Source organism: Oncorhynchus tshawytscha, linkage group LG28, assembly GCF_018296145.1.
Source record: "Oncorhynchus tshawytscha isolate Ot180627B linkage group LG28, Otsh_v2.0, whole genome shotgun sequence".
Taxonomy (NCBI): Eukaryota; Metazoa; Chordata; class Actinopteri; order Salmoniformes; family Salmonidae; genus Oncorhynchus; species Oncorhynchus tshawytscha.
Window position 1 is genome coordinate 18,356,629 of NC_056456.1, and position 72,089 is coordinate 18,428,717.

Consider the following 72,089-nt stretch of genomic DNA (forward strand, 5'->3'; position numbering starts at 1 on the left):
AGGAGTGAGTGAGTAATTACTTTTTCCCCTCATATCGTTTTTCGGTGGCTATACACAGCTAGAGATGCAGGTGTCATTTGGTTAGCTAGCAAGAACTTGAAGGACAGTTAGCATATATCTTGCATTAGCAAATTCACTCTGGCTAACTACTCTGATTTCAGAGCACTCTCGTCTGAGCATGCCAGAGTGCAGAACAACTGATGAATTGACAAACGTGCAGCGCCTACTGGTGTTGACCGGTGTCAGTAAACAGGCAAAAAAAAGTAATAGTAAGTAAAGAACGAGATAACAGCCTAACCAGCTCTGCTATGGCGAGTAAAATGGTCAGAGTGAGATGTTCTTTCATTTGTGTCTGGAAGTAGCTAGCTAGCAATCTAGCCAACTTTAGCCAGTTAGCTTGGGTGCTTGGTTGGGACAAGCATGTTCTGCAGCTTGCGTGCCAATGCGACAAGGAAGCTACAATTCCCCATTGTTTATCAGTCCTATTTGGACAGCCAACCAACTGAAAAAGTTAGAGAGGGTTTGTCTAATGTTCCTTCGTTAGATTTTAGCTCATCATGCTCTGGCTAGCATTAGTTGTTGATCTTGTTGATGTGTATAACTAAGGGAAAGCCTACCCCCCTGGTGTTTTCATTCAGGTGTATTTTGTGGCTTATGGCTTATGGCGAATGCGTAATAATGATATAAAATTGAGCTGTTGCAAGTGCCTATAAACACACAGTCCAGTTCAAAGTGAATGATGGTAGGCCCGTGTGGCAAATGGCTTGTTTGTATAAAGGTCTACTGTAGCTCTGATTGGCTATAGCACACCGGTCTCTGTAGACTCCGGTCCTGAATAAGACAGATGGTTTTATTCGGTTTTATTTATGGCCGTGTCTATTAATTGTCCAAATGCACTGCCACTTTCCCACTCTATATTGCTATAGAATTTTCAAAAATGCCTCAGTATAAGTCATTCCCAAACATTCTAAGAGTTGATGAAAACATTAAAATGACCATATCTAAATGGTCTCTTGTCATATATTTTTTTTAAGTGTCATATTTTTCCTGGGTGTGTACATGAACCGATTTGAATAAGACTTCATGTTGCTAAAATGCTGTCAGTTCCACTTTAAACACAACAAATGTATTTATTTAACCTTTATTTAACTAGGCAAGTCAGTTAAGAACAAATTCTTAGTTTCAATGACAGCCTAGGAACAGTGAGTTAACTGCCTGTTCAAGGGCAGAACAACAGGTTTGTACCTTGTCAGCTCGGGGGTTTGAACTTGCAACCTTCCGGTTACTAGTCCAATGCTCTAGCCACTAGGTTACCCTGCCAATGTTTCACACACATAAATTATTTTCAAAGTGATGGCGAACAACAGCAAGCAAAAAAACACAGTTACACTCACCAGATTTATGACCATTTGAAACTTAACTTCTTGTTGAAAGTTATTTTTGAAAAGGGAGAAGCTAACAAATAAGCAACAACATCCTCTTTGATAACACCTGCTGTGGCCGCGGCAAACTAGCCAACAACACATTTTTGCTAGCTAGCTAGACCGTGGGAAAAACTACTACTGCGCAGTGACCTGTTGGCATTCAAGAAGGCAGACGTTTCCATACTGTACATTTCTGGAAAAACAGTCCCCCTCATTAAGTCAAAATGTGACTTAATACAGTTGAATGGCACATGCCTTTATCTAGCTTCTGAAGGCCTAGCCAATGGCTGACTAGCTAAATTTATCTCCCCAGAGACCAGCAAAGAAAAATCCTGATAGTATATTTTTTTGTTCATCCTTTCATTCCAACAAAAACTGAAGAGATTAAATGAGAACATCATTAAAAATAATAATATAATTATCATTATTATTTTATTATAATCATTATTTTATAAATCCTTAACCCTTCTCTGAAGGCATAGAGGGCCCATTGTTCCCCACTGTGTTTGGGTTAGTAATAATTCGTAGAGTGGCTCTATTTTCCCTCAGCTTGCATTTATTCACTATTCTGAATGTCTAAAGAATCCATGTGTTTTTCTGAAATATGAACACAGAAATATTGGACATTTTGTACTCTTATTATGGTGGTGATTTGATAAAATTACAATCATGGTCTTGAATTGGACTTGCATTTTTTGGTCTCGGTCTTAACTCAGTGTCTGACCCCTTGTCCCTCTCCTGGTCTCAATCTTGACTTTGCCTCGGTGCTCCTTTTCCTGTAGTCCACAATCATCTCCTTAGTCTTGGTTACATTGAGGGATAGGTTGTTATTCTGGCACCACCCGGCCAGGTCTCTGACCTCCTCCCTATAGGCTGTCTCGTCGTTGTCGGTGATCAGGCCTACCACTGTTGTGTCATCAGCAACTTAATGATGGTGTTGGAGTCGTGCCTGGCCATGCAGTCATGGGTGAACAGGGAGTACAGGAGGGGACAGAGCACGCACCCCTGGGGAGCTCCAGTGTTGAGGATCAGCGTGGCAGATGTGTTGCTACCTACCCTCACCACCTGGGGGTGGCCTGTCAGGAAGTCCAGGATCCAGTTGCAGAGGGAGGTGTTTAGTCCCAGGTTCCTTAGCTTGGTGATGAGCTTTGAGGGTACCATGGTGTTGAACGCTGAGCTGTAGTCAATGAACAGTATTCTCACATAGGTGTTCCTTTTTTCCAGGTGTGAAAGGGCAGTGTGGAGTGCAATAGAGATTGCGTCATCTGTGGATCTGTTTGGTCGGTATGCAAATTGGAGTGGGTCTAGTGTTTCTGGGATAATGATGTTGATGTGAGCCATTACCAGCCTTTCAAAGCACTTCATGGCTACGGACGTGAGTGCTACGGGTCTGTAGTAATTTAGGCAGATTGCCTTTGTGTTCTTGGGCACAGGGACTATGGTGGTCTGCTTAAAGCACGTTGGTATTACAGACTCAAAAGAAGTGATTTAGCTCGTCTGGTAGGCTCGTGTCACTGGGCAGCTCGCGGCTGTGCTTCCCTTTGTAGTCTGTAATAGTTTGCAAGCCCTGCCACATCCCGACTAGTGTCGGAGCCGGTGTAGTATGATTCAATCTTAGCCCTGTATTTACGCATTGCGTGTTTGATGGTTCGTCGCAGGGCATAGCGGGATTTCTTGTAAGCTTCCGGGTTAGAGTCCCGCACCTTGAAACCTGCAGCTCTACCCTTTAGCTCAGTGCGAATGTTGCCTGTAATCCATGGCTTCTGGTTGGGGTATGTACGTACAGTCACTGTGGGGACGACGTCCTCAATGCACATATTGATAAAGCCAGTGACTGATGTGATGTATTCCTCAATGTCATCGGAAGAATCCCGGAACATGTTCCAGTCTGTGATAGCAAAGCAGTCCTGTAGTTTAGCATCTGCTTCATCTGACCATGTATTTATTGACTGAGTCACTGGTGCTTCCTGCTTTAATTTTTGCTTGTAAGTAGGAATCAGGAGGTTAGAGTTGTGGTTGGAATTACCAAATGGAGGGCGAGGGAGAGCTTTGTACGCGTCTCTGTGTGTGGAGTACAGGAAACATTATGTACAAAATAAGTTACAAAAAAAAAACACATAATAGCACAATTGGTTAGGAGACCGTAAAACGGCCGCCATCTCCTCCGGCGCCATCTTGATTGTGGACTGGAGGCAGTGCATGAAAGGGATAACGAATCCGGTTGTTTGTCTCATCCGTTTTGGGAAAGTACCTGCGTAATTGCACACCCAGCTCACTCAGGTGCTTCGCTATATCACATTTGACATTGACCGTAAGTTTGAGTTCATTTGCACACACAAAAAATCATACAATGATGAAAAGACATGTGTTTTCCTTGTAAATGCAGACAGAGAAGAGCTCCAACTTCTTAATCATAGCCTCAATTTTTTCACGCATATTGAATATAGTTGCGGAGATTCCCTGTAATCCTAGATTCAGATCATTCAGGTGAGAAAAAACATCACCCAGATAGGCAGTCGAGTGAGAAACTCGTCATCATGCAAAGCGGTCAGACGTGAAAATTATGGTCATTAAAGAAAACTTTAAGCTCGTCTCTCAATTTAAAAAAACATGTCAATACTTTGCCCCTTGATAACCAGCGCACTTCTGTATGTTGTAAAAGTGCTACATGGTCGCTGCCTATGTCATTGCATGCTGCAGAAAATACATGAGAGTTCAGGGGCCTTGCTTTAACGAAGTTAACCATTTTCACTGTAGTGTCCAAAACGTCTTTCAAGCTGTCAGGCATTCCCTTGGCAGCAAGAGCCTCTTGGAGGATGCTGCAGTGTACCCAAGTGGCATCTTTAGCAACTGCTTGCACAAGCGTTACCACTCCACTATGTCTCCCTGGCTGTTGACTCATCCAGCTGAAACGCATAAAATTCATTGGCTTGTATGAGAAGCAGTAATGGTTTCAAAACATCTCCTGCCATGTCACTGATGCTTCGTAAAACAGTGTTGTTTAATGAAGACATTGTCTGTATAGTTTTTTTGGGCCGTTTCCCCCCAGCATTGTCCCAGCCATATCCGTGGCAGCAGGAAGAATTAAGTCCTCCAAAATAGTATGGAGCTTGCCTGTCCTAGCCACTCGGTAGCTCATCATATACGACGCTTCTAGCCCCTTCTTATTAATGGTATCTGTTGCTTTTAAACATGTCTAACTACCCAAAAGTCATCTTAATTCTCGCTCAAAAAACTCCCGTGGCTTATTTTTCAAATTAGCTTGTTTCATTTCTAAATGTCTGCGCAAGAGTGAAGGTTTCATCGAGTTGTGAGATAGTACTTTTGCACATATAACACTCTGTGGCTGAGGAAAGGCACTACTTCCAATATAAGTGAACCCCAAATCAATGTAGTTCTCATCATATTTGAGCCTCTTCGATGGTTCAACGTCCTTGTCTGTTGTTCTGTGCTTTCCCGGTTAAGGGGGCAGTAGCTTTTCGGCTGCATCAGATTCACAACTGTCAATGTCTATGCTAGCTGGGCTAGCAACAAATGTAGAATTACTGATGCGGGCATTGAATGTGCTCGTGGAAGCAGAACAACTTGTGTCATCGACAGGTGCAGGTGTAGTACTGCTGGTAGTCGGGCCTTAATTTTTAAAAACAATTTATCCATATTCAAGCAAACGGAATGAGCAGCAGCTACATTTGGCTACATACGGACTGTTAGTGGAATTCCCACGAGAGAGCAACAGTTAATGTGATTGGATGTTAATTATTTGACTAGGCTACCTGTATTTGACATTGTGTTGTTATTTCGCTGAACACTAGATGGTTTGATTTTATTTTTGGCAGTGAAACGAGGCTACTCAAGAAAGAGAAAAACACCCACATTTATAGCCCCGTTGGAAAATCTAAATGGACTGTTTGAAAATGTGAATCACATTTTTTGGGGCATAACCGCCCACGGCATTGTGTGTACCCTGGGGGTACGCGTACCCCAGTTTGGGAATAGCTGTGTTAGAAGATACTTCAGAGCATATTTGAAAGACAAAGTTGCAATACTTGCTATTTACATGTGTATCATTATTATTACTAGCATCAGTAGTGTTATTACCAGGGGCAGTCATAGCACCGTTGAAGATACACAGAAGGCAGAGAAGGTTGCCTTTTGGCTGAGTTATCACTTCCTCTCCTCCTATCTCCTTCTTTATCTACCAGGATCAGTTCTTAGCCCTGCTAAGTTTCTCCTCCTGCCTGCCTGTGTCCTCTGGAGAGAGGTGGCTCTCAGCTGGGGAGAGGCGCCAGGGGCTACGCACTTTTCTCCATTGTGTGGAGAGACACATAGGACATGGGAGACTAGATCTGTGCTGGTGAGAGAGAGAGAGAGAGAGAGAGAGAGAGAGAGAGCGCATCTGGGTGTTATTCTTTCTTTTATTTACTTTTTTTGTTATCTCATTTGATAGGTGAAAGCATCACGATGAAAATCTCATTTGAACCCTATCCAAATCTGTTAGATCACTGAAATCAAGTGGAACAATACTAAAATGTAAAGTGATGGTCCCATGTTTCATGAGCTGAAATAAAAGATCCCAGAAATGTCCCATACGCACAAAAAGCTTATTTCTATTATTTTGTGCACAAATCTGTATACATCCCTGTTAGTGAGCATTTCTCCTTTTCCAAGATAATCCATCCACCTGACAGGTGTACATATCAAGAAGCTGATTAAACAGCATGATGATTACACCGGTGCACCTTGTGCTGGGGACAATAAAGTGCCAATCTAAAATGTGCAGTTTTGTCACACAATATAATGCCACAGATGTCTCAAGTATTGAGGGAGCGCGCATTTGGCATGCTGACTGCACGAATGTCCACCAGAGCTGTTGCCAGAGAATGTAATATTAATTTCTCTACCATAACCCACCTCCAACGTTGTTTTAGAGAATGTGGCAGTGTGTCCAACCGGTCTCACAACTGCAGACCACCAGCCACGCCAGCCCAGGACCTCCACATCCGGCTTCTTCACCTGCGGGATCGTCTTTGACCAGCCACCGGACAGCTGATGAAACTGAGGTGTATTCCTGTAATAAAGCCTTTTTTGGGGAAAAACTACTTTTGATTGCCCACCCATGGCTGCGCCCCTGCCCAGTCATGTGTAATCCATAGATTAGGGCCTAATGAATTTTAAAAAATTCTAACTGATTTCCTTATATGAACTGTAACTCAGTAAAATCATTAAAATTGTCGCATGTTGCGTTTATATTTTTGTTCAGTATATATGTAAGTGGACATGAATAAGTAGACAAAAACCATATCAAAAAGTCTGTCTTACCTACTACTAAAAGTAGATACTGTGTACTAATAGTACTGCATACTGTTTAGAAGGCACTTTTTAGTAAAAATCAAATGCAGTAAGCAACAAATATCTACATACAAGGCTCGTCCATACTGACAATGTATCATCAAATGCAGAATTGCTTTTATTCCAGCCATTCATAATTTTGGAACAGTAGGTCGGTCACCTTATGTTATTATTAACTGCTGTCAAACACATGTGGGTCTCGAAAGACGATTCTCTTCCTCAACAGCGTGCAACAAATTGCACTCGACGGAAAGCCGCAATGAGTACGACATCCTGGAATTTAAAGCATACTGTCAGGTACACTCCTTCTCCGGCCCCGAGGTCATCAGGCTGCTGATTATCCCGCACACCTGTCACCATTGTCAAGTGCACCAGCACCTCCTGACACTCACCTGGACTCCATCACCTCCTTGATTATCTTCCCTATATCTGTCACTCCCCTTGGTTCTCTCTTCAGGTGTTATTGTTTCATGTCGGTGTGTGTTTTGTGTTTCTTGTTGCGGTGCTTTATGGACACACCCTCCCTGTACTTGCTTCCCCACTCGTTATAACATTGCTAAATGTCACAAACTATAAAATGTTCTATTTTCGCATACCCAAAATGTCTATTATTTAGAACCCAAGTATGGGTATTCAGACACGGTCAGTGTTGTTTAAAATGATTATGGACACTGAATGAACAAGATCATACAATTAGCTATTTTTGTTTGACATTAATACGGATACTGAAGGCAATCAGATTCCTGTGATAACATTGCTGAAGACAGGACAAATGCTCACTCTACTTGTGAGGCCATATTTGTATCTTTCTGCTTCATTTGGCAGGATACATCTTCCCACACCCTCACAGGTGTGAGTAGAGGGGTTGTGACTGAGGCAAGCTAATGATCTTACCTCAGACTCTCAGGTCCCTCCTGTGAAAGTGATGCTTTCAGTGACTGTTTGTTTGAAAGCTGACAGGCTACAAGAGTCTCAGTGACACTGCCTATTCATCTCACAGAGTGTCAGAGAGAGGGAGAGAAAGGTGAGAAAGAGATACCATAGGTGAGATTGTTCATTGAAATCCATTCTAGGGGCATTGCCACAATCTATTCAATAGTTCAAGCTTATATCTTTTCCTTTTGAATCATCTATAGAAGGTCCCAGTTGTAATTGGAGAATTCACTCAGTCAGATAATGAATGGATGCTGATGTTTTCATCACAGCACAGCAGTATAACCCTGATTTGAATTATACATCTCACTCAGCAGATTCTTTCCCTGCATTCGGCTAATTTAGATTGAGATCCTTCCAGGCTTCTCCCCCCATCTTTCATTCCCTCCCTCCTTTCCTCCCTACCCTCTCCTCTCTGCCTCCCATCAGCCCTCTCTCTTTGTGAGAAAAAAAGGAGGAAGCCGAAGAAAAAAAAAACTAATGTCTGTGACTTTCTTGCCCTCCAGCACATGAAGCCCTCTTTTATTTTGATCATCGCAGCACAATGGATTCATGCCATTCTGGCAACTTTATTCAGTATCAGCCTAAATTTACATACTGCTTAACAAGTTGCTGTGGATGCCTCTGATCAAAGTGCTTTTGGAAATCTTTCTCTCATCACATTTTCTTTTCTGATTGCATACTGAAGACAGGCATGTTTGACTTCGGGGGGCATAAAGGTAACCTCAGCGCTGCACAAGCCCAAATGTCATCCAGCAAGGAGGGTGCATGTCCAGAGGACAAATATAATGTAATCTAAGCAGTATACAGCATGTGTTGGGGGGGGGGTCATGTGTCATTTTTGGTGCTGAAGGGCTAAGACCTGCCTTCAGGCTTGTCCTCCCTGTCAGAGGTACTCAGCTATCTGCACACGTGCACACACACACACACACACACACACACACACACACACACACACACACACACACACAATAACACACACACTCTGACAAACATAATATTACACACATTGCCATATGATACCGTAATGATAGACCTCCCAAAAAGATCATGACAGTTAAAAACACAACATGTACTTATTTCAACTGTCCAATTCAATGAATTGTTATTAAAGGCCTCAAGTGTCTCACATCATGACTGGGAGGGAAAGAATATGTCCGACAAGTAATAGAATGATAGGCATTTTGTGTGGTGAAGACAATATGAGAGTGAGACTAAGGGAGAGCATGAACAGAAAGCAGCAGGTCCTGAATCAAGCCATCCAACAGTCAGGTCAGGGGAGCCTTTAAACCAATAGCCCTGAACATTTCCATGGGGAATGGCGACAGGCAGTAGAGGATACTGCAGTCAATTCTCATGGAAATACACTAGCCACACATTTACCATGTTATATTCATGAGTATGCTTGGCTACTAGAGTGCACAGTACAATTGAAAACATTAAATAATGGAGCAGAGAGAGAGAGAGATAAAATTGATTTAAAAATACAATGAAAAGAGGGTGTGTGGGTGGAAAGAGAGGATTCGTGGGAATGTGAGATTTCAACCCCCTCAGGCCATCGAATTATCCTATGGGTCGATGGATCCTCCTTATGCGTTGGCTGACATTTTGCTGTAACCTCATTCCGTGTAATTCTATGTGATGTGTGTGACTGACTTCTGCCACGGCCCTGAGAGGCCAAGCACCCCCGGGCTACTGCTTCCTGCCCCACGGCATCATGGGAATTGTTTACTTAGCCCTGTCTGCTCCTTTTTGCCAATCTCTCCTTCCTTTATTTTTTTTACCCCCTCTCTCTAGTTTTCCATGCCTTCTCTCTCCCCCCTCCCTCTAGTTCTCTCTCCCTGTGTATCTGATGGTATCATCTTTCAATTAGAAGAGGATGTACTCATATTCTTCACCAGTGAGACAAAACCATTGTATATTGACTCTTGAGGGGTAACAGTAAACCAGCCCTTTAGTCTGTTAACACTGAACTGTTAGTGTTCCAAATCCCATTCAACACACACACAGGCCAAGGCTATCAATGCAGCTTGTTGTATCATTTACGCCACTGTGTATGTTCGCAACTGTGGTGACATTGACAGAGGGTGTGTTCACGAGGCGAAGATAGCAACTTTGCAGACCTATGAATGAAATATGTGGAAATGACTCTAGTCAATATCCCCGGAACTATAGTAGGGGATCACACATGTGATTACACATCTGTCTTAGGACTACACACTTACTTCCAATTTATCCACCCTTTATTTCGTGGTGTAACCATAAACCCTGTAGGGGATGAGTGAAGGCTAGCGGTTCAGATCGCTAGCCTTCACGGATAATGGTGTATATATCTGTCAACAAGTGACAAGCAGAAAAGGGACAGTGTTGAGAGCGTAGCCTTTCATGACCCAACACACTATGACAGCTTGGCCATGGCTGCAGGACATTAGCCTTGTTGTTTTTTTCTTCTGACAGTTTTAAGCAAACACAACTCTCCCTCTCTCTTTCTTTATATATATATATATATATATATATATATATATATATATATATATATATATATATATATATATATCTCTCTCTCTCTCTCTCTCTCTCTCTCTCTCTCTCTCTATGGATTCAATTGTTCTTAGAGCCTTTGAGGCTCTATGTTAAAGCGCAGAGCGACAAAAACATGTCAGAGGCCAGTATATTCAGCTAGCTGTTAGCTAGACTCATACTGTAAGCCTTAATGACAAAAGTGAGATGAAAGTGTAACTGATAGGAACGTGCTGCTTTTATGCAACACTGCACCCGGCTGGTGACGAGTGGTACTGGCTCCATTTGATTTCAGCGGAACGGAAGCACTCTGTAAGAGAGGAGGACTGATATAACCTTAGCTCCCAGGGGTTGTGTGTCTGTGTGTGTGTCTCTCTGTCTGTGTGTGTGTGTTTTGCCCTTGAAGCAGTTATCTTATCTGGACCTGGGGACATTCCACACTGATAATTTCAAACATCCCAAGAGGGGCCTGCTTTGAAATACAGCTAAGGGGGTAACACATTAGAATGACAAAATGTAGATCCCCAACCTGCGCTGCCTGCAATATGCACTGTATAGGAATTGAAATCAACATGACAGGAAGCTACATTGATTTGGTTAATATTAGGCAAAAGTGCAGCAGACTCATACTACAGGCAGTTTCCATCTATTTTGTATGCATTCAAGTAACATAAAAGTCTATTAATTCAAACGCATAAATACACTGTGTTGAGAGTATGTGTGGTGAGCTTTGTGGCCTGTGTGTGTGTGTGTGTGTGTTGATGTACATTTCTATTTAGTTTGCAATGTCTTCTAAGTGTAGTCCGCAATATAAGAATGCTATTGGTTTGTGAGGTGTGTGTACATCTCATACGGTTTAGGCTACTGTGTTGTCAGTAGTCTAAAAAACGCAATATGTTTGCACAATTGGTTTGTGAGGTACATTAAGAGAGAGTGTGTGTGTGTGTGTGTGTGTGTGTGTGTGTGTGTGTGTGTGTGTGTGTGTGTGTGTGTGTGTGTGTGTGTGTGTGTGTGTGTGTGTGTGTGTGTGTGTGTGTGTACAATGTAATGCACTCAGTCTACAGCCTTGGGCACTGTGCATTCTTGCTTTGAGAGCACATGTCCCCGGGCCTTGTTCCTCCGTCAATGACCTCTGGTGGAGCCATTATTTTCTGCATTAATGACGAACAGCAGTCAGCCAGTGATGGGCTTTGTCCCCAGGCAAAGTAGCTCGTTCTGATTATGGGCAACAACAACGGTAGGCAGTGAAAAACAAAGAGAAACTCTTCCCACAAGAAGTTGAAACAGAACTAGGAGCAGCAGCCAGCTTTGGCATTAGAAACATAAGCTGTTCTCGGTCTATTGACAAGATGGATCTAGATAACCTCTGTGTCTGAAGGGATTACCCTTAGTGAACTTGGAGAAAGTTAAGGAAGTAGCTTATTTTGTTGCTCCTTTGTAAGTTGTCTTCCCTTTCAACCACTACCACAAGAATCAGAAAAGCAGTGTTTGTCTGTCTGTTTCTGTCAGAATAAGAATTTTGCAAGCGCTTCTGACATACTGAGAGCTGATCTTCAACATACAACTGATTGAAATACAAAATGTGTGTGGTGTTTGGATTTTTTTTTAAATGGAAAGCTCATCTTGATTAACACACATCTGCACTACCATTGTCCTTAAAACATTGAAGAACTGAGTTTGATAAATAATTGAACAACCTATACATTTATAGTAGGGTTATAAAGTATTCTCCTGAAATTAACGGATTCATACCCACACAAACAAGACAAATGGCAGACAAATAGAAGTTTCTCTTGCCATGGCAGTCATGGCACCCACTCAGGAAATCCTGTCTCGGGGAGATGACTCTAAATGAAGGACTTTACCATTCACCATTATGTCTTTGGTGAGAGTCACAGGGACCCCCCGGGGCTCCTCAGCAACGCTCGGCAGCACAACTTTTCAAAGGGCTCCAGATTAAAGTCACTGAAGTTTCCCACTGGGGTCTGAGGCCAGGATCCCATTAAGCAGGCCTACTACACCGGCGGCCATAATTGTGTCTTTGAGAATTCAGAGCAGCGGTTGCTTGATAAGCAAATTTAGGGTGAAATAAAAGAAGTGGGTGAGGCAAGAAAGGAGGGAAGAGGCATACGGACACTTCCCTTGGTCCATCACTAATTTGTTGTAAAGCCCTCATTCAGTCGTTTGTAATTTTATTTGAAAATCATCACTGTATGTCTAATACACCAATGTGTGTGTTTATTTAATGAAAATAACTACAAAATAAAAACATGTATTTATTTCCCTGGGCCTCCTTTGACCCTTGAAATGCTGTCTTGATCTTGTGGGTGTTAGGAAACAAATGTGAATATATTTACATACACAGCCCTGATTGGCTGATATGATGGTCTAGAGTCCACCCCCTTGCCCAGATGAAAAGTAATCTGTCTATTATAATTAGATCACTTTGTGACATCATGATGTGGGCTAAAAGTTCCATCCCACCTGAACAGGCTGAAATTCCAGGAATGTCTATCAAACAGCTCTTACACAAAAAAAAATCATAATTTTCACAATTTCAGAGCGTTATACTCCGAGTCTATATTTACGTCATAAAAATGAATTCTCCTCAACCACACCCACAAATTGGGGAAAACAAAACATGAATTCTTTCCCATTGACAATGGGAAGCTGTAGATTTTTTGTTATAGAGAAATAAAAAAAGCTGAAAAGCTGCTGTGTTGTTCAATGTACATGCTCCCATGTAGGGAAATGAAGGCCGCGAGAACAGCCCTGTGGCTTCAGGCTATTTGGAGTGGGAAATGTGGCGACCCGGGATCCAAGTAGGCTACGTCTAGCTAGCTATATTTGTGGAAAATATTTATCACAGGTAAGACATTTAACTTGTTACTTTAGACCATTTGTAACTCCACTCACTACTTGTAGCTGTATAGTCTGTTAGTAACTCCAGTCACTACTTGTAGCTGTATAGCCCGTTAACTCCACTCACTACTTGTAGCTGTATAGTCTGTTAGTAACTCCAGTCACTACTTGTAGCTAAATCAAATCAAATCAATTTTTTTTTATTTGTCACATACACATGGTTAGCAGATGTTAATGCGAGTGTAGCGAAATGCTTGTGCTTCTAGTTCCGACAATGCAGTAATAAAAAGCAAGTAATCTAACTAACAATTCCAAAAAAAACTACTGTCTTATACAGTGTAAGGGGATAAAGAATATGTACATAAGGATATATGAATGAGTGATGGTACAGAGCAGCATAGGCAAGATACAGTAGATGATATCGAGTACAGTATATACATATGAGATAAGTATGTAAACCAAGTGGCATAGTTAAAGTGGCTAGTGATACATGTATTACATAAGGATGCAGTCGATGATATAGAGTACAGTATCAACGTATGCATATGAGATGAACAATGTAGGGTAAGTAACATTATATAAGGTAGCATTGTTTAAAGTGGCTAGTGATATATTTACATCATTTCCCATCAATTCCCATGATTAAAGTGGCTGGAGTAGAGTCAGTGTCATTGACAGTGTGTTGGCAGTAGCCACTCAATGTTAGTGGTGGCTGTTTAACAGTCTGATGGCCTTGAGATAGAAGCTGTTTTTCAGTCTCTCGGTCCCAGCTTTGATGCACCTGTACTGACCTCGCCTTCTGGATGACAGCGGGGTGAACAGGCAGTGGCTCGGGTGGTTGATGTCCTTGATGATCTTTATGGCCTTCCTGTAGCATCGGGTGGTGTAGGTCTATATAGCTATATATATATATATTGCTATATATATATATATAGTGTAGCTGTATAGTCTGTTAGTAACTCCACTCACTACTTGTAGCTGTATAGTCTGTTAGTAACTCCACTCACTACTTGTATCTGTATAGGCCGTTAACTCCACTCACTCCTTGTAGCTGTATAGTCTGTTAGTAACTCCACTCACTACTTGTAGCTGTATAGTCTGTTAGTAACTCCACTCACTACTTGTAGCTGTATAGTCTGTTAGTAACTCCACTCACTACTTGTAGCTGTATAGTCTGTTAGTAACTCCACTCACTACTTGTAGCTGTATAGTCTGTTAGTAACTCCACTCACTACTTGTAGCTGTATAGTCTGTTAGTAACTCCACTCACTACTTGTATCTGTATAGCCCGTTAACTCCACTCACTACTTGTAGCTGTATAGTCTGTTAGTAACTCCACTCACTACTTGTAGCTGTATAGTCTGCTAGTAACTCCACTCACTACTTGTGGCTGTATAGTCTGTTAGTAACTCCACTCACTACTTGTAGTTGTATAGCCTGTTAACTCCACTCACTACTTGTAGCTGTATAGTCTGTTAGTAACTCCACTCACTACTTGTAGCTGTATAGTCTGTTAACTCCACACACTACTTGTAGTTGTATAGTCTGTTAGTAACTCCACTCACTACTTGTAGCTGTATAGTCTGTTACTAACTCCACTCACTACTTGTAGTTGTATAGACTGTTAGTAACTCCACTCACTACTTGTAGTTGTATAGTCTGTTAGTAACTCCAATCACTACTTGTAGCTGTATAGTCTGTTAGTAACTCCACTCACTACTTGTAGCTGTATAGTCTGTTAGTAACTCCACTCACTACTTGTAGCTGTATAGCCTGTTTGTTTGTGCTGTTGGTCTTCTAGGCACAACGTTCCAATACAGACAGACTATTTTGACGTCATAGCAGGAAAATCACATGTACAGTTGAAGTCGGAAGTTTACATACACCTTAGCCAAATACATTTAAACTCAGTTTTTCACAATTGACATTTAATCCGAGTAATAATTCCCAGTCTTAGGTCAGTTAGGATAACCACTTTATTTTAAGAATGTGAAATGTCAGAATAATAGTAGAGAGAATGATATATTTAGCTTTTACTTCATTCAACACATTCCCAGTGGGTCAGAAGTTTACATACACTCAATTAATATTTGGTAGCATTGCCTTTAAATTGTTTAACTTGGGTCAAACGTTTCGGGTAGCCTTCCACAAGCTTCCCACAATAAGTTGGGTGAATTTTTGCCCATTCCTCCTGACAGAGCTGGTGTAACTGAGTCAGGTTTGTAGGCCTCCTTGCTCGAACATGTTTTTTCAATTCTGCCCACAAATTTTCTATGGGATTGAGGTCAGGGCTTTGTGATGGACACTCCAATACCTTGACTTTGTTGTCCTTAAGCCATTTTGTCACAACTTTGGCTGTATGCTTGGGGTCATTGTCCATTTGGAAGACCCATTTCTGACCAAGCTTTAACTTCCTGAATGTCGAGATGTTGCGTCAATATATCCACATAACTTTACCCTCCTCATGATGCCATCTATTTGGTGAAGTGCACCAGTCTCTCCTGCAGCAAAGCACCCCCACAACATGATGCTGCCACCCTCGTGCTTCACGGTTGGTGAAGGAAAAAGCCTCCCCCTTTTTCCTCCAAACATAACGATGGTCATTACGGCCAAAAAGTTCTAATTTTTATTTCATAAGACCAGAGGACATTTCTCCAAAAAGTACAATCTTTGTTCCCATGTGCAGTTGCAAACTGTAGTCTGGCTTTTTTTATGGCGCTTTTGGAGCAGTGGCTTCTTCCTTGCTGAGCGACCTTTCAGGTCATGTCGATATAGGGGACTAGTTTTACGGTGGAAATAGATACTTTTGTACCCGTTTCCTCCAGCATCTTCACAAGGTCCTTTGCTGTTGTAGCGGGATTGATTTGCACTTTCCACACCAAAGTAGGTTCATCTCTAGGAGACAGAACGCATCTCCTTCCTGAATAGTATGATGGTTGCGGGGTCCCGTGGTGTTTATACTTAGGTACTATTGTTTGTACAGATGAACATGGTTGTATGAACCAGACTTGTGGAGGTCTACAATTTTTGAGATCTTGGTTAATTTCTTTGGATTTTCCCATGTCAAGCAAAGAAGCACTGAGTTTGAAGGTAGGCCTTGAAATACATTCATAGGTACACCACCAATTGACTCTGGAATTTTCCAAGCTGTTTAATGGCAGAGTCAACTTAGTGTATGTAAACTTCTGACCCACTGGAATTGTGATACAATGAATTATAAGTGAAATAATCTGTTTAAACAATTTTTGGAAAAATTACTTGTGTCATGCACAAAGTAGATGTCCTGACCGACTTGCCAAAACTATAGTTTGTTAACAAGAAATTTGTGGAGTGGTTGAAAAAAAAAAAGTTATGACTCCAACCTAAGTGTATGTAAACTTCCGACTTCAACTGTAACTGCACTACCCTTTAAATGACTATGTGAGAGATGAGCGCGTCATAAAGCAGTCCGTCTGGGGCCTGGGCTACTCTGCATTCGCTGTATGAGTGATATTCCTAAAGAATGCTGGTAAATGGAAACATCGCCGTTATGGATGTTGAGTCTACTCTCTGTCGGAGCGAGGGATAACAGTGATCTTTTTGTATACTGCTGGGTAGGATACTGAAGTGAAGCTAAAATTACATTGTCATTTCTTCATATTGACCCACTGATGTCAAACTAAGCCTTCATTATCCCCACGGTGAAATCAGGGAAGGGACTGTGGATCTGTCCCTGGCTGTCCATTAGTCACATCTCAGACAGCAGTAGCCCAATTGACAAAACTTGGGTGAATGATGCATCCTGCCACAGAGATCCAGCATGTACAGAATTACACTGATTGGACCAAGGCATTAGCATTAGAAATGAACTTAAATATGTTAGTCACGCGCAATATCTCAATAGGTCCTGGGGGGGGTGATATTTACTGTTTCATTGTTGATTCTTGACATAGTTGGTATAATGCTGTTCCGATTCCATTTTACTACAGTATTTTTTTAAATTATTAGCTGGGATTGGGTGCTCGACTTCACTACAGACATATTTTAGCATCAACACACACAACAAAGATAACATGAATCTAAAGAAAATAAACTCTCCCTATAACCCGATGAATGAATAAAAACTAAGGTACATAAACAAGTTGACTTTATTAAGTATGTCAGTCTATTAACATTCACTTCAAATAAAAATAACATACTGTTCTTAAAAGAGGGCAGAGGTGAGAACTCAAAGTTCTGAATCCTAACTTGAGATCCACACAGCTCAACTTCCACATAAACCATGCATTGATGGCAATGCCGGTGGGATATTTGTGAAAATTCAACATACGAACCTTAGTGTGTGACATGAAAGCTATATTTGGGCCTATAAACCTTGACACTTTTCTATATTTACCGACCAAATACACTGCCTTTACCCAAGGGCTAAATTAATGCCAGTGGTTGAGTAACGACTTCAAGTAGATTTCTTCTGTTTTTTCTTCTCTACCTCATCTTCTTTTTCTTTCTCGATCTCAGCCACCAGGGTCTCAATTTCTTTGGACTCCAATAACTACATGGAGCAACAACAAAAGAAAGAAGCAATTAACTCATAGACAAGGACATGTGTAAAGCAGCAAATACTGGGATCAGACCACCAAACTCTTTGGTGAGGTTACCTTCAGTGGCTGGTTTCTTCTGATCACAGCGAGATCAATGTTCTTCCCACCAGACTGAACCACCTGTAAACATAGTTCAAAAGGTCAAATGTACACAATGGATTTAATATGCTAACAGCCAAATTTTTGGCCATATTGAATACCCAAATATAACTGTCTCAGACCTACAGAAGTGCCTAGGGGAGTAGGAAGTAGGCGTCGGTTTGGAGTTTAGCATAAAAATGACAGTGGTTGACCTCACCTCAAGCAAGGCTTTGATTGCCAGCTTAATCGCCTCATTGTCAGTGGCGATGGCTTCATCTGTGTAGTTCTTCTCCAGGAATTCCCTCACTGTCTTAGCACTGCGGCCAATTGCATTTGCCTTAACAAAGAGATGGGTAACAAATCAGTAACGGAGTATTTTTAAAACATTAAAATACCAATAGTGTGGTTTAAATCCAGCTCAATACCTAATGTTTATTTTCAAAAACAGACCGCACAATTAACACAAGAAAAGCAAACTTTTGCAATGATACACTTCAGATAATCATTATGGCTATGAAAAACATTAACATATTTATCTGTTGAGAAAGGTGAGATATTTTTGTGGATTGGCTGACCTTCCATGCATGGTATGTTCCTGAGGGGTCCGTCTGATAAAGCCTGGGGGTCCCATCGTAGTCAAAACCCACGATCAACGCCGAGATGCCAAACGGTCTTCGTCCATTACTCTGAGTGTAACGCTATAGAAAAAGAAAAAAAGCTGGCTTCATATGAAAATAAACAAACAGTCAAGTATCATATGGACTCTAGTTTACTCTACCAAACTGGGTACAAGGTAGCCTTGCATGCAGGCTTGGGGAGTAACGGATTACAAAACAACTGTAATCCTTGACCAGCAAAAATGTTGTAATCAGATTAGATATACTTTTGAAAAACTAGATTACTTCTAGGGTTACTTTAAAAAAAAAAAAAAAATTGGGGTACATTTATTTTCCTAATGACATTCAAAATCAGCATTGAAAAAAGGCGCAAGTTTAAGTTTGTCATGTCTGAAAGACCACAAATCAGACTAATATGATGACACACCAAATGTGTCTGATGGATAGTTGGGCTCCCGAGTGGCGCAGCGGTCTAAGGCACTGCATCTCAGTGCTAGAGGCATCACAACATACCCTGGTTAAATTCCAGGCTGTATCACAACCGGCTGTGATTGGGAGTCCCATAGGGTGGCGCACAATTGGCCCAGCATTGTCCGGGTTTGGCCGGGGTAGACTGTCATTGTAAATAAGAATTTGTTCTTAACTGACTAGCCTAGTTAAATAACAAAAAATGGAATGTAAATCAGATTACGTTATTTTGTTTGGGTAATCCAAAAGTTATATTTGTGATTACAATTTTGGACAGGTAACTACACTGAAGAGAAATATAATAACATGCCATGTTCCATGAGCTGAAATTAAATATCCCACACACTTTACACACGCACAAAAAGCTTCCCTTAAATTTTGTGCACAAATTTGTTTACATCCCCGTTAGTGAGCATTTCTCCTTTGCCAAGATAATCCATCCACCTGACAGGTGTGGCATATCAAGAAGCTGATGAAACAGCATGATCTTTACACAGGTGAAACTCGTGCTGGGGACAAAAAGACACTAAAATGTGCAGTTTTGTCACAACACCACAGATGTCTCAAGTTGAGGGAGGGGGCAATTAGCATGCTGACTGTAGGGATGTCCACCAGAGCTGTTGCTATGGAATTTAATGATACTTTCACAACCATAACCCACCTACAACGCCGTTTTAGAGAATTTGGCAGTACGTCCAACCGGCCTCACAACCGCAAACCACGAGTATGGTGTCGTGTGGACGAGCGGTGTGCAACTTTGTGAACAGAGTGCCCCATGGTAGCAGTGGGGTTATGGTTCTGTCAGGCATTAGCTACGGACAACGAACACATTTTATCGGTGGCAATTTGAATGCACAGAGATACCATGACGAGATCCTGAGGCCCATTGTCATGCCATTAATCCGCTGCCATCACCTCATGTTTCAGCATGGTAATGCACAGCCCCATGTCGCAAAGATCTGTATACAATTCCTGAATGCTGAAAATGTCCCAGTTCTTCCATGGCCTCCATGCTAACCAGACATGTCACCCATTAAGCATGTTTGGGATGCTCTGGAACGATGTGTACGACAGCGTGTTCCAGATCCCTCCAATAATCAAGCAACTTCACACAGCCATTGAAGAGGAGTGGGACAACATTCTACAGGCCACAATCAACAGCCTGATCAACTCTATGCGAAGGATGTGTGTCACTATGCATGAGGCAAATGGTCACACCAGATACTGACTGATTTTCTGATCCACGCCCCAACATTTTTTTTAAAGGTATCTGTGACCAACAGATGGTTATCTGTATTCCCAGTAATGTGATATCCATAGATTAGGGCCTAATGAATTTCAATTGACTGATTTTCTTACATTAACTGTGACTCAGTGAAATATTTTAAATTGTTGCATTTATATTTTTGTTCAGTATAGTGGTTAGATTCTGGGTTAAAATCAGAACAGTATTATACTAGAGACATGATACATTAGAAGTAATACTATAGTATCTGAGGAGTGAGAGACTGATTTTTACACCATAAGTTCATTGTTATCTGTAGGAGTCAGATTAAACTATAAAATGAAAGAGAAACACCCGTGTCTATTCTATTTTACCATTGCTTTATGAGATACTATTATTTTCTTACAGAGTTATCAAGAGTTGTAATTCTAAGTTAATTGGTTATTCACATTTTTGATTTAACATGTTATTTTTTGATTTAACATGTTATTTTTGATTTAACATGCTGTTTTGAATCACAATGTGAATCAGGTGTTCGAAGGGAAAATTACCAGTTCCCTGGGGTCCTGGTCCTTGGGTAAATATACAAATGTATTTTTGTTCAGTGTGCATATTGAAGGAAAAATATGTCAATAAGGGATGACAGTTACTCCAAATGGATTGTGATATGTGTATTGCTGATTTCATTTTTGTCTTCGTTTCGATACAAATTTCACCAGATTGGGCCTAATGTGGGATTCTCCAATGGGTTAGGGTGCAAATTCCTTTTCTGGAAACTCTTCCGAGAGGTAGCCAGTAAAATACAGGAGTATGAACTCATTTTGAAAATGGTTTCATCAGTAACTGTATGTTATTATGCTCTTTCCTCTCTTGAGGTTACCATGGACCGTGACATCAGATCGTGTCTTAAGACATGGTAGGAATAATAACATAAGGAATAACCTCAAAACCCTCCCTAACCGGCTGAAGAAAGAGCGACAGCGACTTTTAACACTTCTGCGTCCGAGCCAAACCTGGGTACGGGCGGAAGGAGTGCTGAGACCACGCGCGTGGAGAGAGATAACGGCTCAGGTGAGAGACTCGTGTTCGTGGGAGAAACGGATGTATCCATTTGGATATTGAAAATCGGGACATGATCAAGGGCCATCAAATGTGACAGGCACGAGTTACATGTGCCGTTGGGAAGATTAACTGTAACGCTATCTGAAGAAGACACGCTAGAATGATAAGTGCCGGGAGAAGGGGGGGGGTCTACACACTGCGAACAATTTCGACTAAGCATGCATTGAGATATCGCTCTTTCATTACCAGGCGACAGGAAAACAGGGACAAATGGGGGCTGTAATGAGAAAAGCTTTTACCGGCAATAAAAAGGTTCAGTTAATAAACATACATTCTAACAGGGATGATGTGTGCTAGGTTTTTATACTTGAATTCGAGTCGTAGACTCAAAGTAAGCACTAAGGACTGTCATTCTGAATTTGGGTTGGATAATTTATAAAATGTTTTAGTTATGATTCAGATAGAGAGGGGGGCTCTAAAACAGTGAGGGCACTGCAAAAATGTATTAGGCCTAGGGAGGCTCTAGAAACCTTATCTCTAAGTATCCTCCGACAGGGAGGTTGTTAGAGAACTCACTGGATGATAGCTTGGGCCAACCATGAAGGCTTTTTTTTGTTTTACCATGTCATCAGAATTTTTATGTTAAATCACAATACATATAGGTGGCTGGAAGATACGGCACAATTAATTGCATAAAAGGCTCATAGTCTGTGTTTTGCAATAACACCCAAGGATGAAAATGAAGGAGAGTGCATGGAGACCAGCATCATATGGGTATAGAACGTTATGGATGGACGGTTCTTTCCACAGTTTTAGTCGCATCAAGGGTGGTGTGAAGTTACTAAACATGTACTTTTCTTCCCTTTCCTTTTCAAGTCAATATGTTTTTAGGTTTCGTGGAACATAAGAGTGATCATTGTTCTAGGGGGGCTGATGTATATTGACTAATTGATTTGAGAATGTTTTAGTATGTTTATAACTGTAGAAGTGCATTAGGAGTAGTACACTAGTGTTTTATGGGTTAGATGGAATGATATTTGCAAATGTATCAGCAGCAGGAGGTGAAGTACACACGGCCTGTGTTTGAGACAGAATGTTTATATTGGGCTGTTAAGTGGGATGGAATGTGACTGCGGGGGAGATCTGTGGGGGCTCATAAATTACGGTTGTGGTGATAGAGGGGTATCATTCCCAGAGACTATGTATATTGTTACAGGAGATAGCTCGTAGGAGAGGGAGGACCGCTAACTGTGCACAATATAGGGACTATTATGAAGTTAAATTGAACATTACACAAACCCAGATCATGGTGTTAGGTTGGATATTCTTCCAACTCATTAATCTCGTTCCCAATTTCTAACCGCCGGAAAACACTTGACAGATTACATGCAGTAGTTATTCTCACAGCAGTCGCCTGTACCCCTGCAAACTGACTCGGCACCAGTGCCCCCTGTATATAGCCTTGTTATTGCTTTTCTTATTGTGTTACTTTTTATTATAGCCTACTTGGTAAATACTTTCTTCTTCTTAAACTGCACTGTTGGTTAAGGGCTTGTAAGTAAGCATTTCACAGTAAAGCCTACACTTGTTGTATTCGGCGCATGTCGCAAATAAAGTCTGATTTGATTTGTAGGGACAGTAATTGAAGGAGGCTATAGTCATGGGCCATGTTAGGAGTAGCAGGGGTTACTTTAGTAGCATTGTTGGGTTATCAGTTTGAGGGCTCATGCCAAATGGCTGGGTAGCTGGGAGACTGATGGGAGTGCCGGGGGCTGTTATTCAAATGCCACAAATTAGTGATCTGCCCATAAGGGGGGAGTGTATGTTGTCAGGAAATGACCCATGCGTTGCAGTGTGTATATCCTCAGGTGAAAGCAGCACATGAGGAGCAGGAGATAACCTAGGCACGGGCTGAATTCTGGAGATTGAGTGTACATCAAGATACACCAGGCAGGGATGTTGGGACAGCAATGTTCTGGTCTACACACAGTACTCCTTACAGCACAGGGTTACAGGGTTAGCTGCTTTATTGGTTAACTTCTCTAGGGTAGGGGGCAGCATTCGTAATTTTGGTTGAAAAGCGTGCCCAAATTAAACTGCCTGCTACTCAGGCCCATAAGCTAGTATATGCATATAATTAGTAGATTTGGATAGAAAACACTCAAAAGTTTCCAAAACTGTTAAAATAATGTCTGAGTATAACAGAACTGATATGGCAGGTGAAAACTCAAGGAAAATCCAACCAGGAAGTACTATTATTTTGAAAGGCTGTTTTTCCATTGAAAGTCTATCCACCATACAAAGACTTAGGACCCAGTCTCTATGGCTTCCTCTACATGTGATCAGTCTTTAGGCATTGTTTCAGGCTTTTACTCTGACAAACGAGGGAGACACACCACTTTCAATGAGAGGACAGTGGAAATTTCCAGACATGAACCAAGCACGTGATCGGGAGCACTCATTTCTTGTTTACCTTTTCCATTGACAAAGCTTTTGTCCGGTTGAAATAATATTGATTATTTATGACAAAAAAAACAACCTGAGGATTGATTTTAAACATCGTTTGACATGTTTCTACTATCTTTATTTGTACTTTTTTTTACTTTGTCTTCGTGTTGAGAGCGCGCATGGTGCCTTTGGATTTCTGAACTAAACTCACCAACAAAATGTAGGTATTTGGACATAAAGATGAACTTTATCGAACAAAAACAAACATTTGTTGTCTAACATGGAGACCTGGGAGTGCCACCAGATGAAGAGCAAAGGTAAGTGATTAATTTTAATACTATTTCTGACTTTTGTGACACTCTCCTTGGTTGGAAAATGGCTGTATGGGTTTCTGTGTATAGGCGCTGACCTAACAATCGCAAAGTGGGCTTTTGCCATAAAGCCTTTTTGAAATCTGACACAGCGGTTGCATTAAGGAGAACTTTATCTGTATTCGTATGTTTAACACTTGTATCTTTTATCAATGTTTATGATAAGTATTACTGTTATTTGATGCGTCTCTGCACTTTCACAGGATGTTTGTTTGAGACAATGCATTTCTGAACATAACACACCAATTTCAAATTAGGTTTTTGGACATAAAGATGAACTTTATCGAACAAAACACAGTGTAACATGAAGTCCTGTGAGTGCCATCTGATGAAGATCAAAGGTTAGTGATTAATTTAGTCACTATATCTGACTTTTGTGAGCCCTCTTTGTGGCTGGAAAATGGCTTTAAGGTCAGCACCTAGTCACAGAAAACCAAACATAATTGTTTGGTGTGCTTTCGCCGTAAGGCCTATTTGAAAATCGGCCACTGTGGCTGGATTTACAAGAAGTTTATCTTTAAAATGGTGGATAATATTTGTATGTTTGAGGAATTTTAATTATGGGATTTCTGTTTTGAATTTGGCCCCCTGCAATTTCACTGGCTGTTGTTGAGGTGGGACGCTAGCAAATCCTATTTGTTGTCATGTTTCCAGTGTTTCCATCTGTGTTGAAGTGACTGCATGGGAGAGAGGGCAGTGGGTAGAATTTCCCATGGGGGTGGAGGGAGGGAGAGGGAGGGGGAAAGAGAGAGGGACAGTAAACCCAGTGTTCCAGGCAGGTTAATGCATCATATAAAAGGATAGATGTGGGATAATTGTACTCTAAACAACATTTGAGGCATTGATATGAAAGTCTATACAGTGCTGAGTTACCTCAAGGAGATGTAGCGTTGATTAGGGATACACACTTGCCTATCAGGTGAGGTGCCCATCAGGTGGCAATGGAGGAGAATTGGGAACAAAGTGAAAATGACATGGCTTGGGAACACCTCTCAGAACCTGGGGCCGGTAAGGGGAAGACTGGGCGAAAGCATTAAGAGGCTTTTAGGGCTTTCATTTATGTGGAATCCAGCAGAAAAGTATCCTGGAGGCATAGAGTCAGGTGAAGAGAGATTGGGAAGTGTCATGGTCTCAGACTTTGGTTTTCATGCATATATAATTATGCATAGCTTACCACATTAATACTGTTATGTTTAGTGTTTCTCGTTGCTTTGCAAGTTTTGCGCTATCACTCTTGGGAACCAGAAGGAGAACGTTGAACTGTGAGAAGTCAACAGACCCAGGGGACACGTTATAATCAGTGTTCTATGAGGAATGGAAATAAGATTGTGTATGGTGTGATCATAGAACAGAGGCCATAAGTCTCCGAGTTTGTAACCCTCACTGTGAATGTTAATTATGTTTATTTTTTGTTCATGTTTTACTAATGATTGTTTGTCCATTGAAAAGTAATTTCCAAGTGTATGTAATGTTGAACAGTATGGAGTTAAATGTTCAAAACAGGGGACTGTTAGATTCTGAGTTAAAGTTGGAACATTATTATACTAGAGACAAGACACATCAGAAGTAATAGTATAGTATCGGAGGAGTGATAGAGACTGGTTTTTACATCAGAAGTTAATGGTTATCTGTAGGAGCCAGATGGCTTTGGAATGTGCTGGGTAGAGGGGAGGCAGTCACATGATTGCTATAGGTGATACGGGTGGAGAGCTTTGGATTGGGAATCAAGGGGGTTAACGTCAGGTCACCTTAAGGGAGAAGGAACGGTTTATTACACCATCACTTCGTCTTCCTGTAGAACCATAAAAGATGTAAGGGTTGGAGAGAAGGAGGAGTGCATCTAAATTAGAGTATATATACTTGGTGGTAGAAACATGTTTTGTCCAATGCAGCTGCATTGATCCTCTGGGAAGAATTAAACTTGATTCAGCTTTCATAGTGTCCTTAAAGTTTTTTACTGAGAATTAGAACCTAACAATAGTAACTGTAAAGGATTACATTCTGAATGTAACCTACCCAAACCTGGTAGCATGCGCCGATGCTGTCACTCTTGGACAACATCACCACGTTGACCCAACACAAAAAGTCTCCTCTGTGTCACTAATGTTGAATAAACTTGAACTTCCACTGACAGTTGTCCGGGTGGTTGGTCTTTATGACGTTGACAAAATAAACACAGGGAAGTCTTATTAAACGTGGGTCTGCTACAGGTTCCTGACAAATTGCTTCCCCTAACATTAAAATAAAAGTCTTACACAAGCCATCTCTTGCTTGTGCACATATGAGAGAGACTATTGGAGAGCTGTGACTTTATGTTTTAGTGAAATCGAATTGCTGAGTGGTGTCTGTCACGGATGGCAATAGCAAGTCGTTAGGGGCTGTTAGTTGGAGGTGGTGTGTATTGTACCTGTTTCAGGGTGGCGATGTGCCGTGTGATGTACTCAACGGTAACTGGGTCCTCCACTGTGAGCCTGTGACTCTGGCACTCCACCCGAGCTCTGTTGATCACAATGCGGGCATCTGCTGTCAGACCTGACAGAGGTAGACAACTGGTTAAATAAGAGACAATAAGAGCGAAACGTTCAGCTGGTTTGGTTATGAGCCACAGCAAACCAAACCATATTGAAACCAGACAAATGGTGGAAAAAAACTCCCTAGACAAAGTTTTACCTCTGGAAACAGCCATTACACGAATTGTTCTTGCTAGGCAATGTTAGCTACAGTTGAAGTCAGAAGTTTACATACACTTAGGTTGGAGTCATAACAACTCGTTTTTCAACCACTCCACAAACTTCTTGTTAACAAACTATAGTTTTGGCAAGTTGGTTAGGACATCTACTTTGTGCATGACAAGTACTTTTTTCAACAATTGTTTACAGACAGATTACTTCACTTATAATTAATTGTATCACAATTCCAGTGGGTCAGAAGTTTACATACTAAGTTGACTGTGCCTTTAAACAGCTTGGAAAATTCCAGAAAATTATGTCATGGCTTTCAAAGCTTCTGATAGGCTAATTGACATCATTTGAGTCAATTGGAGGTGTACCTGTGGATGTATTGCAAGGCCTACCTTCAAACTCAGTGCCTCTTTGCTTGACATCATGAGAAAATCAAAAGAAATTAGCCAAAACCTCAGAAAGCAAATTGTAGACATCCACAAGTCTGGTTCATCCTTGGGAGAAATGTCCAAATGCCTGACGGTAGCACGTTCATCTGTACAAACGACAGTACGCAAGAATAAACACCATGGGACCACGCAGCCTTCATACCGCTCAGGAAGGAGGTGCATTCTGTCTCCTAGAGATGAAGGTACTTTTGTGCAAAAGTGCAAATCAATCACAGAACAAAAGCAAAGGACCTTGTGAAGATGCTTCAGGAAACAGGTACAAAAGTATCTATCCACAGTAAAACGAGTCCTATATCGACATAACCTGAAAGGCCGCTCAGCAAGGAAGAAGCCACTGCTCCAAAAGCGCCATAAAAAAAGCCAGACTACGGTTTGCAACTGCACATGGGGACAACGATTGTACTTTTTGGAAAAATGTCCTCTGGTCTGATGAAACAAAATTAGAACTTTTTGGCCATAATGACCATCGTTATGTTTGGAGGAAAAAGGGGAAGGCTTGTAAGCTGAAGTACACCATCCCAACCTTGAAGCACGGGGGTGATAGCATCATGTTGTGGGGATGCTTTGCTTCAGGAGGGACTGGTGCACTTCACAAAATAGATGGCATCATGAGGAGGGTAAAGTTATGTGGATATATTGAAGCAACATCTCAAGACATCATTCAGGAAGTTAAAGCTTTGTCGTCACAAATTTGTCTTCCAAATGGACAATGACACCAAGCATACTTCCAAAGTTGTGGCAAACTGGCTTAAGGACAACAAAGTCAAGTTATTGGAGTGGCCATCACAAAGCCCTGACCTCAATCCCATAGAAAATGTGTGGGCAGAACTGAAAAAACAAATGTGAGTAAGGAGGCCTACAAACCTGACTCAGTTACACCAGCTCTGTCAGGAGGAATGGGCCAAAATTCACCCAATTTATTGTGGGAAGCCGTTGGAAGGTTACCCGAAGGCAATGCTACCAAATACTAATTGAGTGTATGTAAACTTCTTACCCACTAGGAATGTGACAAAATAAATAAAAGCTGAAATAATTCTACTATTATTCTGACATTTCACATTCTTAAAGTAAAGTGGTGATCCTAACTGACCTAAAACAGGGATTTTTTTTACAAGGATTAAATGTCAGGAATTGTGAAACTGAGTTTACATACACCTTATCCAAATACATTTAAACTTCAGACTTCAACGGTACTTACTTTGGCATGTCGTCTGATGATCAAGATAACATACAAATTAATGAATATGTAGTTAGCTAGTTAGATACCTGCGAATGCCATGCAAACATGTTCGTCTAGGGCGCAGATCTTGCGGACTGTTCTTTCCTCCTGTAGTTTGGCGACAGACTTCTTCTCAACTCCAAGGACAACAATGTCTTTGCCCCTGATGCCCACCTAAATTAGGAATGGGGAAATGAAACAGTTAAGTAGTTCGACACTAGCTAAGTAATTTCACCGAAATTCAAGTAAATATTGCGTTCAACAGAACATGCTAGCTAAATTGAGTTAGCTAACAATTTTCTCAAACAGCATCACAATGTTACGTTAGCTAGCTATCTTTTCATACATGTATAGCTACATAGTAGCTAAATGACACAGCGTACGTTAGCTTAGCTTCATAAACTTACAGCAGTAGAGCCTTTCTTCACAGCCTCTTGTGCATATTCCACCTGAAAAAGGTGACCGTCGGGAGAAAACACAGTGATCGCCCTGTCATATCTCGCTGCCATTGTGTTTCTCGAAACAGATGTACTGAAATGTTTAAAACGTGTAGCTAGCTACTCCGCTAGCGAATGTTTGCCAGCTAGTTTTGAGTGAGAGCAATCACAGGGCGCATGCGCTTGAACTCTATCAATTTTGAGCATTTCACCAAGAAATTTTTCATAAATTCACAGATGCCTCTGCAACATTTTATTTTACTCTTTATAAACTCAACAGCATTTCATTGTTATCATAAGTGGTTCCGGGACTATAATAAGGGTTTAATACAGACGTTTTCAGCGCTGTTTGGACCCTTTCCGGGGGATACTATTTTCCATTCCCCTGTGGCCTTTGGGTTGAGTTTGGATTATTCCACCTTTCGACAGGGGTTGAAAACATTTTTTTTTTTTTATAAAAGTCTTAATTGTACCCCACAAAACAACAATACAATGCATTGACATGTTTTTATAATTTCGATATATATATATATATATATATATATATATATATATATATATATATATATATATATATATATATATATAATGAAGATATATTACATTTCAAGGGCATTATCGTTCAGCCCTATAGTTGGCCGTGTTCGAGAGCATCAGAACGACTGCAGGCCACTGCCGATTTACTGATCTACAAATCAAGGTGGATCATAAATAATGACTCATTGTTATTTGTAGATCAGTCAATCAGTCACAATTTACCCATGATACATTGCGGATTTGATCCTCTCGAACACGGCCATGGACTACATCACAGAATAACATCGATGTTGCTAATCTAAACTGTCTGCTTTGAGTTCAACAGATTTGTTAGTTGTATGTTTTAGTTTATTTAGCTTTATATGAAAACACCATGTCGGTGGCGTTTGCACCTCACAGACAACGTGGAAAGGGTGATATAACACCCGCTGGAATTCAAAAGGTAGCTAATTCATTTTTTATCACGCACCGCCACAGAATGGAGGCGGATACAGCACCAGCTGCTGTTGCTAGCTAACTAGCCTAGCCAGCGGCCAGGTCGAGCTGTATAGAGGGAAATAGATGGCAACAATGTTGCTAGGGTAAAGCGCGGTCAATATGAACTTCGCGGTAGTGGGCAAATAATCTAAAAAATAACAAACATGTTTAGTCGATTCGATGGACTAACATTGAATTAGTTTCTGATATAAATGGAAGCATAGGCTAAGGTTTTCTTAGCTAGTTGGATTGTTAGCGTCTTTTGTTAGCCAGGCACGCACAGAACTACTAGTATATATGCCATTGATTATAGCTAGCTAACGTTTGGAGAAAAAGGCCGGTTGACCAGCTAACTACGATGTTGCCATCAACGTCATGTACTACTGTACTACCAAAGAACATATGATTTCGTGAGTAGTCTGCATTGGAATGGGACAGCCGTATGTCCTGCTGATGTTCAACCAGTCAATACAAGCAACATTGTTTTCATGCATGTTTCCAATCCCCTTAAAATTGTTTTTAGGCTACTGTATTCTCTCATATGTAACAGGTCCGAATGCGAACATTACTGGATAGGAAGATGCAGTTGTCTTCTACAGGCCTATCCACATTTTTTTAAAGTTTTCTTTCCTTTTTGTTCTGTCATGTTTCAGTTACTGGATGAGAACAATCAGCTGATTCAATGTATAATGGATTTCCAGAGCAAAGGAAAGACCGCAGAATGTTCACAGTAAGTTATCATTTATGCTTGTTTGTTGGTTATTACTGCATTGTCGGAACTAGAAGCACAAGCATTTCGCTACACTCTCATTAACATCTGCTAACCATGTGTATGTGACAAATAAAATTTGATTTGATTATGTACCATACAAAAGTTCCGTACCTGATGTGCTTTCTGGTTCCACACTGTCATGCATGTACGTTTTTGCAGTGTATTGATGGCCCATCTCCCTGTCTTTTAAATGTTAAAATGTGTTTTATGTTCATTCTGTCAAAAGGTACCAACAAATGCTCCACAGAAATTTGGTTTACCTGGCCACGATAGCAGACTCCAATCAGAACATGCAGTCTCTGCTCCCTGCTGTGAGTATGGGTCCAGGGCGAAGGGCAGTGACGTAGGTGCTGATTCACTCTGACACATTTCTGCCAGAGAGAAAACATGAAGCGTACTAGAATTCATGAAGTTGTACAGATATTGTACAATTTCAAATAAGGTGTTGTTCTTGGCTAGTAGCCTAGTATATGTTTTTTCATTGCCCCAAACATGGCAATAAAAAAAATACCCTCTCCATAATATTCCCTTCACCAACTGATATAATATATAGGCCTAGATCACAACTTTACTTTTTTTTTTTCAACTAGGCAAGTCAGTTAAGAACAAATTCTTATTTACAATGACGACCTAGGAACAGTGGGTTAACTGCCTTGTTCAGGGGTAGAAAGACAGATTTTTACCTTGTCAGCTCGGGGATTTGATTTAGCAACCTTTCGGTTACTGGCCAAACACACTAACCACTAGGCTTCCTTGCCGCTCCAAATATAAGGGCATAGCCAGGCAACCACAGAGCTATTGTGCAATTAAAGAATACCCTCTACATATACAGTACCAGTCAAAGTATGGGATTTTCTTTATTTTTACTATTTTCTAGAATAATAGTGAAGACATTAAAACTATGAAATAACACACATGGAATCATGTAGTAAGACAAGTGTTAAGCAAATCAAAATATATTTTATATTTAAGAATTCAAAGTAGCAGTGACAGCTTTGTACACTCTTGGCATTCTCTCAACCAGCTGCATGAGGTAGTCACCTGTAATGTATTTAAATTAACAGGTGTGCCTTAAGTTAATTTGTGGAATTTCGTCCCTTAATGGGTTTGAGTCAATCAGTTGTGTTGTGACAAGGCAGGGGTGGTATACAGAATATAGCCCTATTTGGTAAAAGGCCAAGTTCATATTATGGCAAGAACAGCTCAAAAAAGAAAATAGAAACGACAGTCCGTCATTACTTTAAGACATGAAGGTCAGTCAATCTGGGAAATTTCAAGGACTTCAAGTGCATTCGCAAAAACCATCCAGCTCTGTGATGAAACTGTCTCATGAGGACCACCACAGGAAAGGAAGACCCGGAGTTACCGCTGCTGCAGAGAACAAGTTCATTAGAGTTACCAGCCTCAGAAATTACAGCCAAAAAAATGCTTCACGGAGTTCAAGTAACAGACACATCTCAACTGTTCAGAGACTGCGTGAATCAGCCAAAAAAATGCTTCACGGAGTTCAAGTAACAGACACATCTCAACTGTTCAGAGACTGCGTGAATCAGGCCTTCATGGTCGACTTGCTGCAAAGAAACCACTACTCAAGGACACCAATGAGAAGAAGAGACATGCTTGGGCCAAGAAACATGAGCAGTGGACCTTAGACCAGTGAAAATCTGTCCTTTGGTCTGATGAGTCCCAATTTCTGTTTTTTTTTTTTTTTTTTTTGTCTAACCGCGACACAGAGTAGGTGAACGGACGATCTCTGCATGTGTGTTTCCCACGGAGGAGGTGGTGTGGGGATGCTTTGCTGGTGATAATGTTGTTAACTTATTTAGGATCAAGGCACACTTCACCACCATGGCTACCACAGCATTCTGCAGCGATACGCCATCCCATCTGGTTTGCTCTTAGTGGGACTATCGTTTGTTTTTCAACAGGACAATGACCCAACATACCTACAGGCTGTGTAAGGACTATTTGACCAAGAAGGAGAGTGATGTAGTGCTGCATCAGATGACCTGGCCTCCACAATCACCTGACCTCAACCCAATTGAGATGGTTTGGGAAGATTTGGACCGCAGAGTGAAGGAATAGCAGCCAATGTGGGGACTCCTTCAAGACTGTTGGAATAGCATTCCAGGTGAAGCTGATTGAGAGAATGCCAAGAGTGTGTAAAGCTGTCAAGGCAAGGGTGGCTACTTTGAAGAATCATTTTTTTGTTTGTTGACATAACACTTTTTTTTGGTTACGACATGATTCCATATGTGTTATTATCACTATTATTCTACAATGTAGAAAATAGTCAAATGGAAGAAAAACCCTTGAATGAGTAGGTGTGTCCAAACGTTTGACTGGTACTGTACATTACACTGCTAGTCAGAAATTCCACTAGATTCGTCAAGTACAGGAAATGAGGCCATAATACGTGTTACCCCTTCCCTTTTGCTTGTATATCTACCGCTGTCAAGCTCTGACGATAGATTTTGTGGTGCATGTGAGATTGAAAGCAATCATTTGATATGCCTCATATGCCACCCAAATGCAAGCTTGCTCGGTCTCCCCTGTTGTTGGACAAAGGGGAGGTGTATAATGTTCACCTAGATGCTCTGTACTTGATTTCAGAAGTGTGACTCCCCTACTCCTCCAGAGGTAAAGCTTGAAGTGAGTATGGATGGAGAAGTGGTGTTTGAATTATGATAGGGTGTCTAAGGTGTCTTGGTTCACACAATATTCATACTGTGTATTGCAGGCTTTTCCCCATAGATATTCAAACAGGGTATTTTATTGTGACACGTCACACCTCTGAGACACACTGCTGGTGAGAGGCCAGTTGATGGCCTTTACAATAGTATGAGATAATGTAATGGTATACTCTGTTGATAGGCCATCCTTTATTATATAAGCTTGCTTGTTGCTTCAATCTGGCGCTGTGAAATAGAGGATAGAATAACATGTATCCAGAGATTATACAGTGCATTCGGAAAGTATTCAGACCCCTTCAATTTTCCAAATTTGGTTACGTTACAGCCTTATTCTGAATTTGATTAAATTGTTATTTTTCATCATGATTGTACACACAATACTCCACAATGACAAAGCAAAAACAGGTTTTTAGAAATGTTTGCACATGTATAAAAAACTGAAATATAAGATTTACATAAGTATTCAGACCCTTTACTTAATAGTTTTTTGAAGCACCTATCACAGCAATTACATCCTTGAGTCTTCTTGGGTATTACGCTACAAGCTTTGCATGCCTGTATTTGGGGAGTTTCTCCCATTTCTTCTAGGAAGAGTCTTGGTGGTTCCAAACTTAAGAATGATGGAGGCCACTGTGTTCTTGGGGACTTTCAATGCTGCAAACATTTGTTGGTACCCTTTCCCAGATTTGTGCCTCGACACAATCCTGTCTCGGAGCTCTATGGACAATTCCTTCGACATCATGGCTTGGTTTTTGCTCTGACATGCACTGTCAACTGTGGGACCTTTATATAGCCTTTCCAAATAATTTCCAATCAATTGAATTTACCACAGGTGGACTCCAAGTTGTAGGAACATCTCAAGGATGCTCAATGGAAATAGGATGCACCTGAGCTCAATTTCGAGTGTCATAGCAAGGTGTCTGAATACTTGTGTAAATATGGTATTTCTGTTTTTTGTTTTTAATACATTTGCAAACATTTCTAAAAAATAAACTGGGTCTTGCTTTTTGTCATTATGGGGTATTGTGTGTCGATTGACGAGGGGGAAAAACAACATAATCAATTTTAGAATAAGACTGTAACTTAACAAAATGTTGAAAGGGTGAAGGGTCTGAATACTTTACGAATGCACTGTATAGCCAGAGATTGTGTCCACAGTTAGATGAAGCCTTTTTAATTCTGTACCTTCAACATTTGCTTTCTTTCTCATACGTGGCTCAAATATGGACCTTAACACAGATGGTGTTTCTCTCCCTGTGTCTCTGTGTTGTCTGTCTAGCCACCCACTCAGAACATGCCCATGGGCCCTGGTGGGATGAACCCGAGTGGAGCGCCTGGCCCCCAGCCCCCCCACGGACACAACATGCCCCCGGAGGGCATGGTCAGCGGCGGCCCCACTGCCCCACACATGCAGAACCAGATGAACGGACAGATGCCTGGTAAGTGACCTCTCCGTCACCACCACCTCCCTCTGTCCCTTTCTCACTCACGAGGGTTGCCTAGCAACACCACAGATCTGGGATGGGAGGGGATGGTGCTCTGCTAAATGATGATGTCACTCGTCGGTCTGTGAGCTCTGGTGGTCTTCTAAGAGAAGGAACAGTCAGATGTGTCATGGTGCCACCGGAACTAGCCACAATGGGACCCAAATTTGAAACGCAATTACCAAAACAATGGAGCTGGGTGAAAAATTATCTTATTAAAACACGATTTAAATGTATTTTTGGGAGGCCTGTGGTCACCATTCATGTAATACATAAAATATTAACATCAAACAGTATTGGGGAGCTATTTCATATATATATTTTTTCCCCGGTTACATTATTTTCCCAGTTCAATCATATAGCAACCCTATATACTTCGCAGCCCTGGTGTGACTGAGAGGAAGGGCAGAGCAGACCGTCATATGCCCCTAAATATTTTGTTCAGTGCTTCTAGAGTGACATAAATCTCACATCTCTGCTGTTTGCAAGCGAGGTTGTTCGGCTACATTGTATCGTTATTTACTCTTCAGAGCATACTGGTGTAAAATTGATACATTGTATAATTTCGCTTGACCATGAGAACGACAAGTTTGGCACTGTGTTTTCTGAAGGTTTGTATAAAAATAAAGTGTTGGGGTAGCCTATAGGCCTACTATAGGGAATGGGTCCCCCTCTCTAAAACTCTCCCTTCTGAACTAACACACTATCCAGCACATAACCTGCCACCTGATCTACAGCCCATTTGGGCTACAAAACTAATGTGACCTCACAAGTGTCATGGAACTCGTCTGAAGGTAACCCGTACCGTTTTTTAAAAAAAATCTTATGAAAGGACGAAGGTAGTTTTGTGCCTACCCTAAAAACGGTTAAATATGTGTACAAAAAAAAAAAAAAAATATATATATATATATATATATGTATATATATACAAACCAGTCAAAAGTTTGGACACCTACTCGTTCCAGGGTTTTACATTGTAGAATAATAGTGAAGACATCAAAACTATGAAATAGCACATATGGAACTATGAAATAACACACATGGAATTATGTAGTAACCAAAAAACAAATGTAAATATATTTGAGATTCTTCAAAGTAGCCACCCTTTGCTTTGATGACAGCTTTGCGCCCTCTCAACCAGCTTCATGAGGAATGCTTTTCCAACAGTCTTGAAGTAGTTCCCACATATGCTGAGAACTTGTTGGCTGCTTTTCCTTCACCCTACGGTCCAACTCATCCCAAACCCTCTCAATTGGGTTGAGGTCTGGCGATTGTGGAGGCCAGGTCATCTGATGAGTTTGCAAAACAAATGGCCACTGGATTGATGCAAATAATCATATCATTCTGCCAGGTAGGCATAGGCTAACTTTGTAGTTAATGTTTAACCCCTTACAGTCGACATAAAAAAATCCTCATCAAGATCTGTCTTAAGCTATAGATATGTTTTGCTGTGTCTGAATTCACCGCATCTGCCAATGGCGGCTTTCCACATCTGAGGTGGAAGGTGGCCAAGTTACAACGTTGTTTTGTCAGACCACGAGACATCCCGAAAATCGGTCTTTTCACAAACGTCTGTAGCGTCCGAATGATTTGGCTTTCAACGTGACAACATGTTTTTAGACATTTTTTGCCAATTTATTGACAACACCCCTGAGTCAATACATCTAATAGCTAAATGATCATGGTGTGACCATCTTAAAATGATTAAGGGTGAATTGAGAAGGTTTTTGGGAAATCGTTTCCATCTCTACAAGAAGCTGGTTATTGTTTAGCATCATTGCTAATGGCTACACAAAGTGTACGCGCGCACGGCACACACACACAGGCATTTGTTCATGTCTTATGATTAACTTTGGAAAATTAGAAAATTATTTAAGTTAATTCTCTACTAAGTACACCTTTTTGGGGGAATGTTGTTGAATTCTGTTTTAATGTCTGGATTCGGTGATTCCGTCTGTGTTCTCCACAACGCATATTTTATAGGGCCTTACTATTCTGAACAACTCCCCATATGGGCAGGTGTGGGACAGAAAGGTTGGGAAGATATTTGTCTGACTTTTTCTGTTTGTTTCCTGCTGTGTCTTCTATATGTTTTGTGAGCTGTGCTAAGATTCCCTCTTAGGTCAATAAACGTGAATCGGAATTGTATTTCGCTTTTCCTTCATATCACCGTCATGATTCAAATGCACTGCTATAGTTTCATTCAATCAATGAATCAAAGTTTAAAGGGCAACTGAAGGCAAACATCTTCTCTGGTAGAAAACATCCTATGTGGCGTTGACGTTAGTCAAACATTTATTCTAGTGTTAAAATTGACTACGAAGTGTAAATATGATACCCATGGTCATAAAGTCCGTCTCATCCAAATCTGAGTTTTGCGAGTTAATTAGGAAAAAATAGTATGTCACGGGATGAAAGATACCAAAACAGTTTTCCTTGGGTTTAATTCAATCATGCCCACAGCTGGCAGCAATTTGGAGCGCAGCTGCACGCCACCGGATCGTAATGTCCATGGTCAATTTGGTTTGACATTCGATATCCCCACGGGAATAGTGACGGACCATTGGTAAATTACACAATGTACATGGGGCAATATTTCAAAATGTTAATGGCTCCAAATTTCAATGACTTAAACCAAATATAAATTGTAGAAATTCTTAAACAGATATTGAAACCATTTTAATGAGACAACTAAAATTGCAATTGTTATTTGATTTACAACATGAAAATATTGTCCCATTTACATTTGTGTAATTATCATCCGCATGTTTTACACTTTTTATCAAGCTGTTGCTGATTGCTTCTATTTATGCCAAATCATTTGACAGCTGTAGGTTGAGATTACTGTTTCCTAACGTTACTCCTTTGCAATTTTCTGTAGCGAATAGAGAAGACTATATACGCATCACATCCCACATTATGAAAATGAATTCCTTGTGTGTGTTATATACCCATCACATCCAACATTATGAAAATGAATTCCTTGTGTGTGTTATATACCCATCACATCCAACATTATGAAAATGAATTCCTTGTGTGTGTTATATACCCATCACATCCAACATTATGAAAATGAATTCCTCGTGTGCGTTATATACCCATCACATCCAACATTATGAAAATGAATTCCTCGTGTGTGTTATATACCCATCACATCCAACATTATGAAAATGAATTCCTCGTGTGTGTTATATACCCATCACATCCAACATTATGAAAATTAATTCCTCGTGTGTGTTATATACCCATCACATCCAACATTATGAAAATTAATTCCTCGTGTGTGTTATATACCCATCACATCCAACATTATGAAAATGAATTCCTTGTGTGAGTGTTATATACCCATCACATCCAACATTATGAAAATTAATTCCTCGTGTGTGCTTGGTTCTGGATTGGAAAGGTGTGAAACATATCGATGAGAGAAAGAAGCCAATTCAATGTTATCGTAGAAGCTCTCTCTAGTTTATGAGCTTTCGCACTCTGCATGCCATGAAGGAGAAAATAATAGCATCATTAAACGGGGACTGAACTCGATTTAGCCTCGATTTTAATTCTCCTTATTAGGAAATTCAACAGAACGAAATTTGGGAGGCGTGCTTTGATGTGGGGTGTGTGTGTTCGAACGTGGGAAGCGCTTGTACTTTCACTCTGCCAAAACAATACACAGTTAGTCACTCACCCTTCTAGATAACTTGAATAATGATAGTAAAAGGCTTTGGTGCACCTTCAATTAAATGTTGGAGAAAAAAGGCAAACTCAGCTCCATTCATTCCAAAACAACTGAAATTGGCAACAACTTTAATTACTTTTTCATTGGCAAGATTAGCAAACTTAGGCATGACATGCCAGCAACAAACACTGACACTTCACATCCAAGTATATCTGACCAAATTGTGAAAGGCAAGAATTATAAAGTAAGTGTGGAAGAGGTGAAAAATAATTGTCTATCAACAATGACAAGCCACCGAGGTCTGACAACTTGGATGGAAAATTACTGAGGATAATAGTGAACGATATTGCCGCTCCTATTTGCCACATCTTCAATTTAAGCTTACAAGAAAGTGTGTGCCCTCAGGGCTGGAGGGAAGCAAAAGTCATTCTGCTACCTAAGAATAGTAAAGCCCCCTTTACTGGCTCAAATAGCCCACCTATATACAATGCTATTTTACATTTAAATAAATTGACAACAGACTAACGGCATGCTTATAGGGAAGGACATTCAACAAGCACAGCACTTACGCAAATGACTGAGAGAAATTGATGATGATAAATTGGGGGGGTGTTTCAGTGCAGCTTTTGACATCGATCATAGTCTGCTGCTGGAAAAACTTGTTATGGCTTTACATCCCCTGCTATATTGTGGATAGATAGTTACCTGTCTAACAGAACATAGGGCAGCTGTTTAGGCCCCTTACTTTTAAAAATCTTTACTAACGACATGCCACTGGCTTTGAGTGTCTATGTATGCGGATGACTCAACACTACATGTCAGCTACCAATTGAAATGCATTTGAAATGCAGTTGGTTTCAGAATAGGTGGCATGGAATACGTTGGTCCAAAGTATTTCAGGGGGGAAAAGCATTGTATTTGGGACAAATCATTCACTAAACCTTGCAATTAATAATGTGGAAATTGAGCAAGTTGAGGTGACTAAACTGCTTGCAGTAACCCTGGATTGTAAACTGTCATGGTCAAAACATATTGATACAGCAGTAGCTAAGATGGGGAGAAGTCTGTCCATAATAAAGCACTGCTCAACCTTAACAGTTGCCACAAAGAGGGAAAATTGCAATTGGCTCAGAACAGGGCAGCACGGGTTGCCCTTGGATGTACACAGAGCGCAAACATTAATAATATGCATGTCAATCTCTCCTGGCTCAAAGTGGAGAAGAGATTAACTTCATCACTACTTGTATTTGTGAGAGGTATTTACATGTTGAAACTAAGCACTGAGCTATATGTTTAAACGACTAGCACACAGCTCGGACACCCATGCATACCCCACAAGACATGCCACCAGAGGTCTCTTCAGTCCCCAAGTCCAGAACAGACTATGGGAGGCACACAGTACTACATAGAGCCATGACTACATGGAACTATATTCCACATCAGGTAACTGATGCAAGCAGTAGAATCATATATTTTTTTTTTTTGATTAAAAAAAATAAATAAAAATACACCTTATGGAACAGTGGGGACTGTGACGCAACACAGGCACAAACACATAACATATGAACTATACACACACGTAGACAAGGATTTTGTGTTGTAGATATATTTTCACTGATGCCCACTCACTAACATATTCTCCCTCGCTTCTAAACCGGCATTGGCCAGTTTCTGGACTGTCATGGTCCTGATGCTGTGATTTGTGTATATAGTTGTTCCCGCTGCCCTGCAGATCTTGCAGATAGTTCACGCCCATCGGCTCTGATGTGTACCAGATCGAGTCCCCGATACACATTCCTCTCCTTGGGCGGAGATAAAATTGAAGGGCTTTCTCTGGGCATTTCGATAGATATTTTTCCAGTGATGCCACTGGGCATAGTTGGTTCCCTGGCTGCTCGAACATGAATCCCGTCTTGGACTCCCTGCCCCTCTCCCTTGGGTCCAGTGGATTCTTTGTTGCCTCGTTATATGCGAGAGTGGCGTATCTGAGAGAGAATGCGTTGTTATAATATTGTTTTCCAATAGCCTAATTACGAGTGCAACTTAGAAATAACACAAACAGGCTATGCATAACATACCTTAGACGGTTCGCGTCTGTTTTTACGAGGAATGAGTTGGGCTTTAGTTGTCTGTTCCTCTCTTTTCCTCTTCGACCCAGATGTAACTGGAGGTTGAACCACTCTTTCTGGACCAGACCCCTTGGTGTACTGGGATTCAGAGCCTGGGAGTTTTGGAGCTGGGCCATGTCCTTATCGGTGATGGGAGGGTGTCTGTTTGTGAAATATTTTCCTTGCTGCCTTAGCTGTTTAATGTTTCCCAGAAATGCATGATTCTGGGTGGTAAATCTGGTGTCCTTCATAAGGCACCAGCTGCGACCGATGGGTGGGTCATTTAGAAACCGGTTGAGCCCACCCCGGAGTGCCAGGTATCTACTTATGCTGTAGTGCTACCCCTTCCCATTTTGTACATCTCCATAAAACTATAGGTGAAGGATGTTAAACTCTTAGTGACAGTTTTGAAGTCAACAACCTTTTCTTCTTCTCTGCTAGCCAGCCCCCAAAGCAACACACAGCCCAGTTTGTATTCTTAACTGTGTTTTTTTCCTTTCGTCGCTGCTTTTCTCTAGGTCATTCAATGCAGTATCCTCCAAATCTGCATGCCTGGGTATTATTGCCATCTCTTTTTCCCATTCATCCATAGTCATGCTGCCGAAAAAAATCAAAAGAAATATTCCACTCATCCGTTTTAGTTTTGGCAACAAAGTATCGATTTAGCCAGTCAACTTGATGTTGCTATGACAACCAGCTCAATTTGCTGTAAGGCTCATTCGGACACGGTCACTTTATATGGGACGATGGAGATCGCAATTCCATATTGAAACACAATTGAAAAGGTCGGAGAGACAGACAGCAAGGTTTATACAAGTCTCTGCTGTTAAACTACATGTTAGTCTAAAAGAAATGTGAGGTAATGTCTAGATGCTTTTTATGGTGGAGATCAAGTTTATAATTGCCTGGCTGGTCTGATGAGAATGGATTGCACAGTCAGATGGAACAAAGAAAATGGGCATTTCAACGTGAGCCGCTGGTAACTTCTGGAATAGACACTGGCTGGAATGCGGTTTTAACCAATCAGCATTCAGGACTAGACTCGCCCGTTGTATAATGTACATTTAATCACCCCCTTCACCACAAACATCATCATTCAAAAATGTGTGGATGCTAAACCTGAAGATCTCGTGGTTCTCTCTGCGAAGTAAAAGTATGTTGTTTCTCACTAGAGCGCTCTGAAGAAGACGCAACGATACAATGTAGCCTAACAACATCGCTCGCAAACGGCACAGATGTGAGATTTATTTCACTATAGAAGCACTGGTCCTCTTACATTTTCATTCCAGGTTGCACTTCAAAATATTTAATAGCTTATCATATGGTCTGCCCTGCCCATAAGTCATGAAAAGCTGTAAGTTGGAGTTGCTGTAATATTCAAATGGGGGAAACAATGTACCTGTGATGACTATGAAATGGTTCCCTAATGATGTATATATTTAATGGATACATGAATGGTGACCACATACATTTTTGTAGTGTTTTCTTTGTAATTCCGTTTCAAATGTGGCTCCCAGTGCAGCTAGTTCAGGGGTATAATTGTGCATCTGACTGTTTCTTTGCTTTATGTTCCTAGGTGGTCTTGGACTCCACTTCACTGTGGTTGTGTTTTATATGCGTGTTCGTTTGAGTGAGGGAGACTGTGAGCATTTAGTCTACTTTGTTATGCCAATTATTACCAGTTGTCAAGGCTCTATACAGCACACATGGTTGTAAATATTAGTATAGGGAGAAAATACTTTCTCGGGAGAGACTCTTTTAATTTAACAGTTCCATCTTAATCTCTGTACTGTATGGTAATATACAGTGGCTTGCAAACATATTCACCCCCTTGGCATTTTTCTTATTTTGTTGCTTTACAACCTGGAATTAAAATAGATTTTTTGGGGGTTTGGATCATCTGATTTGCACAACATGCCTACCACTTTGAAGATGCAAAATATGTTTTATTGTGAAATGAGAAATAAGACACACACAAAAACAACTTGAGTGTGCATAACTAAATCAAACCAAACGTTGTCACATGTGCCGAATACAACAAGTGTAGACTTTACCATGAAATGCTTACTTACAAGCCCTTAACCAACAGTGCAGTTCAAGACTATTCACCCCCCTAAGTCAATACTTTGTAGAGGCACCTTTTGCAGCTGCAAGTCTCTTGGGGTATGTGTCTATAAGCTTGGCACATCTAGCCACTGGGATTTTTGCCAATTCAAGGCAAAACTGCTCCAGCTCCTTCAAGTTGGATGGGTTCTGCTGGTGTACAGCAATCTTTAAGTCATACCACAGATTCTCAATTGGCTTGAGGTCTGGCTTTGACTAGGCCATTCCAAGTCATTTAAATGTTTCCCCTTAAACCAATCAAGTGTTGCTTTCGCAGTATGCTTAGGGTCATTGTCCTGCTGGAAGGTGAACCTCCGTCCCAGTCTCAAATCTCTGGAAGACTGAAACAGGTTTCCCTCAAAAATGTCCCTGTATTTAGCCTCATCCTTCAATTCTGACCAGTTTCCCAGTCCCTGAAGATGAAAAACATCCCACAGCATGATGCTGCCACCACCATGCTTCACTGGATGGTGTTCTCGGGGTGATGAGAGGTGTTGAGTTTGCGCCAGACATAGCGTTTTCCTTGATGGCCAAAAAAATATCAATTTTAGTCTCATCTGACCAGAGTACCTTCTTCCATATGTTTGGGGAGTCTCCCACATGCCGTTTGGCGAACACCAAATGTGTTCGCTTATTTTTTTCTTTAAGAAATGGCTTTTTTCTGGCCACTCTTCCGTAAAGCCCAGCTCTGTGGAGTGTACGGCTTAAGGTGGTCCTATGGACAGATACTTTGGAGCTTTGCAGCTCCTTCAGGGTTATCTTTGGTCTCTTTGTTGCCTCTCTGATTTAATGGTGCTCTGAGGGATGTTCAAAGTTTCCGATTTTTTTATAACCCAACCCTGATTTTATTTTTATTTTAACATTTATTTAACTAGGCAAGTCAGTTAAGAACAAATTCTTATTTTCAATGATGGCCTAGGAACAGTGGGTTATTTATTTATTTATATATTGCACACAAGTGGACTTTATTAAACTAATTATGTGACTTCTGAAGGTAATTGGTCGCACCAGATCTTATTTGCTTCATGAATACATATGCACACATCACTTTTCCGTTTTTTATTTTTTTGAATTTTTTGAAACAAGTAATTGTTTTTCATTTCACTATTTTGTGCATGTCCATTACATGAAATCCAAATAAAAATCCATTTAAATTACAGGTTGTCACCTCCCAAGTGGTGCAGTGGTCTAAGGCACTGCATCGCAGTGCTAGATGTGCCACTAGAGATTCTGGGTTTGAGTCCAAGTTCTGTCACAGCCAGCCGCGACTGGGAGGCCCATGGGGCGGCGCACAATTGGCCCAGCGTCATTCGGGTTAGGGAGGGTTTGTGCGGCAGAGATATCCTTGTCTCATCGCACACTAGCGACTCCTGTGGCGGGCCGGGCGCAGTGCACGCTGACACGGTGGCCAGGTGTACGGTGTTTCCTCTGACACATTGGTGCGGCTGGCTTCCGGGTTGGATGGGCATTGTTTCAAGAAGCAGTGCGGCTTGGTTGAGTTGTGTTCCGGAGTGAGGGAGACTGGCTCTCGACCTTCGCCTCTCCCGAGTCCGTACGGGAGTTGCAGCGACGAGACAAGACTGTAACTACTACCAATTAGATACCATGAAATTGGGGAGAAAAATACAAACAAAAAAATGTACAGGTTGTCATGCAACAAAATAGTAAAAACGACAGGGTAGTGAATAGTTTTGCAAGGCACTGTATCATCCTGAAGGTTAAATGGTCTGTCCTTTTTTTCCCAGGGCCCAATCACATGCCCATGCAGGGCCCCGGGCCTGGCCCCAACCAGCCTCCCAACATGCCCGGAAGTGGCGCCATGAACATGCCCCCCAGCAGCCACGGTTCCATGGGTGGCTACAACCACGCTGTGCCCTCGTCTCAGGGCATGCCTGCCCAGGGCCAGATGAACATGACCCAGGGACAGGGACCCATGGGCAACTACGGCCCCCGGCCCAACATGAACATGCAGCCTAACCAAGGTACAGGAAAGGGGAGGGGGGGGTGTATAATTGATAGGCCTTATCACCTCTCACACTGGACCTTCTATTGATGATGACATCCACCCAAAGAGCATTTTATTATTATTATTTTTCTAATTGGGTTCTGTAATTAAATATTGTGTGTATTTGTGTTGTTCCCACCCCAGGCCCCATGATGCACCAGCAGCCTCCCTCCCAGCAGTACAACATGCCCCCTGTGGGTGGCGGGCAGCACTACCAGGGCCAGCAGAATCCCATGGGCATGATGGGTCAGGTCAACCCGGGAAACCATGTCATGGGGCAGAGGCCCATGCCCCCTTACAGACCCCCACAGCAAGGTATGCTCCGCTCCACAGAGTGGACCACTGGGCCAAGAGCAAGGCGCTTGGTTTGACTTTACACAGGGCTGCCACCTCCTCTCCTCTTCGTCTTTAAGTGGAGCTATCTTTCACTTCCACTGTCGTGGCTCACAGATGCAGGTAGTCCCATAACCATAGAAGGAACACTCACCCAGGCGCCCTGAAGGTTGTCAGTCCCAGCACTACTAAACCGTAGTTTGGTGACCAACGAGACTCACACAGGAGCTCTCTAGCAAATAAGCGACCAAAATTACAACTTCCTCGCCGAAATTATCCCCCAACAACACCTTGAATCTACCTGTGTGTGTGTTGTTTGCCGTGTGTGTATGTGTGTGTAGGACCCCCTCAGCAGTACCCAGGGCAGGAAGACTACTATGGGGACCAGTACAGTCACGCAGGACAGGGAGCTTCAGAAGGTAGGAGATCCAACCAACCGCCTGCTCGCTCGTAGAACCAACCAAACCTCTGCCTGTCTAAGGTTCACTTAGAGGAGCTGTGTTGAGGCATGGAGAAGGACAGAGGATGGAGAGCGTAACAAAGCAAAACAACATTGTGTGACAGATGGTGACCCTGTCCATCAGCTAAGGGAGTGGGTCGTTCAGCACCACCTCACACCCAAGCCTTATACTGAGCGTCGACGGTGTATTTCGGTTCCTACGCGGTTATCTAGAACATTTGTGGAAGTAGAGAATGAAAGTCATCTAACTTCAGTTGGACATTAGTCACTGTGCTCTGTAAGTCTGGCCTGAAGGAAGCTCTGATGTTCGGTTTTCCCACCCACCGTCCCATTTAGGACTGTGCGTCCTCGATAAACAAATAGCTAGTCGGCTAGTTATTCTGTCGAACCCTGATCTTGTCATGGTGGGACTCCAAATGCATACAGCGATTCAATCCTGGAAGTTGATCTCCCGTCGTGCTTTTAGCGGAAGCAGAGGTCCTACTTTAGCAGAAGCCCCCCCCACACACACACACACACAAGTTAGCAGACTTGACAGATGTTGTGGTGTCATGGTGGAAAATGAGATTAGTTGGCCTGGGATGATTTCCCCAGTGATTTCCAACCCGTTCATAGTGATTTTGTGTCATAGCATCAACATAAACAAGTATTCTCAAATGAATAATTTTCTCTTGCATGTGTCAATCACCTTTTTACACCTTTTTCTACATTCTACTCCCTTTGAAACGTTGACACAGCAGTCTCCAATAGCTAGGTTGTACTCTGATGGGAATTACAGGATTTTAAATATTGTTTTGGAAAAATTTATATTCTCAAAAGAAAGTAGTTTATTTTCTCCCATTACTTTAAACTTTTGCAAAACTATATTTCTGAACATTTCAACGCATAGAGACACTGTGTGAAGCACAATAAATGTTTATGCGTATATAACAATATCTTAATCCCCCGAATTTTCCCCCCATTGACTTCTACCTCCTCCAAAATGGACATGAAATAACATGTCTCCTATCTCCCTGTGAAGTAATGCTATAGGTGATGGTGAGTACGGTTTGCTTTAGCCACCGTTTCCTGATCAACGCTTTGATTTCTCAGAACAATACTACCACGGAGGTATCGTTGTAGTTTCACAGAAATGTACGTAGGGAAAAAGGAAGCTACGCTAAAGCCATATAACTAATGCAACTTTTTTTGTTGCTAAGGCTATTTTGTTCAATAACTGCAGTAGCCTAAATGCTAGTTTTTTTTACAATTAACATGCCTAAAATACACTTTCTACACCGGTATTATTTCTCCCAATTAGCCTTCCCTGGCCAGCTCAGTTCAGGTTAAGGGAGGTTGAGTTGAGCGGCTGAAGCTTCCCGAGTCTGCTCTGTTTTCTGCCTTCCTAAAAACTTTTTTATCATTCTTGATTTCTCACTCACAAATATTTCATTTCTCATAAATGTTGTCCTTCAAGCTTTTATTTTATTTTACGGCTCATAGCAGGTGTCAGGTAAGGATCCTGAAAAGATGTCACTATAACAATTCTGTATATTAAAAACAAAACTTAATGTTTCAATGGGCGTGCTCACAGTGTTGGTTCTTTTTCTCCTGTGGTTCTTGTCTTGTCTGCCAGAGCGAGACCCAGCAGCCAACCAACAGTCCCCCTATGAAAAAGATCATGGTTTGTTAACTTTGTTTGTTAACAGCCTAAATCAGTGTTTTCAAAACATTTGGATCAGGGTTGGGGTCAATTTCCTGTTCAGTTTAGTCAACTCAGGAAGTAAACTGAAATTCATTTTGAATTGGAATTTCTGTTTACCTCCGGAGTTGACTGAATCGAAATGGAATGGACCCCAACCCTGATTCTGGCCACACTAAGCACTGCTGTGCTGTCTGCTGTTATGTCGTCGAGCCTGGTTCAGATACTGTAATGTCACAGGTACTGTAATGTCTCTGTTGTCCCCCCTATAGGAAACGCCCAGTATGGCCAGCAGCAGGAGGCCTACCAGCAAGGTCCTCCTCAACAGCAGGGCTACCCCCCACAGCAGCAGTACCCCGGACAGCAGGGCTATCCTGGACAGCAACAGGGTTATGGTGGGTGGAAATACTCAGTCTCCCTTTGACTTCCTCTGTCTCTGTCAGTCCACACTCATCCTGTAGGAGGCACCATTTGCTTTTGATTTAGTTGTCTTGAAACATCAGTCCTTGATTCCAAATGGCACCAACCCAGTGCCTCCTGTATGTTTACTGTACCACGCCACTGTTTTCCTAATTGACATTGTGCACTTTCAATGTCGCAGCAGCACAGTCAAGGCTACAGACACTGGCACGTTGATCAGAAGAGGGAGCTGGCAGACAATGTGCTGTGTTAGGTGTCCCTCTAATACTACGGTGGGTCACTGTGCAGGCCTAGTCACTGTGTTACAGAAAGTGAGAGAGTGAGTGAAAGAGAAAGGAAAGGTCAGGCTTATGGGTAATCGCCCATGGCAGTGTGTGCGAGTGGGCCTTCTCCCCTTCGTTTTTAAAATCGTGTCAGCTCTTCTTCTCCTGCTTTCGCTCTCTCTCTCTCTGAGCCAGAGGCATTTCTCTCATGTCAGTAATGAGCTGGTGGAGAGAGGCAGAAGCTGTGAGGTAGGCTCCATCTGCCACACGCTCGTTCACTCTCGCAGGCGGGCCCCCTCTAAGTTAAGCTTTGCGGCGTTGGCATTACGAGCGCCCTAACGATGTTGCGTGGCTCTCTTTTGGCCCCAGTCAGTCAGGCATCCTATCACTGATCAGCCGTTGGAATGCCTGATAGCACGGCGCTATGCGGCGGTACGGTAACACCAGTGCAACGGTAGTATTCAGAGGCTGTCCGATGAAATGGGTTTTAATGAGGCTCTGCTTCTCTAATGAAGGCCCACGGAATCTCCTTGATGTCTCCTTGCATTAGATGACTTAACACCCAGCCCCGTCCCTGGTGCTGGCTACAGCTCTGGCTGCAGTTAGTCAGACTCTCTGACTCTCATTACAGAGAAGAGTAGGCCAGTGTTAGTGTGGAGCCAAACTTCAACGAATGGCCCAGGGCCCAACTAATACGACCCACTAGTCTCTCGCTCTGCCATGCCTCTGTCGGTCTGCCTGTCAGTGGACCTGTGTTCATGGGTAGATAGAGGTGGATTGACTCTAAGTGAGTTCCCCTGAAGCGCTCAATTGTGCAAGAATACGACGTGTCATAATGATTGACATCGAACAGCAAAATCTGGGAATCTAGCATGCTGTTTACGCTCCCAGACACTGTACGTTTGATGAGTGAACAGACAATGTCTATAATAATGTCGTTGTGAAGAACAGTATCTTCATGTACATGTAATATTTCAGTCAGACGTCCATAACCTTTGATCTCTGTGTGTCCACCAGGTCCATCCCAGGGAGCTCCAGGCCAGTACCCTCAGGGTTACCCCCAGGGCCAGGGGCAGCAGTACGGGGCCTACCGGGGCCCCCAGCCCGGCCCCCCTCAGGCCCAGCAACAACGCCCATACCCAGGCTACGACCAGGTGAGCATGAGCCCATGAGTAGGCAGGTCTTACTGTGTCCTTGTATGTTGGCTAAAGATGAATAGAAGTTAAAGATGAGATATAACATTTAGTTTATCCAGGGTTCAGGGAGTGTCCATAAGCAAGAGACCAGGGAGGAGTGGGTGTCTTGTGCATGCTGACGTTGTATGGGGAGGTTAATATATAATTCCTTAAACGGTTTGATGTGTTTAGCTAGCTTACAGCTTAGTAAGGTTCTCCTCTGTTAAGAGAAACCTGCCTTCACAGTTGAGTTGTGAGTGGAAAAGAGTTTATGATATATTGCCTTGAATAATACAGCAAGTCAGAGCAGAGCAGGGTAATGTAGAATCTCTCCTCCCCAAATGTAACATAGACCTTTGGTAGTGTTGACAGGGAGGGGAGAGCTACGTGTTGCCCTGTATTTTCTGTGGTCCTTTGCGGAGGCCACAGCTACACTTTGATTCTTTATCTTTGAATATTCAGGGACACATGAGGAAATAAAGACCCGGGGATTTGAACCCCTGACTAGCTCTGTAAGAAGCAAAGGTAATGGTTGCTGTGAAGACGTCACCTCAACGTCAAATCTGGACGTTTGACCTGTTCGCCTAGCCTTGATCTGCATTTGTTATGTTTCTCCTCCTGTCTTCTGTTTAAACATCTGATTTCTTTACGTCTTTTTGTAACCAGGGGTCGAACTTTATGCTTGAGGTCTTCAAATATAACAAGCACAATCTGTAGGGGAACTTGAGAAAATGTAGATGTTTTGGAATTGACAAAATCAAAAATACAACTCGCCATACTTTGGTTAATATTCATATTTTTTTCATGCAATTAACTGCATTTAAATGTTTTATGTGTCATTTATTAATAATTATGCACTGTGTAGAAATAGTATCTGATCAAAGTAATAGTCAAATTGAAACTGAAAATCTTAAATATGTAACCAATGACAATTGTTCCTAAAGAGCAGCCACTTTCGACCCCTGTTTAGAAATTAACCTTTAAAATACCAACAAACAAAAAACATCCCTCCTATCATATTAAATGCACAAGTCACAGAGCAGCATTTTGTGCTGCAGAATACTAATAAGAAGTTGCGTCCCTCCTTTCATGAGCTTTTCTGAGGCCATGCTGCCACCTGCTGGTTAAATCCAGCCAATGCAGCCAGACAGGAATAGTCTGCATCTGTGACATAAGGTTGATAGCTACCACAGATGTGCTTGTTTGCATCCTATTTAGATATATAAATATGAGCTTTTCTCAAGTAAATGCCTGTTTGTTCAGACGTTAGAATGAGAAGTCATTAAGATGTGTCCATTTACAGTACTTTCTTCCTTCCTCCACAGGGTCAATATGGAAATTACCAGCAATGAGAGATGGTCATGGCAGTCAACAAGAGCCCTGCTCTGACCTCTAACCTCTAAACTCGGCTGCAGCTCACTGAGACACCCTCTCTCTCACACACGCACACACACGCACACACTTTGTGGTCCTTATGTGAAATGTGTAATTTTTGTTAATGTCGATAATGAGATGATTTTGTCCACTTCCATCACTTTGCTTCTGGTCTGTGTTAGTCTCAAAGCAGCGATGCCTTAAAAGGAAACAGAGCTGCCTTATACAGAGCCCCGTAGATGGTGAAATGGGCAAAAATAACAAGTTACATTCATTTTTTGGATATAAAAGGACAGAATTGTACAGAACTGAACTTCACACTCATGTAGTGCAATGTTTCTCCATCCAATAGCCCCCCGTTCATAAGAAGCAATAATGCCAATGGGAGGGGGTGGGACAGAGGCGGCGTGAGGAGATCTTGCATCAGAAAACAAAATTCTGTTAGGCCATGGTACATGTCAAGGTCAACATATGTGATGTAAAAATCTATTTTATGCTTTTTAGATTAAGCTAACTTTGTATAAGAATTGAGACTATCGTTGAATATTGTTTTTGGTTTTTTTCTCGAACTATGTCTATTGATGTCATTTTTTTGTTGTTGTGATGACATTGTATTCATCCCCCATTTTGTTTGTTCTTTTATTTGTTCCCCCTGAATTCTCTTTGCTTCTTCAGTGACTTGTACAAAGAATATGTTCTTTGGGTGAACAAATCGGATGCCTTGGTTTTATGAATGGATTGTACATAGAAAGCCCTCAAAAACAAACAGAGAACACCCATCTGCATTGAAGCATCAGTGCTGAAACATGTCTTTGGGAAGCAGAACATGACCTGTGAGTGGGGCTGAATTCTGACTTGAGAAATACAGTGCATTCAGGGAAGTTCAGACCCCATGACTTTTCCCACATTTTGTTACATTATAGCCTTATTCTAAAACATACGTTGTTTTTCCCCCTCATCAATCTACACAATGGAGATATCACATTACCCAATGGAGATAGCACATTACCATAAGTATTCAGACCCTTTACTCAGTACTTTGTTGAAGCATCTTTGGCAGCGATTACAGCCTCGAGTCTTCTTGGGTATGTACAGTGGGGCAAAAAGTATTTAGTCAGCCACCAATTGTGCAAGTTCTCCCACTTAAAAAGATGAGAAAGGCCTTTAATTTTCATCATAGGTACTCTTCAACTATGACAAAATGAGGGGGAAAAATCACATCGTAGGATTTTTAATGAATTTATTTGCAAATTATGGTGGAAAATAAGTATTTGGTCACCTACAAACAAGCAAGATTTCTGGCTCTCACAGACCTGTAACTTCATTAAGAGGCTCCTCTGTCCTCCACTTGTTACCTGTATTAATGGAACCTGTTTGAACTTGTTATCAGTATAAAAGACACCTGTCCACAACCTCAAACAGTCACACTCCAAACTCCACTATGGCCAAGACCAAAGAGCTGTCAAAGGACACCAGAAACAAAATTGTAGACCTGCACCAGGCTGGGAAGACTGAATCTGCAATAGGTAAGCAGCTTGGTTTGAAGAAATCAACTGTGGGAGCAATTATTAGGAAATGGAAGACATACAAGATCACTGATAATCTCCCTCGATCTGGGGCTCCATGCAAGATCTCACCCTGTGGGGTCAAAATAATCACAAGAACGGTGAGCGAAAATCCCAGAACCACACGGGGGGACCTAGTGAATGACCTGCAGAGAGCTGGGACCAAAGTAACAAAGCCTACTATCAGTAACACACTACGCCGCCAGGGACTCCAATCCTGCAGTGCCAGACATGTCTCCCTGCTTAAGTCAGTACATGTCCAGGCCCGTCTGAAGTTTGCTAGAGAGCATTTGGATGATCCAAAAGAAGATTGCGAGAATGTCATATGGTCAGATATAGAACTTTTTGGTAAATAGAATATAACTTTTTGGTAAAAACTCAACACGTCGTGTTTGGGGGACAAAGAATGCTGAGTTGCATCCAAAGAACACCATACCTACTGTGAAGCATGGGAGTGGAAACATCATGCTTTGGGGCTGGTTTTCTGCAAAGGGACCAGGACGACTGATCCGTGTAAAGGAAAGAATGAATGGGGCCATGTATCGTGAGATTTTGAGTGAAAACCTCCTTCCATCAGCAAGGGCATTGAAGATGAAACGTGGCTGGGTCTTTCAGCATGACAATGATCCCAAACACACCGCCCGGGCAACGAAGGAGTGGCTTCGTAAGAAGCATTTCAAGGTCCTGGAGTGGCCTAGCCAGTCTCCAGATCAACCCCATAGAAAATCTTTGGAGGGAGTTGGAAGTCCGTGTTGCCCAGCAACAGCCCCAAAACATCACTGCTCTGGAGACCTGCATGGAGGAATGGGCCAAAATACCAGCAACAGTATGTGAAAACCTTGTGAAGACTTACAGAAAACGTTTGACCTCTGTCATTGCCAACAAAGGGTATATAACAAAGTATTGAGATAAACTTTTGTTATTGACCAAATACTTATTTTCCACCATAATTTGCAAATAAATTAAAAATCCTACAATGTGATTTTCTGGGAAAAAAATGCTCATTTTGTCATAGTTGGAGTGTACAGGCCTCATCTTTTTAAGTGGGAGAACTTGCACAATTGGTGGCTGACCTAAATACTTTTTTGCCCCACTGTATTTGGGGAGTTTATCCGGTTCTTCTTTGCAGATCCTCTCATGCTTTGTCGGGTTGGATGGGGAGCGTCGCTGCACAGCTATTTTCAGGTCTCTCCAGAGATGTTTGATCGGGTTCAACTCCAGGCTCTGGCTGAGCCACTCAATGACTTTGAGACCTTTCCAGAATCCACTCCTGTCTTGTCCTTGTGCTTAGGGTCGTTGTCCTGTTGGAAGGTGAACCTTCGCCCCAGTATTGAGGACCTGAGCGCTCTGGAGCAGGTTTTCATCAAGGATCTCTGTACTTTGCTCCATTCATCTTTCCCTCGATCCTGATTAGTCTACCAGTCCCTGCTGCTGAAAAACATCCCGACATGATGCTGCCAGGTTTCCTCCAGACGTGACGCTTGGCATTCAGGCCAATGAGTTCAATCTTGGTTTCATCAGACCAGAGAATCTTGAATCCTTTAGGTGCCTTTTGGCAAACTCCAAGCAGGCTGCCATGCCTTTTACAGAGGAGTGGCTTCCTTCTGACCACTACCATAAAGGCCTGCTCGGTGGAGAGCTACAGAGATGGTTGTCCTCCTGGAACATTCTCCCATCTGCACAGAGGAACTCTGGAGCTCTGTCAGAATGACCATTGGGTTCTTAGGCACCTCCCTGACCAAGGTCCTTCTCTCCCGATTGCTCAGCTCCATGAAGAGTCTTGGTGGTTCCAAACTTCCATTTAAGAATGGAGGCCACTGTGTTCTTGGGGACCTTCAATGATGCAGAAATGTCTCAGAGCTCTACGGACAATTGCTTCTACCTTATGGCTTGGTTTTTGCTCTGACATGCACTGTCAACTGTGGGACCTTATTTAGACAGGTGTGTGCCTTTCCAAATCATGTCCAATCAAGTTGCAGAAACATCTCAATGATGATTAATGGAAACTGGATGCACAGCTCAATTTCGAGTCAGGTAGCAAAGGGTCTGAGTAGTTATGTAAATAGGGTATTTCTGTAAAAAAAATATATATATAAATTTGCAGATGTTTATTAAAAACCTGTTCTCTCTTTTTAATTATGGGGTATTGTGTGTAGATTGAGTTTTTTAAATTTGATTAAATCCATTTTAGCATAAGGTTGTAACGTTACAAAATATGTAAAAAGTGAAGGTGTGTAAATACTTTCCGAATGCACTGTATGTGTGTAAAACCGCACTGAGCCCATACTCCTAAAGTGTCTGATTAGGATAGCTGATTTGCGATCAGTTTTTCCTTGGCGATCACAATGTGAAGGACTACATGGACCCAAGATCAGCACTCCTACTCTGAGACGCTTTATGAATAGGGCACCTGAATGCTTCCAATGCCCCCTGCTACTCCTAAAGGTTAAAGTTAGTAGCATCTCCAGTATCTGTTGTCAGAATATGGCCTTGGCGCTTCAGTGTGCTCTGTTATTGGACAGCTGGTTAAGAGCTTTATCCAGTTGGGCGAAATTCCAAACATATGTCTTAATGTACATCCGACACAGATCTCTGTTCCATGTGATGGAGAATAGTGTCTGCTCGATACATAACATTTTTTATTTGCAACTTTATGAACATTATGTCCATACTGAATATTCCCATTATGGGTCTGGGGGAGTGATTTGACCACAGACTGTCCAATCAGACTCACTCGTACGTTCAGTATAATCAGTCCCACATAAGATCTTTCAGTCTGATGGAGTCTTCTTTACAATGACGTAAGCCATTTTCCCCCCAGAATAAACGTGTACGTTACCACCAACCGAATGTGAGTTAGGTACAATATTACATAAAACACTCAGAGGGAGTGTGTTGTGAGGCTTTGAGATACATTTCCATTAATGTCATGCAGCATCTTACGCTTGTACAGACTAGTTGTGTTATTCTATTAAACCTTGGGCTTGATACACTATTACTACATGGACACACCACTCACATGTTACAGAGAAGAGAAGTATATCATTGATTTCCAGTCAGCCTCAAAGATACTAACCTTGGTATACGGTAGTACATATCTTGTAATTAAATGTTTTGTTTTTCATTCAGCACCCTGTAGCCAATATGATGGGGTCGTTACTGTAAGTGTCACTGTGATGTTAAATGGTACAGTATGTCACTGTGGAAAAACTGCAACAATAAATTGCTAGAATTTTTATACAGTGTCTTTCTTTCAAATGTCTCCAAATGTATGGATATAGCCAGATAATATTGTAAGATTGCTTTTTGAGTTCCTTGTTCTGAATATCTGTGTATTTACTGTATTGGCAGGATAGGTTCAATACGCTCCCACCACACCCTGCATACCCGGTCTGTCTGGTCCAGATGTGTCTGGAAAGGTCCAGGGCATATTTACACCCAAAATGACCTCCCCTCCCCCTTCTTCTCCCTCTCAGCTCACGTAGGGGGGAGAGATACAGATGGTGCACCAGATGTGTGGCCAGAACACGTGACCAGAGTGTGGAGATGATGGCCCTGCCTTGCCCTGCTGCTGATGATGATAATGTGTTTGTGTGTTAGATAACCTAGCGGTTAAAAGCGTTGGGCCAGTAACTGAAAGGTCGCTGGTTCGAATCACAGAGCTGACTCGGTGAAAAATCCACCTATGTGCCCTTGAGCAATGCACTTAACCCTATGTGCTCCTGTGAGTTGTTTTGGATGAGTGTCTACTAAAATGTGAATGTTTATGGATGTTTCAAAAACTAAAGAGAAAATAGAGAAGTCCTGTTTGTGTTAATTTGCACTCCTTTATAACGATCTGCATGTAACCTATGTGTCTTTATGTATGTGCAGTGCTCAGGGTCTGGTGGCATCTCCCAGTCACCCCAGCACCATCCTGCTGCTCCACAGCTGGCTGCCCCACCCTTCCCAGCTGCCACTGGGGCTCCCCCTGGCCCCTTGGCTTGGCAGACACACCGTTTTGGGCGCTCCCCCACCAGCCCTCCCTGGCAGCTGCCACCCTCGCAGACGGGAATGGGGTCGGACAAAGTCACTCCTCCTGTGACTGTCTGGTGCCACGGGGTGCACAGGGATGAGGGGGTGAAGGGATGGCAGGAGGAGGGTTATGTGGTTGGAGGAAGACTCTTCCCTTATACTCCTGTACTGTGGGATCTCTTTTGGGCACTCATCAATTCAGCAAGATGGAGACGTCACTGTGCTAATTGTTGAGCGTAATAGGATAGTGGGTAAAAGCAACCCCTCACTAGTCCACATTTGATTTACATTGTGTTTTTGATGAGTATGACCCCGTGACTCTTTATGTAACAGGGTGGGATTGTTGGATGTTTTGAATGCGGACTCTTTTTCAGCACCAGGTGTAGGGAATTGGTATTGAGGGTGATGTTATCAATGGAGCTGTCTATAAAAGTCCTTGTGTTTGAGTCATTCTGCAGATTTCACAACCATGAGAAGGGCAGACAGGAGCGAGTGGTGATAGTGGTTCAAGTCCAAATTTGAAAGAAACAAAGACTCAAACTACCGATCGGTCATTTTGACCCCAGGGGCATATTTTTGATCATAGTCCAAAGGTGGTTCACTCAATTCTTCCAATTTCTCATGACTTTGTCACTCAACTTGTTCTTAATACATCTAAATCATTATTGAGTGTTTTTGTATCAATATGATAATTTTGACCCCAGCCAAAAACGCCTAATTCCTACTATAGTAATTTGATACGGCCTTTATTTGAATTGAGAACACCTGCTCTTTCCATGATATAGACTGACCAGGTGAAAGCTATGATCCCTTATTGATGTCTCTTTATAACACTTCAATCAGTGTAGATGGGGGGCAGGAGACGGGTTAAAGAAGGATTTTTAAGCTTTGAGACAATTGAGACATGGATTGTGTATGTGTGCCATTCAGAGGGTGAATGGGCAAGACAAAATATTTAAGTGCCTTTGAATTGGGTATGGTAGTAGGTGCCAGGTGCACCGATTTTGAGTGTGTCAAGAACTGCATCGCTGCTGGGTTTTTCACCACCAACAGTTTCCCGTGTGTATCAAAAATGGTCCACCACCCAAAGGGTATCCAGCCAGCTTGACACAACTGTGACGCATTGTAGTCAACATGGGCCAGCATCCTTGCGAAACGCTTTCGACAACTTGTCCATTCCCCAACAAATTGAGGCTGTTCTGAAGGCAAAAGGGGGTGCAACTCAAAATTAGGTGTATAAACTATTTATCCATACCACCAGAGGGTGTATGGGGATCTGTATCAGTAGTTTTGAACAGATAGATCATGTGCAGAGATATAGCTCCCAGTGATTGTACTTTTCCATACCCCATATCGTAGGACTGCACAAAACAAAAAATACAAAATTTGCCAATGGTGGACATACTTGATAGAACTGCAATACAAAAGTCAAATATGATCTGAATACACAGAGAGGTGTATTGGTTATTCTAGGGCAAATCTAAAAAAGTATTTATTTGAGTCAAAGTTGCTCAGGAGACAAAATTTTTAGTTAAACATAATCTGAGGGTGGATTTTTGGTCAATGTCTCTCAGGATTCATGAATGAATCACTTTTTGGCAATACAATTAAGTACAGTTGAAGTCAGAGTCATTAGATCATTTATTTTGGTATTGTCCATATGTAGCTCGTTTTTGGTCACAGGTCCAGGAATGGCTGAAGAATTGCAACATTTACCTAGAACTAACGCTACAGATAGCAATACTGGGTGATTTGAAAAGCCATAGTCAATCAATCAATAATATAATAATTATTTTAGCAAAAATGTTTATTTTTAATTTACAATCTGTAGAATCTATGAGAATATGAAGGTTCAATTCTTTTGTGAAGCATCACAGCACAGTTGAAAAAGATATGTCAAAAAGAAATCCGAAATGGTTGATGTTGAGAGACAGGTGGGAGGGGTTGAGTGGAGCTGAAGGGTGGGACTAATAATAAGATAAACAATGTAGGGCATACAGGATCTGTAAAATGTATATACAGTGCCTTGCGAAAGTATTCGGCCCCCTTGAACTTTGCGACCTTTTGCCACATTTCAGGCTTCAAACATAAAGATGTAAAACTGTATTTTTTTGTGAAGAATCAACAACAAGTGGGACACAATCATGAAGTGGAACGACATTTATTGGATATTTCAAACTTTAACAAATCAGAAACTGAAAAATTGGGCGTGCAAAATTATTCAGCCCCTTTACTTTCAGTGCAGCAAACTCTCTCCAGAAGTTCAGTGAGGATCTCTGAATGATCCAATGTTGACCTAAATGACTAATGATGATAAATACAATCCACCTGTGTGTAATCAAGTCTCCGTATAAATGCACCTGCACTGTGATAGTCTCAGAGGTCTGTTAAAAGCGCAGAGAGCATCATGAAGAACAAGGAACACACCAGGCAGGTCCGAGATACTGCTGTGAAAAAGTTTAAAGCCGGATTTGGATACAAAAAGATTTCCCAAGCATTAAACATCCCAAGGAGCACTGTGCAAGCGATAATATTGAAATGGAAGGAGTATCAGACCACTGCAAATCTACCAAGACCTGGCCGTCCCTCTAAACTTTCAGCTCATACAAGGAGAAGACTGATCAGAGATGCAGCCAAGAGGCCCATGATCACTCTGGATGAACTGCAGAGATCTACAGCTGAGGTGGGAGACTCTGTCCATAGGACAACAATCAGTCGTATATTGCACAAATCTGGCCTTTATGGAAGAGTGGCAAGAAGAAAGCCATTTCTTAAAGATATCCATAAAAAGTGTTGTTTAAAGTTTGCCACAAGCCACCTGGGAGACACACCAAACATGTGGAAGAAGGTGCTCTGGTCAGATAAAACCAAAATTGAACTTTTTGGCAACAATGCAAAACGTTATGTTTGGCGTAAAAGCAACACAGCTCATCACCCTGACCACACCATCCCCACTGTCAAACATGGTGGTGGCAGCATCATGGTTTGGGCCTGCTTTTCTTCAGCAGGGACAGGGAAGATGGTTAAAATTGATGGGAAGATGGATGGAGCCAAATACAGGACCATTCTGGAAGAAAACCTGATGGAGTCTGCAAAAGACCTGAGACTGGGACGGAGATTTGTCTTCCAACAAGACAATGATCCAAAACATAAAGCAAAATCTACAATGGAATGGTTCAAAAATAAACATATCCAGGTGTTAGAATGGCCAAGTCAAAGTCCAGACCTGAATCCAATCGAGAATCTGTGGAAAGAACTGAAAACTGCTGTTCACAAATGCTCTCCATCCAACCTCACTGAGCTCGAGCTGTTTTGCAAGGAGGAATGGGAAAAAATTCAGTCTCTCGATGTGCAAAACTGATAGAGACATACCCCAAGCGACTTACAGCTGTAATCGCAGCAAAAGGTGGCGCTACAAAGTATTAACTTAAGGGGGCTGAATAATTTTGCACGCCCAATTTTTCAGTTTTTGATTTGTTAAAAAAGTTTGAAATATCCAATAAATGTGGTTCCACTTCATGATTGTGTCCCACTTGTTGTTGATTCTTCACAAAAAAATACAGTTTTATATCTTTATGTTTGAAGCCTGAAATGTGGCAAAAGGTCGCAAAGTTCAAGGGTGCCGAATACTTTCGCAAGGCACTGTAGGTTCGGAACTTCTGTGAAATAGCATAGTTACAAATAGAAATCAAACTGGATGGACATCAGAAATAGAGGAAGGACTGAGAACAAACAAGAGTATTGTAAAGTAGACTGTGTCTGTAAAATGTGTATAAGATGTATAAATTGAAGGTAAAAGCAGAAGTGTTTATTAGTTTACTCCAATTGGGGGATCGGCGGTAGGGTTTGCGGGGAATAATAATACAGGTATATTATTTTTTAAAGTATGTATGTCTATATAGGTATGTGTATGTATATATATATGTGTATATGTATGCATGCGTGTATGGATATATATACAGTATTTACCCCAAAAATATGGGGGATTGGAAATGATGCAGACAATTACATTGGAAGCAACGTTCTTTCCGCAATATTAAGCTGATCCTCCCTCAATAAAAAATTAAAAAAGTACAGTTGAACTCAGTTTTTCACAATTCCTGACATTTAATCCTAGTAAAAATTCCCTGTCTTAGGTCAGTTAGGATCATCAATCGATTTTAAGAATGTGAAATGTCAGAATAATAGTAGAGGGAATTATTTATTTCAGCTTTTATTTCTTTCATCACATTCCAAGTGGGTCAGAAGTTTACATACACTCAATTAGTATTTGGTAGCATTGCCCTTAAATTGTTTAACTTGGGTCAAACATTTCAGGTAGCCTTCCACAAGCTTCCCACAATAAGTTGGGTGAATTTGGCCCATTCCTCCTGACAAAGCTGGTGTAACTGAGTCAGGATTGTAAGGCCTACTTCCTCACACATGCTTTTTCAGTTCTGCCCACAAAGTTTCTATAGGATTGAGGTCAGGGTGATGCCATCTACAGTATTTTGTGAAGTGCACCAGTTCCTCCTGCAGCAAAGCACCCCCACAACATGATGCTGCCACCCTCATGCTTTACGTTTGGGATGGCATTCTTCGGCTTGCAAGCCTCCCCCTTTTTCCTCCAAACATAACGATAGTCATTATGGCCAAACAGTTTTTTAAAAATTCATCAGACCAGAGGACAATTCTCCAAAAAGTATGATCTTTTTCCCCATGTGCATTTGCAAACTGTAGTCTGGCTTTTTTATGGCAGTTTTGGAGCAGTGGCTTCTTCCTTGCTCAGCGGCCTTTCAGCTTATGTCGATATAGGACTAGTTTTACTGTGGATATAAATACCTTTGTACCTGTTTCCTCCAGCATCTTCACAAGGTCGTTTGCTGTTGTTCTGGGATTGATTTGCACTTTTCGCGCCAAGGTAAGTTCATCTTCAGGAGACAGAGCGCGTCTCCTTCCTGAGGGGTATGATGGCTGCGTGTTCCCACGGTGTTATTACTTGCATACTATTGTTTGTACAGATGAACGTGGTACCTTGAGGCATTTGGAAATTGCTCCCAAGGATGAACCAGACTTGTAAAGTCCTACAATTATAGGTCTTGGCTGATTTATTTTGATTTTCCCATGATATCAAGCAACGGGGCACTGAGTTTGAAGGTAGGCCTTGAAATACATCCATAGGTACAACTCCAATTGACTCAAATTATGTCAATTAGCCTATCAGAAGCTTCTAAAGCCATGACATCATTTTCTTGAATTTTCCAAGCTGTTTAAAGGCACAGTCAACTTAGCGTATGTAAACTTCTGACCCACTGGAATTGTGATACATTGAAATAATCTGTCTGTAAACAATTGTTGGCAAAATGACTTGTGTCATGCACAAAGTAGATGTCCTAACCGACTTGACAAAATTATAGTTTGTTGAGTGGTTTAAAAACAAGTTTTAATGACTCCAACCTAAGTGTATGTAAACTTCCGACTTCAACTGTGCATTTCAAATTTTGTGAACTGGCTCTTTAAATGGCAGTCGCTTTTACCACATAAATATGAAGAAAAAAATACTAAATGATACTACAATCAAATTATGGTAAATCTGCTTTTTGTTGCGAATGGGGATTGTACTTTGGAAAAAAGCTGCACATTATATAAGGGAAAATATAGCATATATTTTCTTTTGACAGAATATGCAAATGATCTGAAAATGTTTGGTCTGGGCACCCATGACTATATTTATTTCTCAGCTTCCCTAATATTAAGCACATTGCTTCTCTTTACAACAGCTTACCTGGCTGGCATGAAAATTAACCACTGAAAAGCATTTTTCATTTAAGTACATATATGATATCTTTTTTTCCGTTGCCCCTGTGTCGAGACAGGTGCATGATAATGGTCTATTTTAAATCAAACAAATGTCACACATATATTATTTAGTATTTGTAAAGACAAGATTAAATAAAGAATAATGTGATGGGTGACAATATTAGCCTAGCACTTGTGAATGATGCCCAGTTTAAGCCAAACAGCGCATGACTTTTCTTTGTGTGACCTTTTCAAATCATAGCTGCACACCTCATGTAGCCCATAGGCCTATATGTTTCACTACTAATTTGCCAAATAACGTCTTAAAATTAAGCACTTTAATCCACTTTACATCGTGTGTAGAGCCTAACTGGCATACATATGAAGCCCGTGAGTTTCAAGTTTTGGGGAAGATCATTTTCACCATAAAAATGCAGCTTTATAATGAGAGCATTATATGCATAATCGCATTTATGGCAACTTTTGACAATGGTGTTTTCCTGCTAATAAAACACTCATGTCTATAGCCTACTGTCGTGTGCACAATGCTGCGTATATAATGTGAAAAAATTGTCTTATAGTTTATCAACATTTTAAGCTAAACGTTCTCATCTGTTGGGTCAGGCTCATTGCTTAAAACTGTTTTTTATGCTAGTGGTTGTATTAATTTGGGATCTATCGCATCCCACAACTGTCCCAGACTATGTTTGGAATATTTATTTATCGCACAGAATAGAATAGGTAAACTTTTGTACTATGGCGGATAGTAGATTGACATTGGCTAGTGCTTTTGCTGTTGGTTAGGCCTACTCATTTTGTTGGCTGAGGAAAAGTAAATGTGGACAGTTCTTCCAATATCTTCACTATGCGCCTCTGAATTGGATAAGGACACACACAGATGCATCCCGGATGTGTCTGTCTTCACTTGTAGAAAGACCCAATCAAGTGACTGAGAACCATGTGCATGAGAGGAGCTTTAGCAGCCGGGAAATTTGAGGCATTGTCAAGTGCTTGTCAAATTGTGAATGAGAGACTGATGAAGTGTGTACAATCTGCACAAAAACAAAGAGCGCTCATTCCTTCCATGCAACTTTTTTCAAATCATCATTAGAGTCTCATCATGTAGCCTTAGAATGTAAAACATATAGCCCAGCATTTGTATCACAACTAAAGTTACATAAATAACTTTAAATTAAGAATATAGGAGTACCTGTTTCTTTGTTAACCGCTCACCACAGAATAGCCGCATGTGTTCACTCCCTCAAATCATTTGGAGAAAATATCCTTTCTATTTTATTCAGCTTTGTTCAATTGTATTCTTCATACTATACAATAATGCCATGGAATTCTAAGCAAATCTTGTCTGCTAAATTAACTAGTGTAGCCCACAGCCATATGGCATAGCCAGATCAGGGCCTAATATAAGGACAACTCAGAATATGCTATTCTGGTCTTCTGAAATAGACTACATTTTCTTCATGTCATATTTCTTTAGACCTGTCTAAAATAAATCATGGATATATTGTGATGGTGTAGGTAATGTTTCATAGATTTATTACACTTTTTAAAATGTAGATGTTCCAAAGGTCTGCATCAGTGGCGTGTAGGCTATGCGTGGAAGCCAGGAGATGAGAAATGTTCTTATGTTAATTAATGGTCAATTACCGTGAGACTGGCAGTTATTTGCTTGACAATCACCGGCTGACAAAATTGCATGACCACCACAGCCCTAATCCAGAGCATCCCAAACATGCTCAATGGGTGACGTGTGTGGTAAGTATGCAGGCCATGGAAGAACTGGGACATTTTAAGCTTCCATTAATTGTGTACAGATCCTTGAGACATGTGGCTGTGCATTAATAATGCTGAATTCTGTGCATTCAAATTGCCATCAATAAAATGCAATTGTGTTCGTTGTCCGTAGCTTATACCTACCCATATCATAACTCCACCGGCACCATGGGGCTCTCTGTTCACAATGTTGACATTAGCAAACCGCTCGCTCACACAATGCCATACATGTGGTCTGCGGTTGTGAGACCGGTAGGATGTACTGCCATATTCCCTAAAACAATGTTGGAGGCGGCTTATGGTAGAGAATTGAACATTACATTCTCTGGCAATAGCTTTGATGGACATTCCTGCAGTCAGCATGCTAGTTTATTGATATGCCACACCTGTTGGGTGGATGGATTATCTTGGCAAAGGATAAATGCTAACAGGGATGTAAACAGATTTGTGATCAAAATTTGAGAGAAATAGGCTTTTGTACGTATGGAAATTTTCTGGGATATTGTGTTTCAGCTCATGAAACATGGAACCAACACTTTATGTGTTGCGTTTATTTTTTTGTTCAGTGTATATGCAGTGTCTTCTCAGGTGTCATGTTGACAGTATTATTTCAGAAGATTATCTTGTTCAATATTTTGATAATTATAATTCAAGGCACCTTTCAGGCGAGGCTTCTAACCACTGAGGGGAAAATGACTATTTGATCATATAGCTGGCAGGCAAGATGTGATCTCTCTCTCTCCATCCCCCTCTCTCTCCATCTCTCTCTCTCTCTCCCACCTTCCATCCCTCTCTCAGTGTGACAGAAAGTCTATGGGGAGGAATAAGAGGTAGTTATGGAGGAAATGCAGCAGCCTCCACAGTTTAATTGGAGATGTGTCACACTAAATAAATGGTGCAAAAACAAGCGTTGACTGGAGGCTTGAGGGAGGGGCCCTGGGGAGGCAGCCTGCTTTATTGGGCCGGAGCTCTGCACCACTTCAGGGTGAGATGGCACTAGGTTGTACCCGGCTAAGGTAGAGTCCACCCACCCAACCACGAGCAGCTATCACAAACCAAACAGCACGACGAGGAGAGAGAAACATTGATTGATTTGTTGGCTAGGTATTGTTATGATAGTTTAGTGAATTTTGCTGTTAGACTCTGAATATCAGGTGTTGGTGAACTTGGTGACCTGGAAGCACATCTAGTGATTGTTCTGACAATTAGGAGGAAATTGGTTGCCTGATCTGCCATAAATTGAAATACCTACATGCCAACACAAAATCGATGAACATAACACATTTTGCTCAAACAATTTCGATCTCTCTAACCAGTATAGCTCCTCGAAATCATCTACGTCAATTTATCTTTAAAAAAAAGCACAGCCAATCCAGTATGCCTGTCCAATCCATACATGACCTGGGAGCACCTCAGGAGAATGTATTCTATCAATGTTAATATCTGTTGCCCTCTACAACCTGGCCTTGGTGAGAGTGCACGTGTGCTTGTGTGCATGTTTGTAGCGTAGATTGTAGCCTCTTGACATGAGTTGTGATTCATCTCTATAGTGTAGCCAGATAATTGGACATGACATTGTCCTCTGTGGTCTCTCAGGGGAACAGAAGAGGATTTAGACTATTATGGTCTGTGTCATGAATATGGCACACATACAGCCCACAACAAAAGGCCCATCATGTGGAAATGCATTCTGTATGAACAGATGAATATTACAATGATAGATCTGTCACATTTTCTGGGAAGCATGTTAGGGTGTTTCATTGGTGATCAGTTGGCACTGCCTGGGAAAAGATAGGAATTGCGGTAATAAATAAAGTATCTATATACATCATTATTCCTGGAAAATGATCAGAAAACATATCCAATATACCGAAATGCATGGCGGCATAACAATGATGTTTACCAGTCAATCAACTGAAATGTGTGTTAGTGAGTTGAAGTTAGTGTGCACAACCGTGTGATCTCCAAAAAACAAATGATTCATTTCAATACAAATGACGTGTGGGGCTTCACTTAGTTAAAACCGACCACCAATGTTTATTGCAGTTTAGCCGTCAAATCAAATGAACAGTGTGCTGTTTTTGTTTGTGTTCTATTCTCATAAAAGTTGTGTCTCTGGGAGGAATAGCAGGTATGTTGATATCAGTATTCCCACAGCCTGCATAATTGCAGTAATTTGCTTTCCCTTTGGGTAATCTGTAAACATGGCTGTTTTGATGTTTTTGGCATCCTCCATTGGCTGGGCTCTCTCCTCCTCCAGCAGAGACCCCATCTCAGCCCAGGGTGACACAAATAGATCCTTCCCCAGAAGGCGCACGTATTTCCAGTGTGGCATGATCGATAAGGCCCAGTCCTCACTGGGACACACTGGGACGCGGGCGATATTAAAAGCGCCCTGTGAGTCGCCTCTCGCCATGCCGGTGTTTTAGGGAAATAAAGCTATCGATCCTCCAGGGCCTCTGGCTGAGCATTAACCTGGCTAAGAAATTAGAACGTACTCATCTGGACACATCTGCCCACAATGTTCCCAAAAAGGCCTGCCTGGGGAGAAGGAAGGGGGGTTGAGGAGGGTAGAGGGGGCCCGCTGGTCAGGATGATGAGTAGAGCCCTACTTGATGCCCCCGTTAGGGCGAGAGGGACGGGGAGAGGCATCTGGATGCCCAGGACTTCCATTAGAGGGCCGGGTTGGTAGCATGGGTCGATGTGGCCAGGTCTGGTCGGGGTACTCTGTCTGGTTGGGGGTACTCCATCTCGGCACAGTGTGTTCAGCTCCCTGTGATGAGGAGAGAGAGCGGCTGCTGACCCACTGACAACGTGCTCCTGAGAGAGGGAAGGAGGTAGGGGGAAAGGGAGTGAGGAGGAGGGAGAACACGGTGTCCATGGCTGGGCTGGGCCCTTTAGAATTAAAGCACCTCTGTACCATTGGATCTTGTTTCTCTTTTTTCAGTGTGGTGTCTATTTGAAATGTCATCAAATAGACCTCTCTCTTCAAACTGGGATGAAGAGAATTGCTTATGAAGAGCACTTACAATGACCACCTGGATTGAAGTCAAGAAAACCGTCCAGAACAGAGATCGCAGGAGATGCACCTTTGAGGCCCTTTGGTCAACTAAAAAGTCAAAGTAATAGGTCAAGTAAGTCTTCATACAGGGAGAATATTCTAGAGGCGTGCATGACTTCTTCAGCTGGTGTAATATGTGTTCTGGAAGGTTGCCATGAATCCTGGACTCGAGAGAAAAATCGAACCTCTTAAATCCATGAAAGTACACAAACATGTTAGTGCGTTACAAAACACTCATGTTTTTGGAAGTTGTCGAGTTGTGAAAACCATAGTCATGCATTGGCTAAGAAGTAAGTAAAACATTAAGCTGTAATTTACATTTTCAGATGATATTCTTATTTGTCTGTAAAAGACATGGAAAGCAGGAATAAACAAGATGAGAAATTGATCCCAAACTAAACCACTCATTGGGATATTATACAACAAATGCGTTATTAGATATGACTGAGTTCAGAGCCTAGTTAAATACACACAGGTAAGCAAGCACACACACACACACACACACACACACACACACACACACACACACAGCTTTGTGTCTAGACTACATAATAATAAGAAATTAGGGGACTATTGTATGGTCTATAAGGCAAAATTAGATTCAAGACATTTATTTCATCAAGTGTCATTAAACCTCTTAGGGCTAGGAAGCAGTGTTCGGAAGTTCGGATAACTGACGTGCCAAAGTAAACTGTCTGTTACTCAGGCCCAGAAGCTAGGATATACAGTGCCTTGCGAAAGTATTCGGCCCCCTTGAACTTTGCGACCTTTTGCCACATTTCAGGCTTCAAACATAAAGATATAAAACTGTATTTTTTTGTGAAGAATCAACAACAAGTGGGACACAATCATGAAGTGGAACAACATTTATTGGATATTTCAAACTTTTTTAACAAATCAAAAACTGAAAAATTGGGCGTGCAAAATTATTCAGCCCCCTTAAGTTAATACTTTGTAGCCACCTTTTGCTGCGATTACAGCTGTAAGTCGCTTGGGGTATGTCTCTATCAGTTTTGCACATCGAGAGACTGACATTTTTTTCCATTCCTCCTTGCAAAACAGCTCGAGCTCAGTGAGGTTGGATGGAGAGCATTTGTGAACAGCAGTTTTCAGTTCTTTCCACAGATTCTCGATTGGATTCAGGTCTGGACTTTGACTTGGCCATTCTAACACCTGGATATGTTTATTTTTGAACCATTCCATTGTAGATTTTGCTTTATGTTTTGGATCATTGTCTTGTTGGAAGACAAATCTCCGTCCCAGTCTCAGGTCTTTTGCAGACTCCATCAGGTTTTCTTCCAGAATGGTCCTGTATTTGGCTCCATCCATCTTCCCATCAATTTTAACCATCTTCCCTGTCCCTGCTGAAGAAAAGCAGGCCCAAACCATGATGCTGCCACTACCATGTTTGACAGTGGGGATGGTGTGTTCAGGGTGATGAGCTGTGTTGCTTTTACGCCAAACATAACGTTTTGCATTGTTGCCAAAAAGTTCAATTTTGGTTTTATCTGACCAGAGCACCTTCTTCCACATGTTTGGTGTGTCTCCCAGGTGGCTTGTGGCAAACTTTAAACAACACTTTTTATGGATATCTGTAAGAAATGGCTTTCTTCTTGCCACTCTTCCATAAAGGCCAGATTTGTCCAATATACGACTGATTGTTGTCCTATGGACAGAGTCTCCCACCTCAGCTGTAGATCTCTGCAGTTCATCCAGAGTGATCATGGGCCTCTTGGCTGCATCTCTGATCAGTCTTCTCCTTGTATGAGCTGAAAGTTTAGAGGGACGGCCAGGTCTTGGTAGATTTGCAGTGGTCTGATACTCCTTCCATTTCAATATTATCGCTTGCACAGTGCTCCTTGGGATGTTTAAAGCTTGGGAAATCTTTTTGTATCCAAATCCGGCTTTAAACTTCTTCACAACAGTAACTCGGACCTGCCTGGTGTGTTCCTTGTTCTTCATGATGCTCTCTGCGCTTTTAACGGACCTCTGAGACTATCACAGTGCAGGTGCATTTATACAGAGACTTGATTACACACAGGTGGATTGTATTTATCATCATTAGTCATTTAGGTCAACATTGGATCATTCAGAGATCCTCACTGAACTTCTGGAGAGAGTTTGCTGCACTGAAAATAAAGGGGCTGAATAATTTTGCACGCCCAATTTTTCAGTTTTTGATTTGTTAAAAAAGTTTGAAATATCCAATAAATGTCGTTCCACTTCATGATTGTGTCCCACTTGTTGTTGATTCTTCACAAAAAAAATACAGTTTTATATCTTTATGTTTGAAGCCTGAAATGTGGCAAAATGTCGCAAAGTTCAAGGGGGCCGAATACTTTCGCAAGGCACTGTACATAGAATCTGTAGCATTGGATTTAAAACACTTTGAAGTTTCTAAAACTGTTTAAATAATGTCTGTGAGTATAACAGAACTGGTATGGCAGGCAAAAACCTGAGGAAAATCCATCCGGAAATGTATTTTGGAGGTCATTTCAAATCAAATCAAATCAAATTTTATTTGTCACATACACATGGTTAGCAGATGTTAATGCGAGTGTAGCGAAATGCTTGTGCTTCTAGTTCCGACAATGCAGTAATAACCAACAAGTAATCTAACTAACAATTCCAAAACTACTGTCTTATACACAGTGTAAGGGAATAAAGAATATGTACATAAGGATATATGAATGAGTGATGGTACAGAGCAGCATAGGCAAGATACAGTAGCTGATATCGAGTACAGTATATACATATGAGATGAGTATGTAAACAAAGTGGCACAGTTAAAGTGGCTAGTGATACATGTATTACATAAGGATGCAGTCGATGATATAGAGTACAGTATATACGTATGCATATGAGATGAATAATGTAGGGTAAGTAACATTATATAAGGTAGCATTGATTATATATTTACATCATTTCCCATCAATTCCCATTATTAAAGTGGCTGGAGTTGAGTCGGTGTCATTGTTAGTGTGTTGGCAGCAGCCACTCAATGTTAGTGGTGGCTGTTTAACAGTCTGATGGCCTTGAGATAGAAGCTGTTTTTCAGTCTCTCGGTCCCAGCTTTGATGCACCTGTACTGACCTCGCCTTCTGGATGATAGCGGGGTGAACAGGCAGTGGCTCGGGTGGTTGATGTCCTTGATGATCTTTATGGCCTTCCTGTAACATCGGGTGGTGTAGGTGTCCTGGAGGGCAGGTAGTTTGCCCCCGGTGATGCGTTGTGCAGACCTCACTACCCTCTGGAGAGCCTTACGGTTGAGGGCGGAGCAGTTGCCATACCAGGCGGTGATACAGCCCGCCAGGATGCTCTCGATTGTGCATCTGTAGAAGTTTGTGAGTGCTTTTGGTGACAAGCCGAATTTCTTCAGCCTCCTGAGGTTGAAGAGGCGCTGCTGCGCCTTCTTCACGATGCTGTCTGTGTGAGTGGACCAATTCAGTTTGTCTGTGATGTGTATGCCGAGGAACTTAAAACTTGCTACCCTCTCCACTACTGTTCCATCGATGTGGATAGGGGGTGTTCCCTCTGCTGTTTCCTGAAGTCCACAATCATCTCCTTAGTTTTGTTGACGTTGAGTGTGAGGTTATTTTCCTGACACCACACTCCGAGGGCCCTCACCTCCTCCCTGTAGGCCGTCTCGTCGTTGTTGGTAATCAAGCCTACCACTGTTGTGTCGTCCGCAAACTTGATGATTGAGTTGGAGGCGTGCGTGGCCACGCAGTCGTGGGTGAACAGGGAGTACAGGAGAGGGCTCAGAACGCACCCTTGTGGGGCCCCAGTGTTGAGGATCAGCGGGGAGGAGATGTTGTTGCCTACCCTCACCACCTGGGGCGGCCCGTCAGGAAGTCCAGTACCCAGTTGCACAGGGCGGGGTCGAGACCCAGGGTCTCGAGCTTGATGACGAGCTTGGAGGGTACTATGGTGTTGAATGCCGAGCTCTAGTCGATGAACAGCATTCTCACATAGGTATTCCTCTTGTCCAGATGGGTTAGGGCAGTGTGCAGTGTGGTTGAGATTGCATCGTCTGTGGACCTATTTGGGCGGTAAGCAAATTGGAGTGGGTCTAGGGTGTCAGGTAGGGTGGAGGTGATATGGTCCTTGACTAGTCTCTCAAAGCACTTCATGATGACGGATGTGAGTGCTACGGGGCGGTAGTCGTTTAGCTCAGTTACCTTAGCTTTCTTGGGAACAGGAACAATGGTGGCCCTCTTGAAGCATGTGGGAACGGCAGACTGGTATAGGGATTGATTGAATATGTCCGTAAACACACCGGCCAGCTGGTCTGCGCATGTTCTGAGGGCGCGGCTGGGGATGCCGTCTGGGCCTGCAGCCTTGCGAGGGTTAACACGTTTAAATGTCTTACTCACCTCGGCTGCAGTGAAGGAGAGACCGCATGTTTTCATTGTAGGCCGTGTCAGTGGCACTGTATTGTCCTCAAAGCGGGCAAAAAGTTATTTAGTCTGCCTGGGAGCAAGACATCCTGGTCCGTGACTGGGCTGGATTTCTTCCTGTAGTCCGTGATTGACTGTAGACCCTGCCACATGCCTCTTGTGTCTGAGCCGTTGAATTGAGATTCTACTTTGTCTCTGTACTGACGCTTAGCTTGTTTGATAGCCTTGCGGAGGGAATAGCTGCACTGTTTGTATTCAGTCATGTTACCAGACACCTTGCCCTGATTAAAAGCAGTGGTTCGCGCTTTCAGTTTCACACGAATGCTGCCATCAATCCACGGTTTCTGGTTAGGGAATGTTTTAATCGTTGCTATGGGAACGACATCTTCAACGCACGTTCTAATGAACTCGCACACCGAATCAGCGTATTCGTCAATATTGTTATCTGACGCAATACGAAACATCTCCCAGTCCACGCGATGGAAGCAGTCTTGGAGTGTGGAGTCAGCTTGGTCGGACCAGCGTTGGACAGACCTCAGCGTGGGAGCCTCTTGTTTTAGTTTCTGTCTGTAGGCAGGGATCAACAAAATGGAGTCGTGGTCAGCTTTTCCGAAAGGAGGGCGGGGCAGGGCCTTATATTTCAATGCTAGCCTATGGGATATACAAATAAATAGGACCCAGATTGCAGTTCCTATGGCTTCCACTAGATGTCAACAGTCTTTAGACAGTTGTCAACAGTCTTTAGGCTTGTTTCTTGAAAAACAAACAAGTAGTTGTAGTTTATCTTTTTAAGGCTGCAGGGGCAGTATTGAGTAGCTTGGATGAAAAGGTGCCCATTGTAAATGGCCAGCTCCTTAGTCTCAGTTGCTATTATTAGTATTGGATAGAAAACACTCTGAAGTTTCTAAAACTGTTTGAATTATGTCTGTGAGTATAACATAACTCATATTGCAGGCAAAAACCTGATAAATTCCACTTCCTGTTTGGATTTTTTCTGGGGGTGGCAGATTTTCAACCAAGCTCTCATTGAAATTACAGTGAGATATGGATGAGTTTTCACTTCCTACGCCTTCCACTAGATGTCAACAGTCAATATAACTTTGTCTGATGACTCTAATGTGAAGGGGGGTCTAATGAGACAGGAAATAGTCACCACTGCCACGAGTTGACCATGCTTTCCCCATGCGCGTTCA

The 72,089-nt window shown here is 41.8% G+C and overlaps 2 protein-coding genes across 11 annotated transcripts; one reads left to right on the top strand and one right to left on the bottom strand.

The window, feature by feature from the left end:
• Positions 1-17,197: 17,197 nt before the first annotated feature.
• On the bottom strand, positions 17,198-29,041 carry LOC112226852 (proteasome subunit alpha type-7). The gene is made up of 7 exons (XM_024391458.2): positions 28,697-29,041; positions 28,337-28,463; positions 26,348-26,472; positions 18,325-18,447; positions 17,967-18,086; positions 17,726-17,788; positions 17,198-17,619 (listed from the first exon to the last, which is right to left on the bottom strand). The coding sequence occupies exons 1-7, from the start codon at positions 28,796-28,798 to the stop codon at positions 17,524-17,526; spliced, it is 756 nt and encodes a 251-aa protein (XP_024247226.1). The 5' UTR covers positions 28,799-29,041; the 3' UTR covers positions 17,198-17,523.
• Positions 29,042-29,514: 473 nt separating this feature from the next.
• Positions 29,515-51,175, top strand: LOC112226853 (SS18 subunit of BAF chromatin remodeling complex). Of its 10 annotated transcripts, XM_042308034.1 has the most exons (13): positions 29,515-29,705; positions 30,394-30,470; positions 30,739-30,823; positions 33,126-33,164; positions 34,485-34,644; positions 44,322-44,558; positions 44,726-44,896; positions 45,256-45,333; positions 46,990-47,037; positions 47,328-47,450; positions 48,756-48,892; positions 49,376-49,438; positions 50,239-51,175. In XM_042308034.1, the coding sequence occupies exons 1-12, from the start codon at positions 29,637-29,639 to the stop codon at positions 49,391-49,393; spliced, it is 1,242 nt and encodes a 413-aa protein (XP_042163968.1). In that variant the 5' UTR covers positions 29,515-29,636; the 3' UTR covers positions 49,394-49,438; positions 50,239-51,175. The 10 variants fall into 10 exon arrangements, with proteins under 10 accessions (XP_042163968.1, XP_042163966.1, XP_042163967.1 ...); XM_042308032.1 differs by lacking the exon at positions 49,376-49,438; XM_042308033.1 differs by lacking the exon at positions 49,376-49,438 and having other exon boundaries at positions 33,129-33,164.
• The last annotated feature ends 20,914 nt before the right edge of the window (positions 51,176-72,089 follow it).

Coding starts and splice junctions, on each gene's coding strand:
- LOC112226852 (XM_024391458.2), bottom strand. CDS start 28,798: ATGGCAGCGAGATATGACAGGGCGATCACTGTGTTTTCTCCCGACGGT. Junction 18,087..18,324: donor GAACATACCATGCATGGAAG/GTCAGCCAATCC, acceptor CTCTTTGTTAAG/GCAAATGCAATTGGCCGCAG. Junction 17,620..17,725: donor GAAGAAACCAGCCACTGAAG/GTAACCTCACCA, acceptor TGCTCCATGTAG/TTATTGGAGTCCAAAGAAAT.
- LOC112226853 (XM_042308032.1), top strand. CDS start 29,637: ATGTCGGTGGCGTTTGCACCTCACAGACAACGTGGAAAGGGTGATATA. Junction 33,165..34,484: donor CTCCAGAGGTAAAGCTTGAA/GTGAGTATGGAT, acceptor TTGTCTGTCTAG/CCACCCACTCAGAACATGCC. Junction 45,334..46,989: donor AGGACAGGGAGCTTCAGAAG/GTAGGAGATCCA, acceptor CTTGTCTGCCAG/AGCGAGACCCAGCAGCCAAC.